The sequence below is a fragment of the Juglans microcarpa x Juglans regia genome, chromosome 3S, assembly GCF_004785595.1.
Source record: "Juglans microcarpa x Juglans regia isolate MS1-56 chromosome 3S, Jm3101_v1.0, whole genome shotgun sequence".
In the NCBI taxonomy this organism is placed as follows: domain Eukaryota; kingdom Viridiplantae; phylum Streptophyta; class Magnoliopsida; order Fagales; family Juglandaceae; genus Juglans; species Juglans microcarpa x Juglans regia.
In genome coordinates this window covers 17895334-17966950 of record NC_054599.1, presented here as the reverse complement: position 1 = coordinate 17966950, position 71617 = coordinate 17895334, and the positions used below count along the sequence as shown (strand labels likewise).

Below are 71617 nucleotides of genomic sequence, written 5' to 3'. Positions count from 1 at the left end.
AAAATCCTTATGGTAACGGTAACACTCGATCCCAGCTTTCAGCAATACATTTGCCACTGCTTCAACGGCCTCAACAGTGTTTGCAAAGACCATGGTTCGGCATTCACCATCTTTAGATTTGACGGCCTTTATGAGTTCATCCACCTGAGTCTCAAGTGTAACTTGAATCCACCTCTGCTTCAATCTAAAATGGAAGTGAATCAATGATCAACCACTCACTCACATGCATCATAACATCAGAGGGTTGATTTGCGGTTAAATTGCAGAATGCATCTTAATGAAGGATGCTATTTTATATAGCATACATGTTTAAGCATTTGTGTATATATTATGAGTTTATATCACAAAGCACATAATCATATCTTAACATCAACAAGAGGGAATGGCCACTAATTTTTATCTCTCAGGCTAAATGTTTCTGTGCAGCATCAATACCAACAAAGCAAATTGAAGACAGCTAGCTACCTATATAAATCTTAATAGATAATAAGGACATACCAGCTGGGTAGACAATGAAATTATGTGTGTGCAGAGTCGCAGGTTTTTTCACCTGAAAATTATTCTCAGGTTCTAAATGTCATGTCCCAAACCCAAATTTACAAGATAAGCATGTGACAGAGGCAGAACGCCTATAGCCTCCAATCCCTCCCCCCACCCAACAAAAAAAATGCAAGGCCTCACCAAAGATTGAACACTGAGGATTGGCAATGCAGTAAGCTACTATTAAAGCAATTTTCCAATGGATGGCCTAAGGGTGTCTTCAAGTAGAGGAAACAACAAATTTGATCCACAAAGTGCAGGATAGATGAAGTACGTATTTATATCCCATCCATCCCTCCAAACTCTACCATCCAATATTTTTGCCCATTTTACACATAAGAAACTATAATGCTCATGTATTCGATACTTCAATTTTTTTTTTTTTATATAAGTATAAAGGACTTCAATTTACCAAGCTAGAGATAAAAGTATAAATTACCATCCCACAATGGTCCAAAATGTATTGTCCACAACTGAAGGTTATGGAGGAACCCCTAGACATGACACCACAGAAGGGGTTTGGATGCCACAAGGCTACAGTGCCTTTGGCATCCATGCTTGTGCCCACTGGATAGCATTTAGTTATAGACAAGGAGAACCAGATCGATCAATATGTGAATGTGTGTCTGTGTGCAATGTATGTGTGTATACATGTACATATGTATTTGCAATAGTTCACTAGATATGTACTAGCATTTATTTATTTAAAATGAAAAACACACTATAATGCTTCTAGTAGATGACTACCAAAGGAAGAAAGAATATCACTAGAGATAATAACTGGCAACCAGAAAATGATGGGCACCTGGGGTTGTGACAATGAAGATACGTTCCACTAACCCAATTGGCATTTGGAAACATATGTTTCAACACTGCCCCAGCAGTTTTCTTTCCATTCACTGGAAGGGTGGCTGCAACAAAAATGTACTGTTTACTGCGCTCATAATATTTCCTCACTCTCCTCCAGTCTTTTCTTTTAATTGACACATTTTCAACATCCTCTACTAAGTTTTCAACATCAGCATCCTCTACTATGTTATCAACATCAACATCCTCTACTACATTGTCAACATCAACATCCTCAGAATCATCTTCAACTTCTGATATGATTTCGGTTTTTAGGTCTTTCTTATCATCTAAAGTGAAGTTTGATAAGGATTCAGATTCCAGTTCCATTGGCCACTCAGATACAGATTTGTTTGACCTAGACAATAGCTTTTCATCGAAGCGGAGCATGTTTATCAGACGAAGAACTTTATTCTGGAAGCCCCCACAGAGAAGCATGTCTGCTTCATCAAACACCTGCCAGTTATAGTAAATAGATATCAGTTGGAGTTAGATTTGAAATTATTAAGGTCAGCAACATAGTAATCCATAGTTACTTGAACAAACATATACCACAAATTTTACACAACGCAGAAACTCCAGCCGACGGGGTTTGTCTGGGTCAATATTATTCAGAAGAGCAGCTGGGTGGACACAATAATGTCAGGCGCATTAACTGGCCATCCCTGCAGTCAAAATTTCTTAGTGAGAACCAAGAAGCTTATAATATCTTGAAAAGGTCCTTTATTACACGAGTTTTACAACAAAAATTGCAATTACAGTACCTGTCGACCACAGACAGCTGCAACTTTGAGAAGTGGTTCACCATCATCACCACAAAGACAATTAGCCATTCGAACCACTTGCTCACAAAGCAGCACATTGGGGCAAAGAACAAGACAGAGTCTTTGGGATTGAGCCAAATCTTGATCAGAAACTGTATTTGCAAAATCATCACGGGCAGTGCGCAGCCTATCCATTAGGGGAGTCAAATATCCATACGTTTTACCACTACCAGTCTCAGCAGCCAGAACCACATCCTTTTCCGAAAGTATAGCTGGTACGCAAGCAGCCTAATTTCAGGTCGAGATATCTCAATGACCGTCAATAAACTCATAACGGTGCATGCACAATACTGGCCATACACATGAGATTTTAAGTAATAAATTTTATAAAAAAGCACAACAAGAGTAACTCAAAAGTCTGGCATTTTTTTTTTACAAGTATGAAAAAAATTACAACTCAGAAGCCGCTACTCTTAAAAGGGGCCACCAACCACCTGAGTCACTGCAGTAAACCCTACCATTACTCAATGGAGAGCGCTTATCCTCTTTTAATCAAAAAAATGAAAAGTCTATAGCATTATACTTATAAAAAAAAGTCTATAACATCTGTCCAAAGATAGAGGGCATTGAAAAGAAAGTTTCAAAATCCTCTAACATTCACTCTCAGTCCTCAAAATTACCATCATTGTTTCCCTCTGAATACACCATATGAGGCAAGCAGACTATTTTCTATTGCAATCTGATAATTACTACTTAACCCTATCCAAACACCAAAAATGTCTACAATTCTTTTGGGCATTACCCAAGTCAAACCCACCCAATTGAAGAATTCGTTCCGCAAAGCATCTCGATCCCACCAAGGAGTAAAAGATGATCAACAGACTCTCTACTCCTTTTACACATAAAACAGTAATTGGTTACAATGATATTTCTTTTCTTTACATTATCCATTGTGAGAAGCATTCCAAGAGAGACAATCCTAAAAAAAAAAAAAAAAAAACACACAACTCTCAAAGGGACCTTAGTCTGCCAAATGCTTTTCAAAGGAAATAAATTGTTATCGTGAGGAATAAAGATCCTATAGAAAGAACGAATAGTGAACAACCCTTTCTTTGAAGAGGCCCAAAGAAGCTTGTCTTCCCCTCATCTCCTCAAAATCGCAGAATATAACATATTATAATAATGCACTAAAGACAACTATTTATCAATCGTGAGCTGCTCTGGTAAAGGTTAAATCCCACTAAGGGAAAACAGTTGGGCCCTGTTTGGACACAGTAGTTGTTTTATCTCATCTCATCTTATCATTACAACTGTCTCAAATTTCCACACAAAATATAATAAACAATTTTTTTTATAAGTAAATATAATAAACAGTTTAACTTTTTCAAATCCCAAAACAATAATAATATTAAAAATAATATTTTAACAATATTTTATTCAACTTTCATTTAAAATCATCCCATCTCATCTCACTATCCACCGAGGCCTTAAATATCTCCAAATGATCTGCCACATAGCATTCTTAGCACAAGTAGCACTATGCACTTTCGAAGAAGCTTCCTTAAGACATTTGTCTCCATGCTACATATGCCAATATCTAATTCTGAAGCCGTCTCTCACCTAAAATCTAGTAGGACAAAGACTTCCCCAACCTTTCTTATGTAGCCATGAGTTTATGGAATGATATCTTTGCAAGAGTGGGACTCATTTGGGTAATGCCAAGAAGGGTCGTTGAATTTTTGGCCAGTTGGCAAGGAATCTAGGGTAATTCTCAAATTGCAGCTATGTGGAATATGATACCGACCTGTCCATGGTGGTGCATATGGATGGAGAGGAACGGTCAGAGTTTTGAAGATCGTGAACGGATAATGGATGAGCTTAAAAAAAAATTTCTACACACTTTATTCCATTGGTCGATTGTAATAAAATTTAATGGCACGAAGGTATATGATGTTCTTGTATCTTTAGACGGTCATACCTAGGTGTGGCTCTTGTTGTTGAGAGGTGGCTTGACTCCTATTGAAAAAAAGCCTCTATAGGTTGTTCGCTCGAGCGGTGTCTTTGCCGCTAGAGTGAAGCGTTAGACAGTTAGTTCACTCATTAGTTGCTCAATAGTCAACCGAGTTCGCTGGACACAATCCACGAGTTCGCCTGACACCCACTCGATAGTCAGTTCGAACGGGAAGCCAACCCGAGAATTCGCTCGACACTCACCCGACAGATAACTCAAGCGAGAGTCAGTCCTAATGTTCGCTCCAGCACCACTCGACATTTCGCTCAAGCGAATGTTCGTAGTTCAAGGCTCTATGCCGTTTCAGTATAAATACATACTTCTCTTTGTATTTTACACTTTTGGCATTTGAGGCAGTCGTACACTTACGAGAGAGAGAGAGAGAGAGAGAGAGAGAGAGAGAGAGAGTTGTCCTCTTGTGAGAATCTCAAAGTTTATTGGGTGTATTGGGGCTTTGGGATTGAAGAATTTTGTGATTGATCTCTTGTACTCCACCTTTGTTGATAGTGAATTCATTGAGACTAACCCAGCTAGTGGACATAGGCTCACATTGAGCCGAACTGCTTAAATCTTGGTATTCTGTGTGTGTGATTGTTGATTTTTTCTTTTGCTTGCTTCCGCTATTTCACTTTAATCTAGCCTTTGATAACCAATTAATCCCAACAAACTGGTCAATCTACTGTTGCCTTATCAACTACAGAAGCAAAGCATATGACAGCAGTACAAGCTGTTAAGGAAGCCATTTGGTTGAAAGGTCTGATCAGTGATTTGGGACTACAGCAAGATGGAATTTCAGTGTTTTGTGACAGTCAAAGTGCAATACATTTGACCAAAAATCAAATGTATGATAAGAGAACAAAGCACATTGATGTCAAGTATCATTTTCTTCGAGAGGTTGTTACAGAGGGTGTGTTAGAAATTCAGAAGATTGCTACTACTGAGAATCCAGCAGATATGATGACAAAGTCAATTCTAATATACAAGTTCAAACTCTATTTGGACTTGATTGGTGTTCGGGATCTATGATTCCCTTAGGGGATTTGGTGGAAGGGGTCGGCTCTTTGGTTAATGGATTTTGTTTAGGCTTGACGAAATTTAAGCCAAGATAGAAATTTGTTAAGTGGTGGCTTGATTCCTATTGAAAAAGCGCCTCTATAGGTTGTTCGCTCGAGTGGTGTCTCTGCCGCTCAAGCGAAGCTTCAGACAGTGAATTCGCTAATCAATTGCTCGACAGTCAGCTCGAGTTGAACAGAAGCCATGAGTTTTCTCAACAGTCCGCTCGAGCGGGATGCCAACCCGAGAGTTTGCTAGACACTCGCTCAACAGATAGTTCAAGTGAGAGCCAACCCTAATGTTGGCTCAAGCACCGCTGGACACTTCGTTGATCTATTGTACTCTACCTTTGTTGATAGTGAAATCATTGACACTAATCCCGCTAGTGGACGTAAACTCACATTGAGCCAAACCACTTAAATCTTGATGTTCTGTGTGTGATCGTTGATTTTTTTCTTTTGCTTGATTCCGCTATTTCACTTTAACTTTGCCTTTGATAACCAGTTAATCCCAACACTTGTATATGTCTTGTGTACTTGGCTTCACCTATTATCCCAACACTTGTATATGTCTTGTATATTCCTATTATCAATAAAATCCTTATTTACTGATTAAAAATAAAATAAAATTACAGAGAGAAATCGGAAAGGATCTTTTTTCCCCGTAAGACAGAAAAAAAAACCCCAAGTTTGATGTATTATTCTTTACTTCAAATCTGGTGGTGAGAGAATCGATGGAGAGCGTTAATATTCTACGATAGATTGAAAGAACGAGCGGATAATGGCAAGGGGGATATACCTGAACCAGAGACGGCCTGTCGATGCCAGCAGTATAGAGAGCCCGAGAAAGCTTTTCGGAAATGCCGAGGGACGTCCATGAAACGTCCTCGTCCGCGAAAAATGTATCACTGCCCTTTCTTTGTGAAACGACGGCGGCTGCAGTTGCAAAAGCCCTTGCTCGTCCACAGCGCAGTTCTTTCAGCGAAAAATGCAAAGGAGAAGAAGAAGGGCATGAAACATTAGAGCGAAATGAGAAAGAGCGTTTGAATTGGGAAAGGAATTTGGGTGGAGATGACAGCTCGTAGAAATGAAAAAATGAAGCTGAGCGATATAGAAGCATTGGTTTTCTTCAATGGTGCGGTGGGGGTGGGATTGGAGGTGGAAAACGACTACTTTCTGGTGGGTTCCAATTGTTGAATGTTGCTTGGGGTTTTGGGGACGAAAGCAGAGGAAACTACGGGTCGGGGGTTTAGGGTTTAAGGCTTCCCAACAAGCGTGAAGATAAACGTTATTGAGCGAATGCCTGTGGACTGTAAATGCGACGATAAGTTGTCTTAAGAGGTTTCGTTGGGTGCGTAAATCCATTTTACAACTCTCATTTCTAAACGCCAAATATGGATTTAAGTTTCAACTTTCATTACATAAATATGGATTTAAATTTCGATCATTTTTCTTTAAATAAAAATAGAATTTATTTATAAATATTAAATTTATTCATATTTTTAAAAATATATAAAAAAATTATATATTCTAAAACTGTAAATTTTAATTCTATTTTTTATATCCAATCCTCCGCAGGATAATGTCATATTTCAATAACGTCTACATGGAAATTAAAATAAAGAAAAGTATTTTAATTTTATCTTTCATTTTAGATTAATTGATATAACCAAAAGTTAAAATCAAGTCTCGAAAACCACAATAAATTATGAGCATAATTTTACCTTTCATTTGAGATTAATGTTTTCAAATTATCAAAAATTACACCCAAATTTCTAATTTAAGATACTATTTATTAATATTAATGGTGGGAGATTAAATACAGTATACATTACAACTTGTATCTTAAATAGGGATGAAATAATATTTTTGATAAGTCTGACATATTTACAAAATGAGAGAGAATGTAATGAGAAACTGTAATTTTTCTTTTTGTTTTCCAAATAAATCTTCAAGAATCCTTTTTTTTTTTTTTTAACAAAAAAAAATAATAATAATTTGTCATCTCTATCGACTAAAACCAGGGCCGGGTCAAGGTAAAGCCACTTAAGTAATGTTTTTCTGTCTTTTTAGAAAAAAAACATAAAATCATTGCATTAAATAAAAATTTAAATAAAGCCTCATTTTAAATATTTTCTCATGTGAGCAAGGCCCAATATACTAAATGTTATATTTAATACAATGAATAGTTCATACTTCTAAATAATTTTTTCTGAAGTTTTGCTAAGTTGAGGTAGAACATTTACAATGATGCATCATTTTAAATAATTATATTAAATATAAAATTGAAAAAAAAAAAAGATGTAAGGGAAACTGTCATCATTTATTCATCAGAGAAATTTACATTCATGACTAGATACATGCAGGATATCCCCATATCAACCATTACCTCATAAATTATTTAGTATATTTGAAGTTCTACCAGTACACTATTCCTTTTGTGACTGGTCTAATTTTCACTACTATTGATATTCTCTACAAAAACACTTTCAAGAGACAACATTCTACCCAAACAGAAACTCAACCACACCTTTTATAAAAAGAGAAGACTGAACCTCTATAGATAAAACATCTAATGGACGAATTTTCTTTTTTATATTTTATTTTACTAAACAATAAGGAAAATAGTAGGATAGATGCAAAAAAAAAAAAAAAAAGATTACAGTTTGGACAAATTCCAGTAGACTTTAGAATTTGTGATAGTACATTGCCGCTTGTCTCTTTTCAGCTACAAAAGTCAGATCTGAAAAATCTAATGGTGGCAATTTCAGTGATCCGACGCATGTGACGAGAAAAGCTGCCAGAAAAGGGTGGCACGTGAGGACCACGTGCAGTTGTGAGCTGTGTGTGAGGACCAAGCGTGGTGATTTTACAAAACCGCCATTATCCTCCTCAAGATTTGTGGTCTGGGATTCTTCTTGTATTGCGCGTGTCTTTCTAGAAATGCTGAAAAACTGTAGATATGTATTTTTCGATCTTGAAGGAAATAAAATAAACTAAAAATAGAGAATTATCTTGATAGAAAAAATGAGTAGATGGAGAAATGAATGAATGAGAGAGAGAAGGAGGAGGGCCTCCTGCAAAAATCAAATCTGGATGTTTTTTAATAGAGAGAGAGAATCTTGTTGATAATGTAAATAAATAAATAAATAATTTTTTTAATAAAACCTCATTTGATTGAAAATTTTAAAAAATATTTAATATAACGATGTGTATCTCATTTTATTATAAATAAATAACCTCATTTTAAATTTTGTCTTAGATCTCAATTTGTATTAGGACACCTCTAAGAGCATTGACAATGCCCTAGTCATTGTCAAGTCTAAATTTTGACTAAAATTTGAGATTTTGGCTATAGTCAAAACTTTTAGAGAGGTTAATTCACATTAGACTAGTCATCCTAAAGTCAAAATAGTAATATAATATTATATATTTTAATAATATTTTAAAAAATTAATAGTTTGTAAATACACTTGTATTAATATTAATATTTAATATTTAGTAAATACGCTTGTATTTAATATTTTGTATTAATATTAAAATTTAATATTTAATCCATCTTGTACGCAATGCCAATTTTGCGAACACCAAATTACAACAACTGGATGGAAGCATAGAGAGAGAGATAAAGAGAAGAGTGAGGGAAAGAGAGAGGTAGTTGGATGGAAAAAATTATAAAATATTGATTTAGCCATTTTACAGTAACTTTCCAAATATGGTTAGGGATCCTAAATTACTGTAACTCAAAATTTCACAAATATACCTTTTACTAGTCCAATGCAAGAATTTTAACTAAAAAAAGTTAAAATTTAGATTTCACTAACATTTGACTAGGTCAATGCCAGTACTCTAATACAACCTCATATGCATATAAAGGATGTTTAAATAATGCACTAAAACTTTTATCGTAAGAAAATGATGAGAATTAATCTTTAATATTCTCATCATTACTATGTAAGAAGCTGAATCTTCTTTTGTAACTACAAAAGAGTGCGTTTTTTAGTTGTGGAAAATATAATTTTTATCACTTTTCTTAAGGAATTTTAAGTTTAACATCAACATAGTTACGTTCTATATGCAAATGCACACTCTTTTGCCCCTATGTTGTATTTCTCGATTCCGACCAAAGTATTATTCCCTAATTCTAATATACTGATTTGATACTACCAATAAACTCTTGGATCAGTTTTATTTAGAAAGAATAACTCAAGAAAAATGCTATAGATTACATTATTTTTTTCATTTTCATTTCATTATGCTGATATGGTACTACCCATAATCCTTGGATCAATTTTTGTCACTTCCAAAAGAGAAATTCAACAACTAATGAACATTACCAAATCAATATGGTAAGATGGGAATGAGATACGAGTGTAATTCAATAGTTGATGGGTGTTGCACATCAAAGATTATATCTTTGACGTAAAATTCTATATACCATACAGCGGTCTGATCACCACCCCGCTCGGTTGACGTGTACACATAGTAACACATGCCATGTTAAAAAACACTAAGTCAATTTTTTTTTTTTTTTTTTTAACCTCAAAGTTATTTTTTCTAGAATTTAGAAAAAAAATCTAGTATTAGAAGAACACACTCACAAGCTCAACATACTAAATAGTAGAGGATAAATCCAAGCATTATATTAAGCATCAGACTTTATTGACACAATAGTTAAAAAATTAAATTTTGGTTCTCCGAATTTGTAATATTGCCCAAGCATTAAACTCCTTTATTCACACATTAGCTTGGCACTTTACTTCTTTAGTATGATAGGCTTGAACTAAATTCCAACTAATAGATCCAATATATTGTTTGCCCTCTCAATTAATGCAATCTAAACTACAATTATTTGCTTTTTAAATTCTTTGTAAACCATATGCCAAAAATAGAACAATTCAAATAAATATGATTATGATATCTTTGTTTGTATGGTTAAGATATGCATTTAGTTTGATCTCTACTACAATATCTTATCTAATTCTTTCTTCTACTAGTTCTATATTTATCCTTTGATAGAACACCAATTTCTCAATTTGATGCTTCTAATAAGATCTATTTTAATTTACTTCTAAAAATTACACATGACCACCCAAGAAGTTTTATGTGTACCGAGGAGATCAACGCTGAAGAGATAGTACAATGACTAGTTTTAGAGCAACCTAATAAAAGACTGATGGCACGATCAAAGAGTAATGATATAATCAAAGAGATTAATTTGCTTATGGTTCGTTGTTGCGGTTGCAAAAATATAGAAGGAAATAAAAGGCAAATTGTATTTCACCACACTCAACTTTACAATGCAGCAGAGCTGCTTAAATACATATATTTCCATAATTGTAGGGATTGAGACATAGGAAGAAATAATGAGATTACAAGATTACATTCAATTAGAATAAATCTGTACAAGGAAACTAAATAGAGAATAAATCTAAACAAGGAAACTAGTGTCAACTATCTTGTTGTCGCATGCAGAGTCATCTCCATCTGAGGCTGAATTGATGGCTGAGCAAGCCTTTATCTTTGGCAATTGAGCCTTGATCTTGGTCAGCAGAGTCTGCTATGCTTGATTTGCTAACATCCCCCTGCAAGCTGATGGATGAGGTGGTCACTCTCAGCTTGTCTCTAAGGAGTAGAAATCTTGCTGAAGTGAGTCCCTTAGTGAATATGTCTGCCACTTGATCAATAGTAGAGAGATACCTGGTTGTGATGTCTTTGTTAATAACTTTCTCCCGAATAAAGTGGTAGTCTACTTCTATATGTTTAGTCCTTGCATGATACACTAGATTTGTTGCCAAGGACAGTGCCCCTAAGTTATCACACCATAGGGTAGGAGCCGTATCGAGAGGCACTTGCAATTCTTTCAAAAGCATCATGAGCCAATAAACTTCAGCTGTGGTAAGTGCTAGAGATCGGTACTCAGCTTCTGTACTTGATTTAGAAACCACAGTTTGTTTCTTGGCACTCCAGCTGATTAGACATGGTCCTAGATATATGGCATAGCCAGTTGTTGACCTTCTGTCATCTGGGTTACCAGCCCAGTCTGAGTCACTATATGCATTAAGAGTGAGTGATCCCTTAGTGAATAACAGACCATGATTGAGTGATCCTTTGAGATACCTTAATACTCTTTTGGCTACTATCCAGTGGACTGTGGAGGGATTGTGCATAAACTGACAAAGCTGATTGACAGTGAAGCTTATGTCTGGTCTTGTTAATGTGAGGTATTGCAAAGCTCCAACAAGTTGTCTATATTCAGTGGCATTTTCCAAAGGATCACCATGATGCTTAGATAACTGAGAGCCTGCTGGAATAAGGGTTTTAGCTAGTTTGGCCTCTTTCATTTTGAACCGAGAGAGAAGATCCAGTGTATACTTAGACTATGATAACAGCATTCCATTGGTCAGATATTGAGCATGTATCTCAAGAAAGAAGCTGAGGGAGCTAAGATCCTTCATTGCAAAATGTTGCTTAAGACAGTTTATGAGATCTCTCATTGCTGCAATGTTATTTCTTGTGACAATTATGTCGTCTACATACACTAGCAAAAATATGTGTATGTCAGAACAATGATAAACAAAGAGAGAGTAGTCAACTTTAGATTCTTGAAATCCAAAAGTAATTAAAGTGGTGACAAGCTTGTTGAACTAGGCACGAGGGGCTTGTTTAAGGCCATAGATAGATTTGTGTAGTTTGCAAACATGATTTGGATATTCTTTATTTTTAAAGCCAGCTGGCTGTTCCATATAAACCTCATTTTCAGGTGTCCCATGGAGAAATGCATTTAAGACATCAAGTTGTCTCAAGGGCCAATTGTAATGAACAACAATTGCTAAGATTGTTCTGATTGTTGACATCTTGACTACTGGACTGAAAGTTTCAGTGTAGTCAATCCCATCTTGTTGCCCATACCCTTTGGCTACAAGTCTAGCCTTAAATCTGTCTAGGGATCTATCAGCTTTTTGTTTTATCTTGTACACCCACTTATTATGTATGACATTCTTGGTGGGAGGTCTTGGACACAAAGTCCAAATGTGATTGCATAAGAGAGCATCTAACTCTTCCTGCATGGCTTGAATCCAGTGAGTGATTTGATAGCTTGAGAATAAAGGTGTGGTGTAGTTGGTAAGGTGGTATTAGGAGTCACTGTATGCAAAGTCATGAGAGGGTGTTTGATGGCTGAAAAGACATTGTAATCAGGAAATGCTTTAGTTTTCCTAGAACCATCCTTGGACCTGGTAGTCATAGGATGTGTAGAAACAACTATGGTTTCAATTGGGAGTGCAGTAGGGATAGCTATGTCCTCTACTTGATGTGTTTCTGGTATGGAGCAGGCAATAGAAATCATTTGTTCCTCAACTTGAGGTGGTTCTAAAGAAGAACTGAAATTGAGAGACATTTGTGTTTCAACAAAGGGTTCAACAGATTCAGCAGGTGGTGCAACATTGACAGATACATCAGAACTTTGTGTTGATGTATTGTGGTAAGCAGGTAAGATAACATCATTTGAGTGCAAAGTACTAACCTGTTAAGGGAGATCTCGTGCAGAGGATTTGAGCAGAGATGGTTTCCAATCCTGTGCTGGAAAGGAGTGCTCATCAAAGATGACATTCCTGCTGGTCAGAATTTTACCTGTCATGGGATCAAGATATCTATACCCTCGATAATTGGAGCAATAGGCTATGAATATGCACTTTTTGGATATGTACATAAGCTTATGGGTGTTGTAAGGTCTGAGAAGAGGATAACAACAACAACCAAATACTTTGAGAAAGGAATAATCAGGGATTTTGTTTAGCAGTTTGGTATATGGGCAGTTATCTTTCAACACAAGGCTAGGCAATCTGTTTATGAGGTAAACTAAGGTGTTGAAAGCATCTGTCCAGTAGGTATTTGGCAATTTAGACTGAGCTAAGAGAGCAAGACCCATCTCAACTATGTGCTTGTGCTTTCTTTCAGCAAGACCATTTTGCTGGGCAGTATATGGACAAGATATTCGATGGTGGATCCCATTGACAGTGAGGAATTGTTTGAATTGAGTAGAAAGAAATTCACCTCCACCATCAGATTGAAAAGTTTTAATTTTCTTAGACAAAAGATTTTCAGCTTGGCATTTAAATTTCATAAAACTGTCAAAGGTTTCATATTTTGTCTTGAGAGGATAAATCCAAGTGAACCTTGAGTAGTTGTCAATGAACACAACATAGTATTTAAACCCAGTTGAAGACATGACAAGAGAAGTCCACAAATCAAAATGTATTATTTCCAAAAGTTCCTTGGTTACATTTGTGGAAGCAGGAAAAGGTAGATTTTTGGCCTTGGCTAATTGACAGGCCTCACACAAGACAGAATGTTCAGTAGACTGAATGACAGGAATGTGAGCAAATTTTCTAATTTTATCTAAGACAGGTAAAGCTGGATGTCCTAGTCTTCGATGCCAAACAGTGGCATTTGCAGAGACTCCAAGGAAACTAGTGAATTTCTTGACTTTATTGATAGACTTGGAAAGTTTGATTGGATAGAGGCCATCTCTACTTGGTCCTTGCATAAGAGTCTGCCCTGTGATGTTGTCCTTCACAAAAAAATGAGTATCAGTCAGTTTAAACCAACAGTTATTATCAACACAAAATTTCTGAATAGAAAGTAAATTGGCTGTTGCATTAGGACAGTGAAGAATATTTTCAAACTTGAAAGGTTTTTGAGAATGAAAGAGTGTTGAGGAACCAATGTTTAGGATAGATAAACCTGAACCATTTCCTACAACAACTTCTTCATCACCCTTGAATTGTTCTTAAAGGGTGAGATTCTCTAAATTTGCTGTGACATGATTGTTTGCTCCACTATCAGCAAGCCAAGGCTGTTCTTCTGGTTCAACAGAATTCATTCTTGCAGCTATTGCAGCCAACTGAGAAGGAGGATGCCTCCCTTGATAGGAATAGTTCATCCTATGGTAGCAATCCAGAGCTTGATGTCCCATCTTCCCACATATTTGGCAAGGTCCTCTCTAGTTTTTTTCATTCTTGGGCTTGTGCCCTTTTGATTTCTTAGATTGAAAGTGTTGCCTCTGTTGTCCAGGATTCTTTCCCTTGTAGTTAAAAGATTTGGGCTTTTGTAAATAAAGGGCAAAGTTACTAGAGTCACTTGTTTGCTGCTGTTGTTGATTCCCAAGAAGAATTTCATGGTTTAAAAGCTCATCTTGAAAGTCTTCAAAGGCCATAACAGACTCTCGAGTGGCAAAATGAAAAGATGTGATGAAGGCAGTGTAAGTGGGATTGAGACCACCCAAGACATAGGAAATAAGGTCATCATCATCCACTGCCTTTCCTGCTACAGTAAGTTGATCAGCAAGGGTTTTGACTTGTCCTAAGTATTGAGTACAGGTTTGTGATCCCTGGCTCAAGGATTGAAGCTGTCTTTTTAGGGATGCTACTCTGGACCTAGATTGTGAGGTAAATCTTGTTGCCAAAGAGGTCCATACTTGCCTGGAAGTGTGCAAGCCATAAACAGAAGACAACACACTATCTAACAAGGTGGTATTAAACCAACTAAGAAGGTATTGATCCTTCTTTTGCCATGATAGAAAAAATGGGTTGATCTCAGTTGACAAGTTTCCTGAATTATCAGAGAGAAACTTTGGTGGGCATGGCTCAGTGCCATCAACAATACCCATGAGATCATGACTACGCAACACAAGTAGGAACTGTGATACCCAATTTAGATAGTTGTTACCATCTAGTTTGATGGAAATAAAATGAGTGATGCTTGGTAGAGATAGAGTAGAAGAAGAAGAAGAAGAGGAATTACCAGAGTTAGACATGATGGAAAAGAAAAAAGGATCAGAAAAGGTATTAACCCTCGAGGGGCTCTGATACCATGCAAAAATATAGAAGGAAATAAAAGGCAAATTTTATTTCACCACACTCAACTTTACAATGCAGCAAAGTTGCTTAAATACATATGTTCCCATAATTGTAGAAATTGAGACATAGGAAGAAATAATGAGATTACAAGATTACATTCAATTAGAATAAATCTGTACAAGGAAACTAAATAGAGAATAAATCTAAACAAGGAAACTAGTGTCAACTGTCTTGCTGTCGCATGCAGAGCCATCTCCATCTGAGGCTGAATTGATGGCTGAGATCAAGCCTTTATCTTTGGCAATTGAGCCTTGATCTTGGTCAGCAGAGTCTGCTATGCTTGATTTGCTAACAGCGGTTACACTATTGTGGAAATATCGTTAGGAATTGAATTTATTATAGCAGTTCCTATTATAATGTATAATACCAATAAAAAGTTATAAAGATTATATGAAATGTTTTAATATTTTATTTGTGGTTGATCTTTTAGTTATTAACTAAATTTTGGACCATGAGACGAAATGATATGACCTAAGTTGGTATTTAAGTTAAAAGATGATATTTTATGTTATATGGAGTTGTATGTTAAACAAATGGATCCATGTACCTATCTTTGACATGCTGAAATTTGATGTAATCTCTATTGAATTTAATGGTTGGTTTTCATCAGGTCAATTGTGGATGGGATAGACATGTCTCAAGAATCATGAACAGAGATGGTCAAATAGCACCATTGGGTTTTGTCATTGTTAATATAGCATAGATTCATCATACATCATTTAAACAAAATGATCAAATTGCATTTTCAACTTTTAAAATGACAAGACAAAAGTTATCTAAATAACTCCTTAAACAATATTTTCTTTATAAAAGTTACATCCATATCATCTAATAAAAGCTTCTTTACGAAAGTTACATCCACATTAACTAACAATTTTTTTTTTTTACAAAATTTTCATCACAATAGTAGTTCCACATCATTCACAAGAACACAACATCAACACACCTGCACATGTCTATAATACTTCCACAAGTTTTAACTCAAGTTTACATCTCGACGAGTTTCATTACATAAATTGAAGCTACTTGACCGAAACAAGATTAACTCAAGTTACATCTATGATGTCACTATCTCTCTTGATCATCCATGTCTTTGCCCTACCATAATTTTTTCCCTAATTAAAAAACAATGTTAATGCCAAAGAAGGCTACAAAGCTAAAAAATAATGTTAGTGTCTATTACTTGCTAGTAGATCGAAACAAAAATACCATAGAAGTTTCATTTTTACCTAAAACCTCACAATCTTGAGTGCAAAAAAAAAAAATGTTTCTTTTTGTGGCGATCATAGTCAATGGGGGAATCACTTAAGTTCACTTCAACTTGGGATATTTCTTTTTAGTAAATATTAAATTAATATCAGAAATAAATAGATTCAACCATAAATTAATATTTAAGATCTAAAAATTTACTTTGCATGTTTGACTATTTTCCACTTTTGCCTATCATTCTTGTCACTTTCATATTTACTTTTTGTTTATAATTCCTTGATCATTTTCTCTACTGTAGAAGTCTTTTGCTTTGATGAAGGCTTCTCTTCGTCCTGAGCCACAAGAGGGCTTGTCGCTTTTACGACTTTGCCCCACCAAATCATCGCTCAATGCACCATATTTCTCCTTTAACATGCCAATGTGTTTCATCACGTCCACATAATGCTCCACCTTTGTAGATATCATCAATGCTAGTTCAAAAAAATTTCTTGCACAAATTCTCACATCTGTCTAGTAGGGTTGCCACTCAAGCCATCATAAATACTCTTAATAAGAGTATATATGTGCTTGATATCTTTCCTCTATCTATCAAGTATTTAGGTGGCAATAAAGTCACTTTTCGCACAGTTAGTACAGCTATTGAATGTCTAGACAGAATCTCCCTAAACTTAAATAAACTGCTTGTCCAGTTCACCTCACGCTCATGATAGTATAGTTTCTCTCTAAACTCTTATCTTACCTTTTTAAATTCTGTAGTGGTATAAACATCTTGGAATTTCTTCTCAATAGGGTAATGGGTGATGCATGGTATTACACCCCAGCCTCAACGACCAATGAATTAAAATTTTTCCCGTTGCAATTCCATCTTTATCATTCCATTCAAGCCTTTTTTCATGATTGGATCCATTTGCTTGTTGCATTTGAAAAACCTTACTTTCCCCGAGCTCAAATCGTGATTATGCTTAAATGGTAAAATACCACTTCCCATCAATACTCAAATGGACGTTGATCTTTGCCTTTCAACTTGTTTTCGTTGTTGACATTGGCTTGATAATGTTTCTTGAAGTGGTTCTTTTCTAGTCTTAACGAATGCAAACAAATGCGACATATTTGACAGTCCCATTTGCTTCCTTCTTATAACCTTTTTGAACAATACCAAATCTATTTTTTACTTGGTATACTGCCTATAGTATAAAAAAAGGGGTCATCACTAGACTTAAACATCATGCCTATCTTTGGCTCCTCAACATTTTTGTCCTCTATAATTTTGTACTTTACATGTGCATCTTACGCTTTATCATGAAACTTTAAATCGCATACAATTTGAACCTCATCAACATTAGTGAAATAAAATAAAATAAAAACACTCAAAAACTATTGATTCAAAAGATTTACAAAAGAAGACTGAATAAGCCTAATAACTCACCTACTGGGTCAACTTGGAGAGTTAAAGAGTTGTCAAAGGTTATTTGTGTAACTTTTAAAAGTATCCCCACATTCATATTCAAATGTTAGAAACTGAGAGTATTTTGGCTGCAAATGAGAAAAGAAGTGCTATAAAATTTGTGAGTATTTTGGCCATACAGAAAAAAAAAAAAAAAAAAAAAAAAGTGTTATTAAACATGGTAGCATTTTGGCTAGCCAACTTAGATGATCCTACAACACATGTAAATAAACAAACAAGATCGATCCATGAATGCTATGAACAAATAAAGCACTGGGTATCTAGGCCGCTCAAATGAAATTTCTAGGGCATGAACAAAGTAAAAATCATATAGGTGATTAACAAAAAAAAAAAAGGTTGGAATAAATGGTACCTACCAGTGTAGCTCGATGTCGGTAACTATGAAATGTCCTGGCATGCAGTGAAGGGTGGCAACAGGAGCAATGGACAACTGTTTTGGAGCAAAATAAATGTTTTAGCCCTACCTAGTTTGTTCAAAAGGTCAAAGCCAGGCGTTGGTTTGTGTCGGAGAGCAAACACCAAACATATGAGAGCAGTGGATGGCGATGATAGCATGGGGACGTTTCGTTCTTTGTTTTAGCCAGAAAGGTTGTCTTCTTTTTGGAGCACTAGACGATGGTATACGTTGAAGAAATAGTTTCGATTAATGGTCTTCGACGGGAAGGAATTTTCGATCGATAACATACACGAGGTGGAGGATGGCAGCTAATTGGGCAATTCCAAATGTGGAGGGAAATGATGCTTGTTTGTTTTGTATCACTACAAATTAGGAACTGTGGATGTTTGAACTTTTTCTAAAAAAAAATTTATGATGTTGCGGGTGTTAGTATGCATGCCACATAATTTGAATAGGATAGTAGTCAAACCACAATTTAGTATGTAGAAAGACCCATATTTGATTATCACGAATCACTAGATATTCAACTAGAATTTAATATTTGAAGCCGAGCAGGAGATCTATCCAAGAGAGTGATAATATTCAGGACCTTTGATTTAGGGTTAAGCATAAAAAGGTCTTTTGTTTCCATATTTGCTTAAAACCAAATTGTTTTCTAAGTTTTGTAATTGAACTTTTTATAGTGTGGGTTGGGTTTGCACCCCTGCATCATGGGGGAGAGGCCCCCGTCTTTGTGCTCGGGGGCAGGAGCCAAAAAAACACACAAAAAAATTTAAATACACGGTGGAAACCATCTCAACAATGAACAAAGTTATAAAACCATTTCAAATCCACAATAATACACGTTGAATACCAAAACTAGCAAAAAGAAAAAACCAAAACACAATACATCTGCCATAAATCTGAGGATCTAAGGATGAAAAAAAAAACCTAAACGTTGTCGGATTCTCGCCGCACTGCCAAAGAGGAGAGAGAGAGTAGGGGAAAGAGAAGATGTAGACATGGGCCGTGCCACCGCAACAACTATGAGAGGGAGAGAGGACAACAGCACAGAGCACAGAGAAGCAGAGAGGCAAATAGAAAAGAAGGAAAGAGAGAGAGGGTTAAATCTCCCAAAACAACACCATTTCAATGAATGTGAGAGGGGAAGAGAGAACTCTCAACTTTAATCTTCCAAAACGACGCCGTTTCAGCATTCATTTTTTTTTTATATATAAAAAAAAAAGAATTCACTATCAAAATAACATCATTTTGGTAACCAATTACACACACATTTTGGGCTGGGCTTGGGCCTAGCTCGAGGGCCGACCCCTTGCCCCCCTCCTAGCATAGGCGGGTGGGATTGTCCATGCCGCCCAGGTGGGGCCGGGACGGTGGACGACTAGGTGACCTTAAGAAAAATTAAATTGATCTATATGTAAGAATTTTGCTAGTAAGAAAAATAACTAGAAACACTATATTAGGACCAATGATGTTTCAACACGGGTCATTGACAGGCCAAATATGTGCCACGTATAAAACATTAGTCAGAAGATAAAACATAATTATCTTATAAATTTATAATTAATCGTGTAATTGTTGTGTAACTTTTAGAATTTTTAGATCCCAAATATAAAACGGGCGAGTGGCGACAACGCGTGTCTTACACTGAGCATGGGATTTATTCAATCTCAAGTGTCCCCGGCGTATCAAAGCCCAACCTCTTTCGGTTACGGAAGGGAGCCTGGCAGCTTGTAGAAGACGACCGAAGGCACCAAGAAGCAGAGAAGACTCGATGGCGCCAAAGCCAACCAAAAACCGAACACCCCCTTCCGACCCAAATGGAATGTTCGCAGGACTGGTAGTTTTTTTAGTTGAAAACGGAGTTCAGGCTCGCCGATTACAGGTTTCACAGTCTTGTATTGTCACAAACCATTCTGCTTAAATTTTTTTTCGTATCTGAATCTCTTTCTTTGCATTTTCCTTTCCTAAATTTATATTTCGGGTACTTAAAGATTTGGAAGCAGAAACTAGTGCAAATGGGGGCTGCAATAGAAGAGCGCCTATCAAAAAGGGTCACTCATGTATTTGCTATGAACTCTGATGCCCTTCTCAAACAAGTGGACGCTGAACGCTTGACACGATTTAAGGGAGTGAGTCACCGGTTTTGTCTCTCTATTCAGCGTTATTCATTTTGTGCAATTGTTACATGGTCCTAGAGTTGTTGCATCGTTTAATTTGATACGGTCTTGGTTACAAGTTTCACATTTTACCTTCTATGAACTTTGTTAGCTGAGTTACAAGTTGTTCTGTACGAAATTTAAGTGTTTATCATTCAATGCGCTATTATTTTCATTGGAAAAGCTTTCTAATGGTTTTTTCTAATTTCAGATTTTTTAGTCCAATTTCGTGATTTGTAGTTAGATGTACAAAATAATCTCTTGCCTCCAATATTATGTCTCGGAAAAGGCCTAAATTAGTGGGTATTTATCAGGTGCCAAGTGCTTAATAGTTGTGTTGGACTCCTTACATAGTTCATGATGTAGATCCCTTTTAGTTTATCAGTTTATCTGAAATAAATCTTCTTTTGAGAATCGCAATGAATCCCTAACCCGAATGAATTTTATTTTTTTAATTGTATTTAATCTTTTATTCTATTTATTTATATTTCATTTATATATAAATATATCTATTTCATTTATATATGCATACTGCACTTAAAACTACTAGTGTGCTTTCATACTTAAGAGGCTGATTTTTAGAAACGGGATTTGAAGGACCAGAAAACCTGGTTAAGTCTATGCCAGATATTTAGCTTCAAGATTTATTCTATGGGGAGGCTCCAACTAGTTTTGGATAAATTCTTTTTTCTTTTGAAACTTCTTTCACTCCATCAAATCAGCATGTTGGCAAGAAAATTTCATCATATTCATCAATGAATGCATTTTTAAAGATTTTTCATTTCTTATAATGCTATTTGAAGTTGTGATGGGACTTCATTTGTTGCAGAGTGTTCTCCTTTATCAGTGGCTAGAGGACAGCTTGAGATCAGGGGAAAAGGTCTCTGAGGATTCATACTATCTAAATCTGGATCTAGAAGCAGACAACACACCAGACAAGTCTCTAGTTCCTAAAGAAGCCAACATAAACTCTTCTAGCTATAATGAACCATCACATAGCAAAAAGATCAGGTCTTCCGCTGAAGATTCAAAAAATATGGATGAAGAAAGCAAGGAAGAAGGGAAAAGCAATGCTCTATATGAGGCACCAAGTACTCCTAGAGATTCTTATGACTCATTTCAGACTCTGAGCCCATCAAATACCAGTGGAAACACCCCTGATGCTCTTAATAAAGACGTAAGCTTCATCAGCAGATAATTCAGATAAATTCCTGAAACTTTTTGTTGTATACTTGGCAGACAAAGCATACAAGCATGGTTACTTTGGGAGTGGGGGATGATAAATAATATCTTATCATCAACAATTGTTTTGTAGATCTATGCGTTAGTTTTTCTGCTGAATAATTTTACTATCTGTAATCAGGTTGGTGCATTGCAGACATCCTTGCCGTATAGTCCTCCTGATTTAAACAGGAACATAACCGAGATATTTAAAAAGCTTATTGACATATATAGAGGTGAAAATAAAATCCTGTATTCTCTGCTGTCTTTTTCTTTGCTCTCTTGTTGAGCTGACGTCCTGTGGTTATTGCAACTGAAAGCATTGGGTGATGACCGGAGGTCATTTAGCTACTACAAGGCTATCCCAGTTATAGAGAAGCTACCCTTCATAATTGAAAGTGCAGACCAGGTCAAAGACCTACCCTCAATTGGAAAGTCATTGCAAGATCATGTAAGTGATCACCCTCATGCGTAGGAGTTCTCAGTTCATTACTGGGCTCGTCTTTTAAAAGTTTGAGTCTTTCATCTCAAAAGGTACATCACATGACGTTTATACAGATACTAAACATGTCTATTCTCCAATGTGAACAGCTGAATGGTTTCTTAGTTACTTCCTTTTTCCCCTTTTAAGTGTGAATGATAGGGTAGTTTCTCATTAACATCATTGCCTCTCTGAATGTTGTATATGCGATCGTTACTCACTGGGAAATATGTTTGCTGAGTCGTGAGTCTCGTCATGATATTGTTGCTTACTTAGTTAACTTGTTGTTTTGTATGTAAAACTTAGTTACGATGTGTGCTCTACAAAGTCTAATGTGGTGAGGCCAACGTTGAAACTCACAATTTGCAACATTAGTGGTGGATCCTTACAGGTGTTGTAGTCAGAATTTAGAGAAAGCTTTTTTTTTTTATCGGTCAGAATTTAGAGAAAGCTGTGCTCTATAAGTATGCATTTTCTGGTGCACAGTAAAGGTTTTAAGTTTTAACTTGTTTAACTTGTTTCAGCTAAAGCTTACAGAAGCAATTTGTAATTACTTGCAGATCCAGGAGATAGTGACAACTGGAAAATTATCCAAGCTGGAGCACTTTGAAAAGGATGAAAAGGTGTTGCAAAGGTCCTCAGTAAAAACTGAATTTCTACCATGTAGTGCTTAAGGCCTCATAATATATTTACACTCTTTTATTCATCAAAATAATGCTTTGCACTCATTCTAATTGTTGAGTATCTTCTTCTTGTTGCCATCTTTATGTGTAAGTAGTTGGAATTTCTATACTTCATTTTCCTCTAGTCTGGACTTATATTCTTGAACATGGTCTTCGAATGATAATGATGGAATAATCTAATACTCTTAATAAATTTTCCTAGTGTTTTTAGATTATGGAGCTTCTCTTTCAGTATTATGTAGTTTTAAGTGAAATCTTTAATCATAAAGCTTGAAGGATGGTGGATATTTATTTTTTCTTGCTTTGAAACCCTACATTTTGATCTGTCTTGTTTAAATTCTTTATTTTCATTCACAATTTTATTGTTCTTTTTCTAATCTTGGTTTTTTATATGTTAAATAAAGCTTGAGACTCGTTTGGACATTTGGAGTATCTCAAAATTTTGTGAATAGTAGTGAAATGGTCTGCGAATAGCAGTGAAATGGTTTGAGTTAAGATGTTTTATTGGGTTTTGAGAAAGGAGAGAGAAAAAATTGAATAAAAATATTATAAAGTTAAAAAATTGTTTGAACATAATTTCTTAATTTTTTTTTGAAGTTTCAAAAAGTTGTATTGATTTTTGCATTTTGTTTTGAAGTTTGTAAAAGTTGTAATGATTAGGTAATGATTAGATGAAAAAGTTGAAGATTTGAAATTGAAAAGTATATTATGTTTTAGTGATGTTTGGGAAGGAAATTGTGAGAAGTTTTGAGAATTTCTCATCTCATCTCATTACCCAAGCGTACCTAATTTATGAAAGTTACCAGCGAGGCAGCAGCTTAACTCTAATTTGGAGGGGGTTTTATTTTTTAACGATTTTTTACCCACTTATATAGAACTGGAGATTAAAAAAAAAAAAATACATGTAACTATAGTTCTTCATACTTCATTTTGATCTCTTGTTGCTGCCTTGTTATTTTCAGGTACGGACAATCACCTTATTCGGTGAAGTTTGGGGTATCGGTCCAGCCACTGCACTTAAATTATATGAAAAAGGATATTGTGCACTAGATGATCTGCAAAATGAGGAATCATTGACGAATTCACAAAGAATTGGGTTGAAATATTTTGATGATATCAAGCAGAGGATTCCGCGCCATGAGGTCTGATCTTCATGATGCTGCTTGGAATTTCTCATCTGTAAGTTCTGGATCTCCTTCACCCTGGATATTTTTTAATGTATTTCCAATTCTACAGGTTCAAGAGATGGAGCTTCTTCTTCAGAAAGTTGGGGAGGATGTTCTGCCCGGGGTGAGCACCCTAACTTTTTCTTTGGAGCAAATCCTTTCCAGCTGAATGTCATTGAAATCAAGAACTTCTTGGCAATAAATGTAATTTATCATCCTTTATGTGTCATTATAAATTTATTTATTAATCAGATATTTTTGGATGAACCAGTTATATGCATAGTTTAATTCTGTTTTATGATTGATATTTGATCACATGTGGATCTAGATATAATTCATTGAGGGGCATACCTCAAGGCTTGGCCATGTTTATACTTTTCTAGCATTCACAATGCTTTTTCATATAAGAGCTATTCTACATTATTAATATCTGTCTTGGAGGTGATTATTATATGTGGAGGATGGGTAATTCTACATTTCTACCATTTTGATGTCTGTCTTGAAGGTGGTAATTATATGTGGAGGATCATTTAGACGTGGAAAAGCTTCCTGTGGGGATTTAGACATTATAATTACACATCCTGATGGGAAGAGGTGCAAGCTCCTTCTCTTAGTGTGTCATGCACCTTTTATATTTGCTTCATTTTTAATATTTATTTGTGTTGAGTGTGTTGATCTTAGAGGAGATCAGATTGCTGCAGGCCAACTGTGTCCTCTCCTAAATTTAGCTTTTGTTCTATTTCTGATACATTCTTCTTCCCTGAAAGAGTGAAATACAGTTAACTTACTAGAAAAAAAAAAAAAGATTGTAAGAGATGTACTGATATAAATAAAAAAGATTGTTGAAGAAATTTTGTGGTCCAGTTGAGAGAAATATAAGACATTTATTCATGGACCTTATTTGCTTTTGACCATCCGCCATACATCTGGCCAATCTTGGTTCCCCAAGTAAATAGATTGTATTACTAGATATCTACAAGTATCAACACAGTTTTTCTGCAGCATACAAGGTTCAATGAGAGCTTCTTTCTTCTTCTTCTTCTTTTTTTTTTTTTTTTTTTTTTTTTTTTTTTTTTTTTTTTTTTTAATGATGAGAGATCATAAATTCAATATTTGCAAAAAGCAGAATTGCATTGACCTTCATTTGCTGGAGTGTTTGCAATTCTTTGTTCTGGTTCATTGACATGCTTCTTATTTAATTGATGCAGCTTCTTGCTGGCATTTTCTTTAACATTATTGTTTTTGTTTTTTGTCACCCCGGTACTATTTTTACACTCTTTTATACTTACATTGTCTTCCTGCTTTCTAACAGTAATGTGTGTGGTATTAGTTATGAAATTCTGGTTTAATATGCTCTGAACTTACAGTCATGGAGGTTTTCTATCAAAATATGTCAAGCATTTAAAGGATATGAAGTTCTTAAGAGAGGATTTGGTTTTCAGTACACACAGCGAGGAGGTAATTTTTTGTTTGATTTTTCTTTACGAGATTTTCATTTCTTGGATGGAATGTTGTGTATGAGAAGGGTTTTTTTTTAATTAGGTAATTTTAAGGAGTATCTACTTTTTGAATGCCTTTCTTTCTAAACCTTGTGTACATTGACCACTATTAGTTTGTTTTTGCAAACTGGATTATGCAGTTATGGAAAATGAATCATTGTGATGTTCGGTTAGTGTCTTAACTTGATAGACATTGTGGGGCTGAGTTCCTATAAGTTTAAACTTTTATGATTATTGATTTTTTAACATGGTATCAAAGTTTGTCTTCACTATGAAACATCTGTTTTGAGTCCTAGGAAACTTGTTGGCTTTTTGTTTCTGTTTCTGGGCTCCATGTGCAGATTCTGGCTGCACATATAAAGGCAAGGTGGTGCCAATTTGTGTTAGTTTGATATGTATTGTTGGAGTTGTGCTTTTAAGTTTTAAGTTTTTAGAATAATTGATCCTCCAACACTTGTCTGATTCTATTTCAAGTAGTTTCAGTCACTTGTCGGCTTTTATATATCAAGAGGTCAGTCAGAAAGTATATTTTGAGTTATAAAGTCTATGATAAATGGGATAACGAAATAACTTGTCATTTTATATACTGTCCAAGTATCATTTCTCTTTTGGTTGAAAAGAAGACTTAAAAGAAGAAAAAGTAAAAGATCCTCAAACTTTCTTAACTCAATCATCTGTAAATTAGAAACGAAAAATGAAAGAAGAAAGAAAAGAATCATATCTGCAGAAAATTTATGTGTATTTTAAGCCATTTCCTTCTGCTTTTCTGTCATGCATGTATCTTTCTATGTTTCAGACTTGCAGTGATATGATCCATTAACTTCTTTATGCAAAATGTGCACAGGGTACTGATCATGGTGTTGACACATACTTTGGACTATGCACATATCCTGGACGTGAGCTACGCCACCGAATAGATTTTAAGGTACTTGATGGTATCCTGTAAAAAATTACCAGAACAGTCATCAACACTTGTATATCTACTGGTGATTTACTTATATGTTTACCCCCATATCCCAATGCATCGTTGGCTATTTCTGGGAGGATTCTCTGAGTTTTGGGTTCCTTAGCCTCTAGTAACACAATGGGAAGAAACCTCTACTGATCCATTTCTCATATCTTTTAATACCCCATGCAATTGTATTACTAGTGTTAACAGGAATAATGTCTTTCCATGTTAATTCTTTAAGTTAACTTTTGGTTTTTATGATTAAGAGACCACCTTTGGCTCTATACAGGTTTTAGTTGTGTTATGTTGAATTGCAAAATGTATACAATTGATTTCCTGATACTTTAATGTCTATATTGCACTTGTAGGTATTCCCAAGAGACATATATGCATTTGGACTAATCGCTTGGACAGGGAATGATGTCTTGAATAGGAGGTATGTTTTTTATTTTAATAAAATACTAACTCTGTAGTTAACTAAATTTTCAGGTTCACGAAATGGTTTCCTTTCATGGAATCAAAAGTTCACAAAACATCTCTCGGCATAGGATTTTATCCCCTGTTTTTTTTTTTTTGACATCCTCTGCATAGGATTTTATCGGTTTCAAATTTTCAATACATGTAGCTGTTAGGTAATATACTACAAAAAAAAATTCCTAACCTAAAATATCTTGGAAAGACAGCTTATCATAAACAGAAACAAGCAACTGGCTTTATTCAGAACTACTGACAAGCTTTGCTTTGCTTTGTTGCTAACAGACTGATGCTGAGTTCTTCAGAACCATACCCCGCACCTTACTTTTTCCCCCTACCAATTGATGCACTTTCCTGTGCTACACACTTCATTTGCTTCTCATTTTAAATGCCTTTATTAAATTTTTCCTTACAGTTTAACCACATTTGTGACTGAAAATGGCTCATTCATGAAATTTATTTATTTATGTATATATTTTTGAACAAATTCAAAACAATCCATGGTTGAGTAAAACTTTATACCATTCTGCTTGATGCTTGGTTGCAGGTTGAGATTGGTGGCAGAATCTAAAGGATTCCGGCTTGATGATACAGGGCTGTTTCCAGCTACTCACAGTTCAGGCAGTAAACGGGTAATGACTTTGCTTTGTAGGTGTTTGCTATAAACGCCTATTTTCCTTTTTTCCGCAGTTCATTTAGCATAAGCATGTATCGTCCCATCTGCACTCGCAGGGCACAAGAGCTAGTGCAAGTTTGAAATTTGAGACAGAGAAAGAGGTGTTTGATTTCCTGGGATTTCCTTGGCTTGAACCACATGAAAGAAATCTTTGAGCAGTGAACAGAGTTTGCATGAGCATGCTGTATATAGGAGGGTCTACCGAACTTGGTTTGCACTATTAGACAAGGAAAACTCTCACTTTTTTGTTAGAGAGAGAAAGAGGGAGAGGGAAAAAGAGTTTTTGGGCAGGCTTTCTTTGTAATTTATAATATCCACCAAGTCTTGTATATTAGAAGAAAAGAGTAATGCCATTTGATAGTTTGGTGTGCAAATTGAAAAACTGGAATAATTTAAAATACAAATTAATAATTTTGATAGTTTAGGTTACAACTTGAATTTATACAAATTCTCCACGAGACAAAAAGTTTGGAGTGGTGAGTTAGAAAACTTCATTGCTAACTTCGATATAAACTACCAGTGATTTAACCAAAGTTTCAAAAATCGTTCCGTTCTGGCCGGAATTATCCGTGCCAGAACAGTAATTGGCACGGGTAGGTACCTGTTCCATCTTGGACCACATTCCAGCTGATTTCTGGTCGACTTCTCCCATTTTCTCCTCTCTCCCTTGCGAAATCAGTTTCTCAAAATCGAATCCCTAGCCACACTCCGTCTGTTTCCAGTAGTATGGTCCTCAAAACAAAGTTCGAACTAGCAGAAAAGTAGAGCAAATACTCAGATTGAGAGATGAAAGGCATGTCTAACGTTGAAGTTGACTGCGATTCTCATGATCTGATTTCGCTTCTCTCCTAGTCTCCTTCAAGGGAGGGATTTTCTCGTACGCAACAATGGGGACCAAGCAAATTTGACTGTTCTAATATAATATGATCACCTCTCTGACAACATAAGTATGATTCTTAATATGTTATCGCGATTTCATTATTTTGATTGTTTGGGTCTCAAAAAGTATATTAGAACATATTTGATGACTGGAATACGGAGTGGATGATCTGTTTTGATTAGTGAGGAGAATTTAGAAAATTCAAATAAAAATTCTCATACACGGTCCAAAACCAATCTGGTGCAGTCGTAGGCATTTGACTGGGTGAATCCGATCCGACCCGTTAAACTAAACAGGTTAGATTTTTAAATCTTAACACAATCCATTTAAATTAAAAGTTATGTTGTCACCTTTTTTACCTTTTTAATAATTAATTAAAAATTTGTCAACATGATATGATTCATTTCAATCCATTTTATATAAATGGGTTAAACTAATCCACATTATCTATTTGGCTTAATTAAGATAATTTCACATAAAAACTAAAATCTATATTTATTAGTAGCCACAATATATCTAAAAAAAAATAGACTACCTACTGACAAAAAATATCAATATTTTTTGGATTTTAACATATAATAAAACAAATATTACAAATCCAATAGTAATAAATATGAGCATAAGTCCAAAATTACAATCTTAATAATAAAAACATAATCATATTGAGAAATATTAATATTACAGCCCAAAAAAAATAAAATTGTAATTTTGAAATAAAATTTAAACGGGTTATTGCGGGTTGACCCATTATCGATCTATTTATTAATCGTGTCTTAATAAATCAACCTGTTTTGAACTAATCTCATTTATATCAAATCCAAATCCACTAATTTCTTGTTATATTCGTGTTGAGTTTACAGGTCGTGTAACGACCCGAAACAAATTCATGATGAATCGAGCAATCAATGAGGTTTTTGTCCGTAACGATATCGAATCCCGCTCTACTATGAAGACGGAATTTGGTTTGATTTAATGAAGGCACTTAGGAGTATAATTTTTTTAAAACGAATTGTACTATTCGACTCATAAGAATATTTAAAATTTTATGGTGCAATAAAAAACTTCAAGTTTTTAGGGTGAATGGTAACCCTTCAAGGGAGCGCCACATGACAATTAGTTTAAACAATTGTCAAATTGCTATGTAAGATGTCCAAATCTACTTAGAATCATTAGGATTACATTTTAGTTAGACATGTGGCACAATCCTAGCTATCCATTTGGAAATCTTAGGACACACGTCAAGTGGAGGACAAATGTGATGAAATTGAGTGTGATTCAAGACGTGCCATCATGCCTCTAGGACAAATGTGATGAAATTGAGTGTGATTCAAGCCATGCCATCTTGCCTCTTACACTAAACACTATTCCACCCAACCAAATATTATTTGGTCAACTAAAAAAGGATTTCAACCCTAATGAAACCTCAAACCAATGGAATCCCACCAAAACCCTAAACCCTGTGTGATGGTTGAAACCCTAAACTTGGTTTCCAAATCTTATACCACTTAGTTTTGATTGTGTTTTATCACTTGGTTAAATCACCTCCTCACACAATTAACCACTCAATTATAAACTCATACACCCGTAACCACTCCCTTATATCTTGTTAATTTTGTTTAATCAAGAAAAGTTTGATTTGAACTGAGCATTGACCAAAACCCTTACTAGACCCCAAACTAAGTGCATTTCGGTTAGTCCCTTTTTAGTTCATTGGAAAACCCAACTTAGGCCAAGCTTTCTGGAAGAATTTCTTCCCTCTTACAATACCATACTTAGGGTGTCATGCCACCTTAGGATCAACCACAAATAGCGGCTTGATGGCAAGTAAAAAAGCCTACAAACTAGCCCCACCCATTCGGTTGTAGCCAATTTTCCAGCCCTCACTTCAACACTTTTTCCTCTACTTGAAACCTCTCCCATTGAAGTGTCATAACTTAACCACTAATTCAGCCCCTACTATACACCCCATGCCCCTCACAATTTCATTTCACACTTAAACCACTTTTCACTTGTTTTCCTAGAGCAAACCGAGGGAGAGTTGAGAGGCAGTTTTTCTGGACAGTTCGGTTCTTGCATTCTAGGCCCTTTGTGAGTATTTCCTATGGCTCAGTCCTCTTATATATTTTTTTTATATTGAGTCTAGTTTATTTGGGTGTGTGTTGTGAACTTTTCATGGAGTTTTGATGGGTGAAAGTTTGGTTTGATGATGGGAAGGTCTAGGTGTTGACAGTTTTGATGTTTGTGTGGAATTTTGAAAGTTTTGTAAACTTTTTCGTGAAATGATGGGTATATCTTGCTATGGTTAAATTTTAGCATGTTTATATGCAAGATAGAATTGGATTCAAAGCATGTTAGTAATGTTTGAAAGAGATTTTATGATTTCAAAGTGATAGAAACCATATAGCTCAAAACAGTTTCTGTTTTGGCTTAGGTTGTGATTTTGGTTTTAGAAACTTGATCTTAGGGCTTTGATTTTCATATATGTGGTTCTTAAGGATTTTATTTATGTGTCAAGAATATTTTTTGATAATATCGGTTTAGATATTTGCTATAATGTTGTTAAACATGTAAGAGTCTGGTTTAAACTCAATCTAGAGGCTCTCAGATATGAAGATTGGTTTGGATGAAATATTTGCCATGACATGCTAGATTTAATAATTCGATCATGTTATAACTTGAATATGAGGTATATGGTTTTGTTATTTGAAGATTTACTGTATAAAAATCAAGGATCTAGTCACTTTATTCTAAGTCTAAAGCATGTTATACATGGTTTTATATTTTTATGCAAATCAATTGTATAGGTTGTATTTTGTGATTTTTGGTTATTTAATCAAGCATACTATCACTTAGGTTTGGATGATGTACATGTTAGGAGAGTGTTTATGGACTTTTGGAGTCCTTGAAGTTGATTTGAAAGTGTTAGACCAAGAATATCCATAGTTGGTTCATTTTGACTTAGTTTTGATGTTTTGGCATTTTCCTAGTTATGATAAGTTTAAGTTTTTATGAAATGTGTATTTTGATTTTTTGCATGATTTTAAAACATAAGATATGATTTACGAGAGTTGATAAAATCGATTTAAGCATGCTAGTATGCTGGAAGGTCAAGTAGCAACAAAAGTGATGTTTTTGGCTTAAGGGTGAATCGACCAAGTGATGTTTGGCATGGTTGTGATTTGTTTTAAATTTTTCTTCGATATTTGGATTTAAGATAAAATTTACACAATGAATATAAATTTTGGTAAGTTTTGGAGTTCATATGCAAAATCATTATTTTAGGGGCAAAATTATAATTTCCTACATGTAGAGGGGTAATTTTGCAATTTTAGCCATAAGTTAGTAAGTTTTATGTTTTCAAGTGTTCTCTCTCTGAATCAGGTTATTTACTAGACTATTAAAAATTAATGAGACATTCTAACTTCAGTTCACACTCATTTACACTTTGCTTTACGTTACGCGACATAACAATAAATTAGCCTCTAACTTACTTATAGTATGCTTATGTATGTATGATGGTAAGATCCATGCAAGTTATGTTCATGTTTCCTTTAAGTTTGTAAATTGAATTATGTTATACCATGCCAGGTTGTTATGTATATCAAGCAGGAATATCTATCACATGTCATGATCATGATGTTATTAATTATATGTTTATTTGTAAGTTAGATTGTAAATTACTCTCAATATTTTTAACTATATATAGTGGTAAGGCTACTATGATTTATATTCATGCCACTTATGCTTATTGTAACTGTTATAATATACCATGTCATATCATAAATCATCTGTTATATGTTCATCTATTACATGAATGCCATGTCCTCTATTATATGTTTATCTATTCCACGTATGCAATGTCATCTGTTATATGTTTATGTGCTACACAAATGCCATGTCGATTACACATTTATAGTGACACGATTGACATGTCATCTATTATATGTTTATCTGTTACAAGAATGCCATGTCATACATTGCATGTTTATTGTTACACGAATCTCATATCATCTATTACATGAATCCCATGTCATCTGTTACATATCTATATCTATTACATTCCATGAATGCTATGTCACCTTGTTAAGTTACATGTCATCTGTTACATGATTTTATGTTACATGCCATGAATGCCACATCATAAGAATACAAGCATGTCACAAAAATATTTCTTAGTCATGCATGAATTGTTATGTTTTATCACGACTCCAATGCTAGGATGAATGATTATTCTAGTAGAACTCTCTTCTTTATGTTGGAGGTTTAAATTAGATGTGGAATCCCCTGAATTTAAGTATGTAACTAGTTTGGTTTGGTCCATTTTATAAATTTTAGAACCGAATCGGTATACACAATTTTGAAATTTTAAGAACCGACATCGGACCGATTCACTATTGAAACCGAAACTTTCGATTTGTCCAGTTTCAGTTTGATCCCATTTTTTCCGTTTTACAAATTATATATATTAGCAATAATATAATGTTTATATATACTAAATTATTAGTTTATTTATACTATAGTATAACTATATTATTTTATAATAATTACACATATTAGTATAATATTAAATTTAACTATAGTCTATATAAGTTCTAGACTCTTTATATGAGTATATAATATGATTAAATGTGTAAAAATATATTTACAAAAAGAATACATATAGTATAATTTATTATGCTAAAAATTTATTTATCATTGATATATATATATTAATAATTTAATATTAATGTTTATATTTAAGATTAAGATTTTATATTATATTAATTTTATATTATAAAATTAAAATTTATATGTTATATCATGATTAATTTTATATTATATCATATGTTATATTAATTTTATGTTATAAGATTAATAGACTTAAATGATAAAATTAGAATTTCATATTATATTAATTAATAATTTAGTATATAATATATATAATATAATATATATAATATAATATAAAAAAATTATACATAATTTAAAAAATTATAAATATATAAACCGGTCCAGTTCGATTTAAACCGTTTTCAAAATATGAAAACTGGTATCGCTCTGGTTTAGGACCGGTTTTGGTTCTTAAAAACTAGTACCACACCAGATTGCTTAAAAACCAAACCGAATCCACCACTTTGGTCAGATTCAATCAATTTTTTGTTTTTTTTAACACCTCACCTAGATTGACAAAGTATAGTCAACAAGTTTTAAATGAGACATAAAACTGATTTCCAAAATGAAGTCAAGGTACCCAAAGCCAATGGTGCCAAACTTTTTTTACAAGCACTTAACCCATGGTAATGATTAATTCAAACGAGTGGGAAGGAATACTCTTGTAATGGTTAATTTGTACTACCTAAGTATCCCACACTAAATACTCTTGTTGGGGTTAGTTCGTATGCCTGAGTGTTTATATAAAACCTTTAACACGTACTCATACATAGATGATTGTGATGTGATATAGTATCGACAGGAGCATATAGCCCTTGGAGAGTAGTGAAGCATACACAGTTTACGTAAACAAACATGCAATATTAACAAGGTCTCATATTCATGTCAAGTCATGCCACGTTCAAGTTAAGTCATGTTATTTCTATGTCAAGTCATGTTACTTTCAAGTCATGTCCTGCATGTTTAAGTCTATGTCATAAGCATACAAGTCGTTTATTGTCATGCGTGCCCATTCATACCATTGGTAGTTTAAGAACCTTACTTGTTTGAGATTTATAACATCATTGTAGTAGTTTCAATTACCATTCTCTTCATAATAGTAGGCGATATGTCAAAAGATAGAGGATCAACACTTGAACAATTGAACGAGGTCAAATAGACTACAAAGGATGCACAAGGAGCAATGGAGTCGATCCTCCATTTTCTAGACATTATTTTGGAGATCATAACGGAGCTACATGAGCGGCTTAGTAATTTAGCTCAATAATTCTAGTTGATGTCTACACTTATTGAGTGCAATCTCTAGTACATGTTTTGATTCAAACTTATTGTATAGTTTTGGATATATGAATATTTATGAAATCATGATTATGTTTTGGAATATAGCATTCTGGTACTTGTGTATTGTTAAAAAAAACTTGTTGCAAATACAGCCTATTGTCAAATGCATATAGGTGCACTGCATCCATAACTGTCATGAACAAAAATATGTGATATTGTGTTGCATGTTCCGACACTTCAAGTTCCGTCAAATCCTAACTAGACAAGCAGTGCTTGTACGCACCACAAGTAATGTCACATATTACCAACCCTATTTAATACAGTAACGTTTGATAGAACGTCAAAAGTATTGAACTTGAATCGCGTTGAGCAGTATCTAATCATCTATAATCCCAGTAATAAAACTCAAAACAAACGGCTCTGCTCCACAACACCCCGCATGTACAACTTCAGATTTCTCCGTCTCCTTAAGAATATGAGCCAAGACATCGTCTACAAGCAAAAAAGTGGGTACGTATAGCAATTTCGGAAGCTAATTATTACAAATCTGACCGACTGTGATCCATCATTTCTTCCCTATCAATGAAACGTTCAAGCAGCTCTTGCTCTCGCAAAACTAAGCAGTCCTCACTCTTCCCAAACCAGTCATATCTTCGCTTGGCTACATAATCGTAGACGGCATCCCTAAGTGGAGTTGGTACTACCATTAGCGTGCTTAAAGCAGAGTATGGCAATGGCAAGTATGACATTACTCTCAAGGCAGCTGCACAATTACATTACTCCAAAAATTAGATTTCATAATCACTGTCACAACTACATAGTAGAGTATAAAACTACTTCTTTGACAAGTAGGAAACAAAGACTAAACATGACTAATTCCATCCGTAAGTTTAAGTGAAGTTCTGAGTTTGTGATATGATGCACTAAAACCACTAAGGCCTCGTTTGTTTTCAGGAAACATTTCATCTCATCTCACTTCATCATTACAACTTTTCCAAATTCCCATACAAAATAAAATAAACAATTCAACTTTTTCAAATCCCAAAATAAAAATAATATTAAAAAATATATTCTAAAAATATTTTATTCAACTTTTTAACTTTAATCTCAACTCATCTCATCTCATCTCATCTCTGAAAACAAACGAGCCCTAAATTATCTCAAGTCATTAAGATACATGAAATTTTCTGACAGATTAAGTTCATTTGGAACTTATACGGCACAGCATTCCTGCTACAATGTAAAAATATGGGATCAGTTAAGAGTGATAAGAAAAAATTTTGCGGGATCAAACAGTGATGAATCCCCAGGAATATAACCGTTTCAACTGAACGTTCAGGTCCAATGACACTACCTTTGCCCGCTCATCTTTTGTTCAAAGATTACACCAGAATGAAGAGTTAGTAATCTGGGTTTAATGCAAAGCTTCAAAACAGAACACCATAGATGTACATATAACCAGACCCGAGATGACAAGAATTATCCATAAGCTAACTAGAAGAAACTGTCTAATAGACAAAGTGCAGATGATAAAATAACACGTCCTTGCGAGTTAATCTGAATCAATTTTTTGGAAGGTCTTTAGACCAGCTTATGTAATACCCCAAGGGATGCCTGCGCCACATCTAAGCCCATACTTCAAAAGAACAAGTCAATGAAACAATTGGAGCCCCTTGAAATTATTATAAAAAACAAGAACTTCTCTCTTTTAAGCAATGTGAAATCCCATTCATCACCTATACTCACTCACTCACTACGGAGTATCACAATCTCCCCTCCCTAAATTCCCGACACCCTCGTCGAGTTATTCCATCATAGGTGGCACAGCTCAAGTCTCACATTTCTAATTGAAATGGGCTCTAATACAATTTGAAACATCCCAAAGGAGTCCCAAGGCACATTTGGGCCATACTTAAAGAGCTAGTCGATGGTACAATTGGAACACCTTGGAATTATTATAGAGAGCAAACACTTCTCTCCCAAGCAATATGGGATCTTATGCACCACCTATATTCACTCACCTTCCATTTGTAGCATCCCAATAAAGGCTCAAGCTATATCAGACTAATTCTCCAAAATGACTAGATAATGGTACAATTTGTACCCCTTGAAATCATTATAAAGTGTAAAGGGCAAGAACTTCTCTCTCCCAAATAATGTGGGGATCCATCAACCACCTACACTCACTCATTATAGGGTATCACAATTTTCCCTCCTTAAGTTCCCGGCAACTATCATAGGTGACATGGTTCAAGTCCCACGTCTTCTGATCGGGCTTAGCGACCAGGCTAGTATTCATGAGGGCTTCAATGGAACCTGCTTACTAATGGATAGGCACGAGAGGCCTGGTCTTTTGTTCCTATGTCTCCATTTGGTAGGTGGGATTGCTTTTGATACCGTTTGTAAAGCTCCAAAGAAGGCCTAAGCCACATCTAGGCCAACTCCAAAATGACAAGTCAATGCTACAATTGGAACCCTTAAAAGAGTAATAACTTCTCTCTCCTAAGTAATATGAGATATCATTCACCACCTATACTTGCTCAATATGGGGTTGGGGTATCACAGCTTACATAATAGAAAAGCCATATCCAATGCCCATCACAGCCATTAATTAAATAGATTTGGATCCAAGGGTAATCAGCAGTAGTCAATATAAATCAGATTAATTCTAAGTCCAGAACTTGGGCACATTCATAAAGAATGCTAATACTTCAAAATGTTGACCTTAGGCCACATTTAGTTGTTCTCTATCATCCTCACTGTAAACGAGTGGAACAATAAGAAGGGGAGGCCTAGGCTGTAACCAAAAGACTTCCACAATTTTAAACAAGAGAACTTCTCTTGAACAAACCCATGCACAGAAGAGTAAAGAATCCATTCTGATATACGGTAAGCATTCTCCAGCAACATCATAAAAACTTCATCCCCCCTTTTACCAATTATGATTTAGCCAGGAGACCCCAAAAACAAAAAGCGGTCAAAGAGAACCTCTAATTCTTCTCTTCCCAGGTGATTTTTGACAATTTCATTAGAAACACAATCCATAAAAAACAAACCAAGCTTACCCAAATAACACTTTTAGATGCAGAGTTTCTCCTCCAAAGAATCAGATTTTTGAGTAACTAACACAAGCGGATGAGGGTTCTAACCAGTTGATGCTTGGTGATATAAGCCCGGGCCTTCGATGAACAAAAAGCGACGGAGAACATCCTCTCTGTCAACGCCGCACAGACTCAAGTATGGCTCGGCAGCCTTCGATTGAAGGCAACAGAACTTGATCTTCCTGTACTTGTCCGCTTCAATCACCCATTTCACCCCTGTACACACAGAATATCTAATTTTAAATCGCTACATCATAAACCAAAGATACACTCCCAGAATTTAATGCAATACGCAAAACCAAACGAGAAAGTATCATCAAAATTCAAAATACGTTATTAAGAAAGAGAGAGAGTAGGATGTGACTGTTCTTGGGGCTGGAAAAGGGAGACGGGGTCTTGAAGAAAGTAACTACTACAAAGAAAGAAATAGTAAGGGGAAAATCACTTTGATTTTTCCATTGTTATGGTGCTTGAAGCATTAAAAGAAAGTAGCACACTACTATCAGCTCCACTTGTTGTCAAATTGACCCGGATGTGATATTTGTGACAAAATTGTGCTACCTCAATTTGATGGAATTGTTCTTCAATTACATAAAGCTTATAAATTCTATTGCCACCAAAACAGAGCCAAGTCGTGATGTCTTCTTCCCCTTCCAAATTCCAATTTCCATCGGAACAACTACAACTAAAAAGCATCATCCAATAATTATAAAATTTATAAAAATAAAAAAAAGGTTGATATGAAATGGGTGAAAAAGAAACCCTAGGAGGACAAAAAGAAGTATTTGGAAAAAGATTAGGATGCAACCTCGGTGGCAAAGGTGGCAGACGCCGTCGTAAACGACTACCCGTGGCTGGAGGAGAGTGGGAATGGCGGGCTTGAGGATCGAAGAAGCAACGTGAGCAACGGTGTCGGAGTACACCAGATCCTGATCTTCTTCTTCTTGAACGACATCGTCAACGTCAGCAGCAGCAGTAGACGCGTCTGAAACGACGCCGGAAGAAGGCCGGGATGCGTTTGAACAGGAGGTTGAAGAAAGAGAGCAATAAAAGGAACGAGAAGAAGAAGACGAAGACGAAGAAGTCTTCGTTACAGCGGTTAAGTTTCGAACACCTCTCGTCAACAATGCCTTGATATTCATCATATTGTTCTTGCCTTTTAGTTTTGGGTTAAATTTTGGCTTTTAGGCTCTCTGACAAATCGACAAAAATGGCGGAGGAATTGGATTTTGCTGTTTTTAACCTCGATGGTGCGTTTCTTGACATGCAAGTCTCGCGGGAACCGAAAATCAGGACCCATCAGATGGCTCAAAAGTGGCCATAGAGGAGAAATAGCTGCTTCGTTTCAGACACTTCGTGAAGAATGTAGAATTAGCCCACGAACCACCACCCATTCTTTCCTAAGAATACTTCTCTCTCTTTTAACGTTTTTTTTTATTGGCACGTTGGATCGTAGAATATTTCTTTCGTAATATTAATTTGTTTTAATAAACTTGAAACCACAGTAAGATTGTGTTTAAATGCTGAACTGAATTAAGTTGAATTGAATTAAATTGAGATAATAAAATATTATTAAAATATTATTTTTTAATATTATTATTATTTTAAGATTTGAAAAAGTTGAATTGTTTATTATATTTTGTGATAGAATTTGAAAAAATTATAATAATAAATTGAGATGAGTTGAGGTTACAAACGAAGCCTTAAGTCATAATATTCTACAATTAAGTTCAACAAACCGCCTCATTTGTTTTTACAATTCATCTCATCTCATTTTATCTAATCATTACAACTTTTTTAAATTTTAACACAAAATAAAATAAACAATTTAACTTTTACAAATTTTAAAATAAAAATAATATTAAAAAAATATTTTATAATAATATTTTATTTAACTTTTAACTTTTACTTTTAATCTCATCTAATCTTATCTGCTAAAACACATCTTATCTGCTAAAACAACTCGAGGTGCGGACAGAACTTCATTTGGAGGGTAAAATCTTGACCATAATCCATAAAATACTGTGAAGTTCTAGCAGAAAAGGTTCACCTAAAGTTGAAAATGATTTCTTTGAGAATTTTAGCTTATTCAAAGAATAAAAATAAAAAGTTTCGGATTCAGGTTGGATCAAAAGAACCCAGAAATTGGAAATTCACAAAATTTTACTCTTAAGGATACTTAAATCGGCAGAGTTGTCGGTAGGCAAACAACAATAGATTCATGGAGACCATAGTTTCTTGATGCTTTTGCAATTTATATCTATATTACTAGTAATGGTCTCATCTTATCAAATTCCAAATGATTAAGACTAGGTCTATTAAAAAACTGATCAAGACTGGAGTGATTAACTCCCTTCCTTTGAAGCAAAAGCAGCTTGTGCTCCATATTTAGAGAAAACATCAGTAAGGACAGCCTTCTCCTTGATCTTTAACCTGTATCATGATCAACAGAGAATTTATAGGTAAGAACACAAAATCCTGTCAACAACTGAATGCAAAATACTGGAAATTTGGATAGTACCTCTTCGCGGACCCTGGAATGGCCAACTTTGGAACTTTTTCTCTTTTTTCTTTTCCTACTGGCTTTTTCGCAGTAGCCTTTTCTCCTTTTGCTTTCACATGTAGTTTTTTCTCAGATACCTTCTCTCGTTTCCCTTGAGCAAGTAGCTGCTTCTCAGGTGCCGGGATTCTCTCTATCTTTGAGGAGAATGAATGAGCTAAAGGATCTGTCCTTGCTTCCATACTATCATCACCATTTAACTTCACTGCACTGATCGATTTCAGGTCCTCTCTGATGTCTCCTACATTTGCTCCTATGAGCTTATTATCTGGGTTATCTGATTCATCCGAGGTAATCTCCTCCCTTGAATCCAGAGAAGAATCATCCACGTTGGAATCTGTTTGGTATCCTTCAAAGTCAGGAACTCTCAACTCGGAAGCAGAATTGGAAAAGGCTGTTGATTGAACATGAGAAGAACTTGGAGACCGTGGATTCATTATATCACATTTTATCTGCTTCTCAATTTTACCAAACATAATACTTTGACTAGAAAATATTTGTACAAACCTGCCATGGAAAAATCATATTGTTTTCTTGAATAAGATTCTAGGCAAGTATGAAAATGTAGATCATTCCAAACTAACAGATAAGTGTTTCGGTGCCAATAAGATGCAATGCTCAGCAGTGAATAATGTCGCATTTTACACGTAACTGAAGAACTCTCATTGTTCTGTTTAATTTTATCAGAAAAAAATAAAAAATAAAAAAAATTACCTTCTTGCATCCTCCTCTGACCTGAAATCAACAAAAGCAAAACCCTTACAGACGGGGTCCCTAGTTTTTCTGTTCCCAGAAACTGCTGGGATTATGTTAAGTAGACCAAGGGTTCCTCGGAAAGCTGATTTCAAATCCCTATCGATGTTCCTTTTCTTAGGAAGGTTGACAACTCGTACCCGAACGCCACTTGGAACAACTTCAGGAGCTGCAAAAGTCCAACGCGGTGCAGAAAACACATAGTCACTTTGGTTGGTAACATAGAAGTAGGCAATCGAACTTCGTACAAACTTGAAAAAGAATGGCAGACTAAATCTTGAACAAATACTACTGACAACTTAGGCAAAGCACATAAAAAGGACCCCACATTAGGCATGTTCACAGACAAGAGTGTTAGTTAATGATTGATATCACAGATCGTGGATATCCTATTAGCTGCTAATAAGGAAGACAAAGGCGCGGTGGTAGAACCTTGAGTTGTCATAGTAACAGAAAAATGCTCTTAATTATCAACAAATCAAATTAACCAATGCTGCAGAATCTCAAGACGGTAAATTTAGAGAATGATTATAGATTTGTTCTTTTCCTTTCAACCTTTGGTCCCGACTTATTCACCCGTGAATGGACAGTTTGAGCAAGATCGAAGTAAGACTTTGACCATCCTGTTTTCCCCTTACCAGCAAGCTCAGCTAAAAATTTAAAGAAGTTTACCAGATGGAAAAATTCGGTACTCCGCGACAATAATGATTGTACGAAAAACATAATTAGATAAATCCAACCGCTTTTCCAACAAACAACAAGTTGAGGCAAAACACATTTGAGCAGATGAGATGTTACTTAAAGCCAAGCACTGAATTCACGCATTCATAAGTAAAAAAAAAACAACACCTATATTCTTTTGAGCGTCTTTCATGGAATTGGGCTTTATGGGGTCGTTCTTAAGCTTCATGACATTGGTAGCCTGTGCCTGTTTACTCTGCTCCATTTCTTCAAGCAGCTTGTCCTCAATAGAGGTGTCATACATCTTCCCGTCACCAAAGCCACACGGCTTGTTCTTCAGCCACTGTCTCATATTCTCGAATGGCACCAACACCTCATCCTCCTCCTCCTCCTCCACCTTATCGTCATCAAACTCATCCTCATCCTCCTCCACGTCATCAAAGCCATCCATCTCCGGAAGCCCAATGCCAGCTTTCCCACGATCACTCAAAGCACGTCCACCCAATCCAAAATGTCTACGTTCACAAATAACACGAGAATAGAGATGGGGTTGCGGCAATGAAAAGATGAAGGAGTGCTTTCCGCAAAAGACCGAGTAAAGCGAAGAAGACGAGCACGTGTTTGAAACCAAAGAGAGTTGGGTCTTCGTTGGGAATGAGAGGAGCGTAGTGGTGGTGCGGTGAAGAGCGAGAAAGGGAGTCGAATTGCAGGGAGGTCGAATAACTCCATGGCTTACCATCTTCGTCACTCCGACTCAAGTTGAGCCTCTTCTGCTCTTCTTCAACGAAGGGGGGACTCGTGGATAATCGTAATAGAAATCGAGTCTACAAACTTTATATATAAGAATATATATAAATAACTCGAGGCATTCCGATCGATGGTGTCGTGGTGTAGTTGGTTATCACGTCAGTCTAACACACTGAAGGTCTCCGGTTCGAACCCGGGCGACGCCATTTTTGTTCTATAGTAGATTGGATCTCTTTTAAGCTATTCGGATGTCAAGATCACCTATTCATTTCAAATTAAGGATTTGTTTTTTGCAACTTTTAATAAAAATTAATACTCATATCAATCTACTTTTTACATTCAAATAAATATCCCAATCTTTCAATAAATAAATAAATATCTCAATTTATTTATATTCAAACACATATTAATAAAATTCACAAATCATTTAAAATGATTTATATATATCTCAATGAAATTCACAAATCAATTCAGATTATCTAAAATCATCTTAGCGTCGTAACAACCTTTTAAGACTTAGAATTACGGGTACCGCTCTAATAACAAGCTCCGCCCCTGGGAATGGATAGAACAACTCTGTCAAAGGGGTGCTATTGTGGTGCCTGCCCATAATGTACCATTTGCTTCCCTACACTACATGTCCATCTTGGGAATTGGATGGGGCTAATACCAAATGGGCACTTTCAGGATCTTCTATTGTCATTCTGCAAAGTAACCCAGAAGCTTCATTTATAATAATAATAATGACAAGGAGGTGGGCTGGGCCAGGATCTAAGCCGAAGAAGCAAGAAGAGAAATAGTGTCCAAAATGATACGGGACTGGACTGGACAAGCCCACAATGTTTTACGGCCACAAGTGGAGAAATCCCATTCAGCCCTCATGTGGTACGATTAACATGGTTACCAACTTTACGGTGGTCAGAGTCGTATAAGCTCATATAAACCATTTGAATTACGCTACTAATAGTACGAGACATGTACAAATTCTTATCAGTATATGTATTTACTAAAAATTAAAGTATTTATAGGGAAGTAATTTACACAATATAATATAAATAATCTATATTAATACTCAATGATCGTAGATACTCGAATTCTATTAATGTTCGAATCACATTTTATCTAGTTTTCTGTCCTCTCTAACGCCTGCATGCATCATTTATTTCGTCTCCCTCATCCAAAACAAGGTAGTTAGCAAAGAACCCAACTTCAAATAGCTAACTTAATTTATTGGCATCATAAGCTGCTAGCGAGAAAACAAGTTGTGAGAATGGACAAGCAGCCTGTTTGTCAGTTTTTAATGTAAATTTCATGCAAGTCGTGGATCTTCTGCATCATCGTCCTCGTATTCTATTCATCGATAAATTTTAAATAGAGTAATAATACATATACAACTATTTTTATAATCATTTATATAACCTTTTAGATATAGGGATTAGCCGACCGGTTCAAAGTGTTGAAATATGCTAGGGATAAAGGCTTGTGAAGAAAGAAAAAGAAAGGAAAAAATTGAAGAGGACATGCACAAAATTCTAGTAAATTATCCCTTTTACTTTAATGTGCTGGCTAGTTGAATGCTTCAATAATAATTGAATCATCGCTGTGCCAAGTTATTTACTTGCCTTTGAATAATAAGTTGAGATGAGATGGTTTTAAATAAGTTGAATAAAATATTATTAAAATATTATTTTTAATATTATTATTGTTTTAGAATTTAAAAAAGTTACATTATTATTATGTAGAAATTTAAAAAAATTGTAATGATGAAATGAGATGAGATGATGTAAGATGATTTTTGTATCCAAATGAGCCAAATACTACAATTATCTACAACCCATAACAGGAAGAAAAATGCTTAAGACAGTCGTCTGCCTCAAGCGTTGTGTAAACTGCTGCTGAGTTGGCAAAAAACAAAACGTTGCATTTTGTTTCTTTTAGTTTTCGTTTGTCCCACTACAAGAGCCAAGACCCTTCCCTCTCCTCCATCCCAAATCACGTTGCAAGACCTTCCCTCTCTCTCCTTAGACCCACTCTACAAGACGGCAAGACCCTTCCCTCTCCTCCATCCCAAATCATGTTGCAAGACCTTCCCTCTCTCTCTGGTAATACCGAAGCCGACTCCGCAAAAAGGGTCTGGCCGTTTGGAGCTGAATGGTCCTGGAAAGAGTTGAGGGATAGGCCAAGATCTTGGGTGGGGTTGGAGGCTCTTGAAACTATTTCAGGTGGGTAGCTTTGGAAATTGATAAAGGAAGTTGCAGAACTTGTCGAGAATAAAGATTTCAAGGTATCTGTGATGGCCTCAGAGTCTAGACTTGGTGGAATGAAGGTTGAATTGTCATATGGGTTCTCAGCTAATTTCCGATAGAGCTGAAAATTGTAGCCAAAAGACACTGATTGTTTTGCTATTGTCATTTCTATTGTGCCTGCATCTGGGTCTGGTTGTTCTCGGATAGCATTAGAAGTGCCAGGTGGATGCCATGGTGGCAGCTCAGCTAGATTGTCAATGGCGAACTTGGCCTTCTTGATTAGCCAATCCACCGCTTTGCTAGCAGTCGCAGAGACCTTTTACAGTGTAGACCTTGCTGTGCCTGTCTTTGCAGCCAGTGGATAGGACAATGTGGCCACCTTGGACTTGGACTATCTCTCCTCTGATGCTTGTCATACCCATTGTTTATGTGCTTTGCATAGCCTCTGGTTTAGTCAAAAATCTCTTTGTTGAGTGCTTCTGTTTGGTGGGAAGTTTATGAGTTCCCTATGTGGTTGAAGGTGTTGGGGGTATTGGCCAAGGCCTTGTTCTTGTGGTTCTTCTTGTATTGGGGCTGTAACTTTGTGGATTGACGTCAGGGGAAACTGAAATTTCTTCTGGAAATCTAGATTCCTAGCCTTTCTGATTTTGCAATATCCATGAACTTTTTGATTTCTTGTACTACTCTCTCAGTTGCTTCTGTTTGTTCTTGTTGTTGCTTGTTGCTACTTTATCTGCTACTGCCACAAACCAAAATCCACGAAAATGAAGATGAGACCCACAAAGACTAGAACCCACGAAGATGAAGATGAAGACGAAGACGAGACCCATGAAAATCACCAAAATGCTCTCTTAAAGTTCATCTACCTGCATCGAGAGACCCCTCCCTTTGACGAAGAGCTCGTGCACTTGTCTGTAACTTTTTCTTTCAGATGCCTAGCTTTTTTCTTCTATTTTCGTATGTTTTTTGGTTTTTTTTTAAGTGGCAGGCGACTCTCCTACTGTTGTAACTCCCGACTGTATGTAGAAGAACTGTAATAGGAAATGATAAATCACTAAGGTTTAATTAATGATAAATGCTCTAGTTACAAAAAAAATTTATAAATTGATGTGACTTTATATCTCTTAATTAATTAGGCAAAAGATTATGATATTGGGAAAGAGTTATGAAGTGAATTACGACCTTCAAGGTATAATATATATATATATATATATATATATATATATATATATATATATACACACACACATATCAAGCCAGCTTCCATTATATACGAGCTCTAGCCACTTAAAAAGAGTTTTAATTTGGAGTCATATAATTATAGGCAGATTATCCATTCATTAAATAAACCTAATAATTACGAGCATATATATATATATATATATATATATAGGCAAATTAGAAAGAACAGAATGCACTACTTTTAATATCAAATAACCTAATAGTCATTAATTGCAGCATGCAGATCATTATACACAGGTTGAATAACCTAAAGTCAAGTCATCATGGTTACTTGCAGTACTAGAATATTATATCAAAATCATGTATAGCTGAAAATCAAAGCACGTGACCTAACATTCAACCCTAATGCTCAATGCATGGATCAAAATCTCAAGTTTCTCCTTCTCTTTATCCCTCAAAAGGAAAAGGAGAAAAAGATCATGACAAATCACTTGTACCTCTGGTAATTTAATTAGTCTATGAGATGACAAGTAATATAAGGTTAGATAAAAGGGGTAATGATCTCCATTTTAAATAGAATATATAGTTTTCATTTAGCATAAAATTACATAAAGAGTTTTGTTCAATATTTTCAAGTGTTAACATATATATATATATATATATATATATGCATGTCATTAGTGCTAAAAATGATATATGTTTCTCACTTTGCTACATATTATAAGTGGTCAATGATGATTCTACTTGACAGGATCATCAGCTATGTATATACATAAAATGAGTGTGTCTCCTGCGACTTTGTCCAAGGACAGAAGAAAGAGAATGTATAAATAAATAAAGCTCTCCTACCTCCGACATATCCCAATTTCCTATCACCGGTACGAGCAGCAATTAATGCACTGATTATTGCGCGTACTAAATTACTAATTCTAATCTTTTAAAAAACATTTTGCCAACAAGTACAAACAAAGATGCAATGTTTGTGTCTGTATATGGATACATTGCGCTATGATATATAAATAATTAAATTTATTAATTTCTATCGGTGCAAGCTTATGATATAATTATTGGTTTTACATGGTATTAGAATAGGGATTTCGAGTTCGAATCATACCTCTATGTTTCATCCCATTTGTCGGGTACACTATTGAAAGAGAAGTTTGACCTACACGTAAATGAGAATGTTAATATATATATATATATATATATAAGTAAATATACGTGGTTTCACACATGATAACCCAATAATTAACGACATAAAATGATGAAGGGACACTTTTAGGGCATATTTATTTGTTCTCTCACCATGTTGTAACTTGTAAGCAGGTCGAACATGATCATTAATTAGGCTTGGTTTGTTTTCACAAACTTATTAAATCATTTAATCTCATCTCATATCATCTCATCTCAATATTTAAACATTATTTAAATACAAATATTTTTCAATTGTTTTCATATAATTATTACCTAATCATTAATTACAACTTTCTCAAACTTCCAAACAAAGCATAAGAAATAATTCAAAATTTTAAAATCCCAAACAAAAATTATATTCTAATCCTATTTTAACTTTATAATTTTTTTATTCAACTTTTTCTCTCTTATTTTTTAAAATCCAATAAAAATCTTAACTTATTTCCTTATTATATCGTATTACTATTTATAAATTTCTTATCTTATTTCAGCTGCACAATCAAATTAGGCAATAATAAAATAAATTTATTCTTGATTCTTAAAATGGAAAATAAATAAATAAACTTGTGCAAGAGATACAGGTGGCCAGTTGGAATTAAAAATTGTTGATTAGTTGAGTAGGTGAACAACTTACAAAAAAGCAAGGAATATGAACTTTCTTTCCACTTCGTTGTTCTTATTTTCAGTGAACAATGACAAACACTAAACATATAAAATGTCCTTTAACCACTGGCTTCCAAGTCTTGGTGTGGAAATTAATGCTGCAACTATACATGTTGGAGGTGGAGAGGAGTGATCAGATTATCAGTATGTGGTTGAGCCAACACTCCCAACAACCTCATGCAGTTTGCCTGATCTTCTGTTCCGAGTACGATATCAAAGACTTTTTTTAGCATTTATGATATGGTACTCTTTGCCATGTACATGGCATGAGCGGATAATTGATCAAATCATGGGATATTTCGCTTGTCAGCTCGAAGGAGGAAGTTGCCAGGCATTCGCTAAGTGTAATTCTACCTATATAGTTATGGTTTGAGCTTTTATTTGAATGGTTAAAATGCAATTTGCAATATCACTAAAGTATGAAATAGACATGTCCAATATCATGTGTCATGCACCTTCTTATTTAATTTACTTATATTATATTCTTAACATGTACTTCCATTCACGAGCATAATTATCTCTGAATAAGTGAGTCTAACGCAAAAATTATTTAATTAATTAAGTAAAGTATAGAGAACTCAAGATTTTTACTCTAAAAACATATGAAATCACAATTTATTTCAAAAACTTAATTTAATTAATGAGAAGTTGTAAATTATATTATTTATATTAAATCCTTAAGAAGATCTACATCTTTTGTCTCATTTTTATCATCCACGACGACCTTGCTACTCTTTGTTATTATAAAATGAGGAAAGAACTGCTTTAGTTATAAAAAAGTTTTACAAAAATAAACTCATAAACTTATGTGACTTGAAGTGTTAAGTTAGATTATAAAATTATTTTTATTATAAATTAAGCATATGATCTATTTTACAATAAATTAAGCATATGATCTAACGTATCACATAAATTCATACGTCAATTTGTAAGTTTAATATTATAATATCTCTTTATGAATATAGTACTTGTCATCAATCCATTTGGTTTGATCAGTTTTTATCAATATACATCTAATAATTTTTATCCAAAGCCGAAATGTTCCAAAGAACCGCAATGAGAAAGTTACTTTTATCATTACATAACTTATGCATAGCTTTTAGTACGTGTTCTTCAATACAGGGAAATCATATCCAGGCTCCACCAAAAGTTTGGGAAGTTTCGTGGGTACTTCCACCGACTTTGCGTGTGGAAGTAATAAATTGTTACCCCCAATTGCGCTGGCTGTACTTTGATAATAGAAATCATATTTGTAATCGTGTACAAATATTACATATTTTTTTTTAAAAATAAATAAATATAAAAAAATTAATTTTTTAATAATAAACTCTACTATATTTATTAAGTGTGTTTGCATTATACATATCATTATTATTATTAAAGAGAGGTAAATTGGTATGTTTTACCGGCTCGTATGATCATTCGGCAATTGACGTGACTATTGCTAGCTTATCTTAAATTCAGAACCATGAATGCCCCCTTTGGACCTCCATGTTTTGGTCATCTCCTATCATATGTCAGAAGTTTGGATTTAACCGATCAAATACCACAATGAATAGCCCTACAACACATTCCACAATTTATAAAAATAGGCAAGTAATGATTTGATAAATTAAACTGTGAAATTATTTTTAGTATAAAATAAATCTAACGTATGTATTATATGACGATACGTGAACTTATAGATTTATTTTTGTGAAATTTTTTTATTACTGTAACACTTTCATAAAAAAAATCTAAAACTCTCTCACTGTTAGTGTTATTTTACCATGTTACTATACGATGGATCACTTCATTTGTAATCAATAACATTCTCTTTTAAATCAAATTAATCTCTCTTTTTGTGGCCAAAATCCTATTGGGGATATCATTTTAATTATCATGCTACGGAAAAAAATTAAAGCCCATTGAATTAATTGATCAGGAAATAATTATGGCGAAGAAAAGATTATAACATCATTGAAGTGTTTTTTTTTTTAGCATCATTGTTGTCAATGAGCATTAATAGATGTATATGATACGCCATCATTCAGATTTTATTTTATTTTATTTTTTTGCTCGGCTTTTCAGATCTTCTTTACTCTCTCTGTACGTGTCCAAAAACTTTTGTTATGGTCGGAAAAGATCAAGGACAGAGATATAGCTACCAAAAAGAGCATATAATTTTTAAATTTTTAAAAAATTAATACTTTTTATGGAATGATACTATTATATTGATTAGTTATAAATAATTTTAGAATAATTGTGTCCATATGATTATTTGTTTTTTCTTTTAAAAAAAGAAAGATAAGGTTTTGGAAATTGAAATATATCATCCGAAAATTACAAACTACACTTAAAAATAAAGTAAGCTACATTGTTTCGCTAAATTTGGAAAATACATGTTTTGATATTTTTCATGCTCAATACCTTGGGACATTTTATTTGAGATTGACGAGCGCTAGACCTTTTTTTTTTTTTTTAAAGTTTTTGAGGAGCCCTTTTCTTTATAATGGATATATATACCGAATAATTTAATTTATATGAGTACTAAATAATATTTTGGGTTAATAAATATGGGCAGAGGAATAATAGAAGTGCAAGAAATTTAAGCCAAGATTGAATATTGCTTCTAGAATGCATGTTGCTTGAGGATTCATGTATACATAGTTATTAAGGCTATGTTTGGTTATATAGTGACATCTCATATTATCTCAGACTATTTTATTATTATTCATTATTTTTTTTTATTATTCATTACTTTTACACTATTATTTATAAATTATCTGAAATCGTCTCAACATCCAAAATCACTAATTGGGGATGATTGTATTCCCCCGTGTCGCCTAGGTTCAAAATAAAAAACATTATATATATAGAAAGAATACAATAGAAAAATATGTATCAAAGTATGATTTCTAAATATACTCACTAAATGTATATGTTGAAATATTTTAATTTTTTTAATAATTAAGGAAATGACTATATATTATTATTGAATTTGTAATTTTTTTTCTTAATAATTAAAGATGTTTAACAAATACTTAAAATAAATATTTACACTTGTGTGCATATTTGAAGTACATTGTCTAAAATAAAATCCGGCTTTTCATGTTTTGCCACGTTGGACTACAGATCCGGATATGAATGGCCAGCACACCCTTCAACCGGCAAGAACCTTAGCATTCATCTCTCTCTCTCATCATCTAACTACAAACGTAGCACTGACGTCATCCACTTTGTTAAATATGTTAGCAGCACCTATTTTTATATGAAAAATTTTACTCTTACCATCGCACCATATACTACATATAATTTTTTTTATTCTTTTTTCTCTTTCTACAGCTATGGTATATGGATAAAAATTAGAAAAAATTAATTAGTTTAAGAAAATAAAAATAAAAAATAAATATGATGTATAGTGTATAAAATGATAAGTAGTAAAACTCTATTTTTTAAATTCTTTATGTGAATACTATTTTTTAATAAGATAATAACCTATTCCTTTTAAATCTTATCATTTTTAATCAATTCAAGTATAATGTATTAACTTTTTGTTAAGTAAATAAAATATAAAAATATTTAAAATACATCATATCAATTTAGATATATAATTTTAAAAGAGTAATATTAGATACAGTTTTTGAGCATATAAATCATGCCCATTTCTTTTAAAAAGAAGTAAAATTTACTATTAAAAAACTAATTTTTTTTCACGTGAATTAAATGACACCACTTTTTTTAAGGGATGAATGAGATTTATATATTTTAATATTACAAATATCATTTTTTATTTTTAAAAAAATATTATTAAATAAAGTACGCATGACTTATTCAATTTATTTCAAAAGAAGAAGTACGCATGACTTATTATAAATATAATTTATAGTCTAAAAATAATGTTCTTTTAACTTAAAAAATACTACGTATCTATGTTATGAAAGTATATACTCATGGTACCGATACTTGTGTGATCCGAAGATCAACATTTCTCCCGCTGAAATTAAAAGTAAAGATTAAAAAAAAAAATACAGCATCCCATGTTTATATATCCAAAGAAGCAGACGTTCCTCTCACTCTCGAAACCAAACTTCTCTCACTCTCACATCCACACTCTCGTCCTCTCACACACGCACACACAGAGGCACGTTCCTCCGATTTATCCCGAGATTTTCATAGACGAGTGACTGAACATGGGAAGAGAATGAGGTGCAACCAGCGATCATGTCCCTCTCGTGCTCTGACTGCTTCTCCGACCTACTCTGCGGCGAGGAATCCGGCTTCCTGTCCGGAGATTCGCCGGAATGCTCGTTGGACCTCCTCGAATCTCGGTCTTGCGGCGAGGAATCGATAGCCGATTTCATTGAGGACGAGCGGAACTTCGTGCCTGGGTTCGATTACCTTGCTAGGTTCCGCTCTCAGTCCCTGGACGCGTCCGCGAGAGAAGAATCCGTTGCATGGATTCTCAAGGTACTATTCCATTTTCCACTTCGTTGTTGTATGTAGGCTGTAAATTATCGGACGCTAAGTTGTCCGATTTTACTGCAATGCCACCGGATCATGTTAGTTACGTAGTTGGAGCTAAGTCGCGCCGCCAGTTCCTTTCAACTCGAATCGGAGGCGTAGATCTGAGTCGATCAGCTCAGAGCCGCCGGCCGCCTTCCGATACGCTTGGTATATTTCACTCATGTAAATATGCTTGGTTTGCAGGTTCAGGCTTATTATAATTTTCAGCCATTGACGACGTATCTCTCCGTGAACTACTTGGATCGGTTCCTTTATTCTCGTCGGTTGCCGGTAAATCCCCGTCAACGTTAAGCTAATTAATTAATTAATTACAGTACTGCGAATAATCCGATCGAGGTTCTGTCAGTAACTATTCTTCGACTATTCTAAACTGGTAGCTAGGAGTAATTATTTTGACTTACCATCAAAAAAAAGAAATGATATGATTGAATAATCACGCTCGTACATATTTAAAAAGAGCAATAAGAAAGACAAATGTTATCATTGATCTTTCGTTATTTATCTGACGTGATAGCAAATGAAGGATATATTACAATTGTTAATAATTATAATTATAATACGATAATTAAAAAAACAGCAAATAATATTTATCAATAGAAAAACAGTTATTACTTCTAGAGTTATGCAATATATTATGTTTGTTTGTCCCTATGTTGGAGTGGTACGCATATATCGCAATCTTTGGGTATTTTTGAAAAAAATATAATCAAGATTATAAATATAAAAATGAGATAAAAATGTACTACAAAGTGTAAATGATTTTTTTACACTGTAACTTTCGAATAAGCTACAGTATTATAAAGTACGCTTTGTTATTTATATATGATTATGCCTTTTGTAAGCACTGTTATAGATTGACGTATTTTTGTCCCAGCACGTGGGAACACGCCCATTTGTGATTTGTGCCACTCCACCATATATGGCACGTACAAGCTATGCAGATGGAATCTTCAACGTCCTTATTTAACAGTTATTGATTGTTTTGTTATTATTAGTTTGATTAAACTTGTCTGTTCTTTAATTATTTTGTCAGCATACAAACGGGTGGCAATTACAACTACTATCTGTTGCTTGCTTATCGTTAGCTGCTAAGATGGAGGAACTTCTGGTTCCCTCGCTACTGGATCTTCAGGTATGCGCCTATGAATGAGATCGATCTAATTGATCAGATTGAACTAGTAGTATTTCTTATCCAAATCCTATTCAATATTTAGTAACACATATATATAATGCAATATATCATATATAGGTGGAAGGTGCAAAATATATTTTCGCACCCAGCACGATTAGTAGGATGGAGCTCCTTGTGCTTAGTGTTCTGGATTGGAGGCTACGATCCATCACGCCGTTCAGCTTCATCGGCTACTTTGCATGCAAGCTGGATTCAACTGGAACTCATTATGGGTTTCTAGTTTCACGGGCGACCGAAATTATTTTATCTAATATACAAGGTAAGACCGATATTTAAGCATTTGCATGCACACATGTGATGTCAATACATTTAAGCGCACTCTTTTGTTTGTGAATATATGACTGCCATTAAAAGAGTAGCTTTTGTTTTTGGTCTTTTCACGATGTCCACAGAGGCTAGCTTTCTTGAATATTGGCCATCTTGCATTGCTGCCGCAGCCATACTTTGTGCAGCTGGTGAAATTCCAAATTTGTCTCTCGTCAATCCTGAACATGCTGAATCATGGTGTGATGGACTACACAAAGTGAGCATGCATGTAATTGTGGTTATCATAGCTAGGCATGTCTGAATACAAACTGGCCAGTATACCAATTCAAAATATTTATCAATTTTTGCAGGAGAAAATCATCGGATGCTACCGGCTAATGCAAGAATTTGTTGTTGACAATAGCCGGAGGAGGCCCCCAAAAATCTTGCCACAGCTTCGGGTTACCATTAGCGGGAGAGTGAGGTCTAGTGACTCATCGTCATCATGCACATCATCATCTAATAAGAGGAGAAAATTAAATAATTGCTTATGGCCGGTAGATGATGAAAAAGCAAACTCCGAGGCCGAAGGGTAAGTGAAACGCAAAAAAAGGAAAAGAAAATGAGGGTCCAAGTTGGCTAGAACCCTCATATAGTTTTTAGAAGGGTTTTCATATCAAATTGACTTGAGTGGTGGTGTAGATTATATAGAGTGGTATATATATATAATATATATAATGCATGTGAGAGAGTTTGGTGGGTGTGGAGATGTATTAATTATTATTTCTTTAAACGGGTGGCATCGCCATTCATTAATAATGGCTTTGCACATTCCCGAGGGATTTGCTACATAAGTATTTTGGTACGAGAGTGACCAAAAGAGAGTGAGAGAGAGAGAGAGAGAGAGAGAGAGAGAGATCGAAGTTGTTTAATGGAGGAGTGATGGAGTGTGAAAGAAGTGGAGAGTTGAATTCAAAGGGGTGTTGATTATTGAATGAAAGAAGGGAAGGTGGGGGGGGAGGGGGCCATGTTCTATAGGGTGGCGGAAAGGGTTGGGCAGTTTAATGGGATTTACTAGTCAAGCTTCTCATCTAGCCACCATCATTGCTTCCTTCAACTGCAGCGTCTTTTCTTGATGGGGAGGGGAATAAGATCATTGCCTCCATTTCATTTATTTTAATTTGTTTCTATTTCTTTTCGGTTTTTATGGGAGTGGCTTGTGTGCACACGCTTTATTTGTGTGACACACACGTGTGTATTAGTGCTTTTTTGGCGGCAACTGCCTTTTTTTTTTTCCTTTTTCTTTTTATTTTTTTTCTTTTATTTGTTCTTAAAATCGGCATTGGGCTCGGCCTAACCTTGCCTAAATTTCTTTTTGGGGTGTTCACCAGTACTGTGTTTGGTACACGTGTGTATACTCTCTCTTTTTTTTTTTAATTTTTAATTTGTTCTTTTGTTTTTTTGGGGAGATAGAGGTGAAAGTGAACCCTCTTGTAGTGGCCTATGTTTGGCCTAACAGATATACAAAGGTCTTTGGGGCCTTTCTTCATGCGTGCTGTATTTGATCGATACATCGGTATAATAAATAATTTTCCACATATATCTCTCTCTCTCTCTGTGCATGGCATCATTGGCACGTGATTGACAAAGGACTTTGTATCTTTGCCATTTGTTTTACCACTGTATCCATATTAACTTTTCAAGATCCCAACACTGGATCTGGAGTTTTCTGATGAGCATACATACATACATACATATATATATATATATATAATATGTATGGCAATGCGAATTGAAGAGACTGGAGGATGAACGGTCCCGCTCGCAATAAAGACGGTTCATTCATCGGTACTGACAATGACTTCTTCATTATTCGGTACCTCTCGTTGCCTATTCAATGGCTTTTTGCGATGCTTTTATGCATACATATGATGTGCACAGAACTAGATCTGTCTCGCAACTCACATGCACCCAATGTTTGTGTGTGTGTGTATATATATATATATATATATAATATATATATATATATTATATATTATATACATCTTTCAAGTTTAAAATAAAAAAATAAAGAATTAAAAACAATCATATAATGAATATAAAATGTACATTACTACAATAACTTTTCTCTAACATTACTCTATATATACATATATATAAAATATCTACTATACTAGGGTTTCTTCTAAAGCAGACAGCTCCGTATATATAGATATTTCAGTAGTACTTCCTACAATGATCGTACGTACGTACGTAGTCTAGACCATCGTATATTTCGTCAAACCTTTTCTTCATGTACTTTATTATTTTCGTTACATGCATCTATCTATCCGAGAAATTAGGTAATGTCAGGGTGCAGTACTGGAAATTAATAGACAAGGGGAGAAAGACTGAAAGTGGGTGGCAATCTATGATAGATCATTTATTATAATCTTTAAGAAAGCCAAGGTCTTAAAAAGCATCTTTTAAATTAGGGTTCCTAAACTAAAGGGAAAAGGCCGAGCAAAGAAGTTGTCATTTAGCCCCAGATTCCCGACAGGAGTATATTATTTTTGCATGTAGTAACCATAGCACAATGGCCCCCATCTCTGTGAGCCCGTAAAAAGAGGGGGTCACCATTCATTTTTGGGCATTTGTCCTGTAATTATATATATACCCTCCATATGGGTGATGACAACAGGTATCAGCAATGACGAAGCAGCCACCATATATCCCACACCCCCACCTCCAATTATTTATAAAAGTTCTATCTCCAAGTCTTTTTTTTTTTTTTTTTTTGTCATGACAGGGAACCACCCCACGGTAGAACCTTTAGAACTCACCTGTAAAATCTAAACCTCTGAATGAAGGGACTAGCACAGCAATCCACTGCTATGATCGATGATCTCCTACTTAAAATCGTAAATTAATCACAGGGAGAATCGAACTTGTGTGCATGTACACTTGCGATTTATCCTTACCACTCGTTCAAAAATCTTGCACACCGATTATCTAGTAAAAAACCATGCATCAATGTTTTGACTTTTCCCTTTTAAAAAATTATACTGGCCCCAGTGATAACTATTTAACTCATGCACATCATAATCATGCCCACTGCCTCAATCGACCACACTACAGTGATTAAAAATATATGTAGCAAAGATGCTTGCTTACAATTTTCTGCCACTAGTACATTTTTCTCCATTTTCTCTTTGGATGGATGGCTTTGTATGATCATCGACAATTTCATTGGATCGATCAAGGACAATGAATTAGGACCACCCAGATTGATAAAAGTACAGGTTCTCTTTCCTATATATATATATATATATATATATAGTAGAGAGAGAGAGAGAGGGAGAGTGTGCGCGTGTGTAGTACAGATAATTAGCGATATATCACTTCATTTTCTTATCACAGCTTTGTAAAGAGCTTAGCTTTTAGCTTGTTCATCCAATGTGGATCCCATAGTACTCCATGGTGTCGGAATCCACATCATAATATATATAATATCATCTATCCATAAATTATTCAGCCAATTAAGTAATCATTTACCGAAATGAAATGTGGCATTTCCTCACTCGTTGGGGCAGAGCTCAGTGGGAGCCATGAAATGAGCTTTGGACTAACATAACCAAATGTCAGACCTACAATCTTAATTTCCAAATAAAAATTTCACCCAATTGATCTAAACAAAGCACAATTAAGCTGGTTTGGCGACCAACAACCCACACATGAAGTACTGTTATCAAATCATAATAGCCCACCTCGTGCTCCATATAAATAAATGAAATTTTTTAATTAAATAGCTTGATTTTAATTAAAAAAGCATGATTAGGAATTGGACAGACAGTAGGACACTTCGTGGAAAGCGGATGACTGTACGTACCTTTCAAAATTAATTATTCATTCACGTATTCAACAAGTCCCCTTATTACTCAATCCCATCTCTTTCACTTTGAAATCATGATTTTGGATTGAAAAATATCATACAATACGTCTTCATCTATTCTTATGATCTTACTGTGTCGGCCGTGTAAAGTTATTTAAAAAAACTAAGAATTAATCCATGATATAATCACGCGCAACAAAATATTTTTTGGGATGGAATTTCGTTCTAAAAAGCCTTTTGAGATAGACCTTTTTAGACAAATTAGAGACAAAAAAATTGTCTCAAAAAATTTTTAGAGACGAAATCGAAACCTTTGGACACGAAAATTTTCGTCTCTAAAAAGTAAATTTGTTGTAGTGTATATATATATAGTTCCCTACTTGACATAATAATGAAATGCAATGGTTAGTTGGGAATATTAACAAATATTCAATATTCATATATGTTTTTGTTGCTGAAGATAGGCTCATGGTTAACCCTGAGTGTGTGAAACTTTAACATACCGGCTTTCAAATCCGCAAAAGGGGGAGTTGTTTCAATGGTGACTTTATGCCATCTCATTGGATATGAAAAGGTGGATGGAGCCTACGAGGAAGTGTTTGGATTTTGTCAGCAGTTGGTTCCCCACCATTATCCCCTATATGATTAAGCTATCCCAAGTGATAACATATGAGAGTTTGCAGTGTTTTACATTAATGATTATGTAGACTCTATAAGTCTCCTATTAATCTCAATGGAAGGATGTTACAATCAAAAGAGAAAACACTTCCCCACGCATGATCTCTCCTTTATTCTCTACACATAATGCATATATGGTTTATGCTTTATATATGAAGTGTGCATGGAATCCAAGGTATAAAAGACCCAAACTAAGCCAAAAGTTCTTTTTCTCTACCAATGAAAAGACAGAGTTTAAAGAGCATAGGGAGCAGAAATGTAGCTCTTTACCAGATCTTTTTTTAGGGGAATTTTCGGCTTTAGATGGGCAATGACAAAGATAGAGGACCCCTAGTAATCTTTAAGAGATGAATTTTAATTTGGTGGAAAAGCCATAGGCCCCTTGGACTAAAGGGTTTCAAAAGCTAGAATAAATGATGCTGAATCCACAGATATGGTTCGTGATTTTATGCTGAATGTAAGACAGCACCACTCTCAAGTAAATGGGGTACTCACTACTGACTCAGTGTCCCCATCCCATGTTAAATTCTATTGCAAAAAGAAAAAATGAGAGGGAAAGGAAAAGCAACTGATGATGAAAAAGAAAATTTGGATTATATAAATAATTATATATTTGATCCCCATCTACCTGCAAAATATATACCTTGTCTCTAACTATTTTCCGAGCCTCCACATGAGGTGCATATATACCCAAAAAAGACATGAGCTGCATGCATATATATTCATGTGTGCCTATGCATGTATATTGAGGGTGGTTTTTGGTCTACCAAACTCAAATAACATGGTTTTTGTTCACGTCATTAATGTCACCAATCAAAGCTTATGATCATGACATACCAACACAAATCTGATCATAATGATCATATGTATATGTTGCTTTAATAACTAATAAAATGTACTCATACTGATACATAGGTGCTTTGATTTTGTAATTGAATTCATGTCTTTTCTTGATCTATATGTCTTTTAGTGCCACTGCTAGGCGCGGCACGATATTTCTAGTTTTTTTGTTTCTTTTTCTCCCTGTGTGATTAATATAAGGTCCGTAGTAATTAATTAGGAGCTAATATAAAAAGTTGAACTTTTGCAAGGGGGAGCCCGAATGTTGGCTTTTCCAATATCCATGCACGTTACCCTCTTTGGATGCCATGAAAAGGAGAAGAAAGATATCAGATCGAAGGATATATGGGGGGCTTAGCTACAAATCTCGAGGGAGCGTGGATGTCGTGGTGCATCTTCTTTAATGCTTTGTGCTAGTGCATGCATGCCTGTACCTCCCATTTTGGAAGAGTACTGGTCACACTAAAGAGTCTTCTTCTTAATCATAAAAAATAAGAACCTCACCTCAGATGTATCCCTAGCTATATGATTTATCCATGATCTTATATATACATATACAGACGTTTATGCTCTTTACATTAATTTGTGAGGCCCATTCGCTTGCAATTAGAAGCATTTACATAAAATCCTGTATATTTCAGCAGTCATCTTAATTATCATTGATCTAGTAGCTAGAAAGAAGGCATGATTTTGGGAAGTCATCATGCATGAATTCATTTAGATGGAATCGATCGAGGTAGAAAAAAGATGGCTGCTTAATTAGCCGAAAGCCTTGCCCAAAATTTATTTTCGAAAGAACTACATGATGATGAGGATGATGATGATCAGGAAAGTTCATGACTTGGAAATGCTTTGATTAGATGGATTCGGCAGGAAAAGTGTCATGTTTACACCTTCTACTATGCTCATTCTCTTATATAAAGATTAATATAAAAAGATAAACTTTTAACACTTCCTTTCATTTGTCTGATGATGATGAAGTCACCTTTCTTCTTGTAAGCATTAATCCACTAAAAAAAAAGTTTATGTACGTTTGTTTCATTTATATTATTTCATACTTTAGTAGAACATCATGAGTTTGGTTAACCATGCATGATATATCTTCAATACATCTCTTTCCCTCTAGACTTTACAGTACTTGTAACTCAGATATATACAAAAATCAACTAGGTGCAAATTATATTACAAGGATGCATGCATTCCACACGATCAATATCGATCCCACCACAAAAAAGAAATCCTCCAACTTCACCTAAATTAAAGAATATGCAAATAAATGCATGCTCTCATATATATATATATATATATATATATATATATATATATAATATAGACTTATCCATCGACACTATGACATATATGGCTCACAAAACATATAAATTTTCGCCGCAATAAACTGCATAAACGTACCCACAAATTCACAATGGAACTGCTCAAAGTGTATTCACAGCTATTTCATTTTAAGTTGTGTGATCTCTCATCGTATTTATTGAAATAAATTATTATAAGTGGTTTCACATGTCAAATATTTAAATATTATTTACTTAAAATATTTACTTGTAGTAGGTATAATTTGGGATAAAAAAAATTATAAAGGAATACAAATTATATAATTCATGTGTTAGCTAGACGGGCCGTCTATAGACATACATGGCTGATATTGAGCCCAATAGTGATCTGGGTCGACCTTGGCACCACAAAAAGTGAGCTAATTGTGCTAGCAATTCGGCCCATAGACACTAATTTTAGGTGCGCTAGCTAGTCCTAAATCAGAATGTTACAAATATATTGTTATCTATACCTATCTCATACCAAGAAGATCAAGAACGAATATTTTTTTTTTCCTTCTGTTTTTAAAGTATTGAACCACCCCCATCTTAATTTGAATAGAACAAATTGATAATTCATGAATGAGACTGTAAATTCAGGCTAATTTTGCCAACTATAACACCTTAAGAAAAATAATCACTGTATTACATAGGGGTGCTACCCGCTCTATAAGGGTGGATAGCTACCCATCCCACACCTCATTCCTTCTTGGGTGAGGTGACTAAATCGACCCCCACACCCCGTCTACCCTCATATCTCTAATTGTCCGCAACTACTTGCCGACCAGGCGAATTAACATCACCACCATCCAGTTGTCCAGTACAATAACACATTTTTATTTAAAAAAAAAATCGCAGAAAATTGCAAATACATACAAAAAATCTAACAAAACCAATAAGAAATCTCATATTCATGCACGGAAATACAAATGCACGGTCGTGACTATGACCCACAACCATGATTGTGGCTCATAAACCCCACAGACCTATGGTCGTAGTTGTGGGTCATAAAGCTCGCAGACCCACGGTCGCTGTCGTGGATCTGTAAGTCACAGTCGTGGATCTTTAACTTACAAATCCACGACAACGACCGTGGTCTTGGGTCGTAGAGACTTATGAACAATCCATGGTTGTACCATCATAGACTAAAGAAAGGACGCTGAATCGTGAAATGAAGGGGAAGAAGACAAGAGAAGGGAGATAGGATAAGACAACGGGTTGGAGGGAGGAGAAAAATGAGAGGATAGAGAAAAAAAAATATGCATATTTATAGCTAGAGTTTTTTAAATAATATATGGGTGGACGGGTGAAATTCCGGGCCCACTTGCTCACCATTGGTATATGTTTTTCGATTTAGGAACCCGCCTACACCCGAGGAGGGCAGGTTGCTTGCTTGTTCCCTAACAAGATGGGCGGATTGGGTAGACGTGCAGGGTTGTGGGGCCCCATCGCCCAACCTTAGCACTACATAATTTGAAACTTGTATGGATATTGTAACATCAAATTGCATTGGCATTGGTTCTTTAAAAGTTCAATATTCACAATATTTTAAGGGCTTATTTGAAAAAAGTTTTCATCCCAAAATTCTCATTTTATCTTATTTCATCCCAAAATTCTCATTCCCGAATATTACTCAAATATAACTACTTTCAAACTAATCATTATAACATTTTCACACTAATCATTACAATCTTTCCAAACATTCAAATAAAAAATAAAAAACAATTCAACTTTTTCAAATCCTCAAATAAAAATAATATTAAAAACTATATTCTAACAATATTTTAACTTTATAAAAAAAAATTATTCAACTTTTCTATCTCATTTTTTAAAACTCCATAAAACATTAACTCAAACTATCTCATTACTATTCACAAATTATCTTACTATTATTTACAAAATATTCATCTCATCTCACTCTCCAATCTTGTCCTAAATGTATGTTGTATTTAAAAAACTTTTTGCAAAAATCTGAAGAATGCCCAAGCCACATCTATGCTTATATTATAAAATGACAGGTCGATGTTACAATTGAAGCCCAATTAAATTGTAGGAGAAAATGTTTAATAAGTTTAATAGGACTGCAAAACCTATATTGAGCCCAAAAGGCTAGCAACTAATATAAAACAATAAGTTAGATTGAGCGAGATATTATTTTAGTAAGACCTCAATTTCGTGAAAAATCCCCAAGTAGTTGATTCAAGATATTGAGGGTGATGCATCACATCTTCTGTCACAACCCTGGTCCTAGTCAATGGAAGAGACTCAGTGAAGGAGTAGCTTGCAAGGGGAAGGGGAGATGTGCATGTGGCTCTGTCAAGAAGGAAGGGATTACGTTAACTGAAGAGCATAAGGCCTTTGGCTTGGACCTCTAGCCCATGATATTCACCATTCAGTTGACCTACTTAAGTAATCCACTTACAAGTATCAGTCCATGTCTTAGAAGTTCCAAAGGCATTTACTCACCAGAAAGGCCCAATTTGATTATCTTTATTTCTTATTGTAATTTATTATTACAGCTATCTAGTTTGCTATATGTTACTTTATTTTATAATTTTTATTGTTAATTTGAGAAAGTGTGGCAAGGAGGGAAAATGTTGTTATATGTCAGAAAGGAACCATTGTAAATGACATGCAAATTATCAAATGCAATCTAAACTTCTCTCTCTTCTCTTCATCTTTGTTCTCTCTATTCCCTCTGTTCTCTTATTTCTCAGATGAGCTTGCCCTCTAAGCAAGTCATCAACATGCTGTCTATCGGATGTGTAATGTTTCTGGTATTAGCGACCTCGGTCTTGTGCTCAAATAGTCAAGGATGGCAAAGGGAACACGTATGAACCAGCTACAAGAAGGATTGAATTCACTGAAGAAATCAACAGTCTCGATTTGAAGTATTGGAGACTGAAATGATAACATTAAAATGATAATCAGTTGTTGTGGTACAATAACTGGCAGCATAAACCATAGAGATTCAAAAGAAAAATCACTTACACTAGGCAAAGTCATCACAAGGTGAGTCAGGAGCAAATGAAGGAAATGCATGATAAGATCCTTTGTTATTACTGTGACTTCAAGTGGAGTCCGGGCCATAATGCATCAAGTCTTGGCTATTCCTATTAGAAGAACAGGATGATGAAAATGAGGAAAATGGTGAGGAACTATACATGTTGTGCAAGTATTGGAGGCAATTGGGTAGTGTGAAGATGTTCCTAGAGGTGTTGGGCCTGAGATCTCTTTACACGCAATTTTAGGCTCACTTAACCCAAATGCTATGAGGGTAGAGGGGCAAGTAGGATCCCAATGGGTGGTGATACTCATTGACTCGGAGAATACCATAACTTCCTAGACCTGACCATTGTTGAGAAGGGAAAATTGCTTATAGATAGTGGGGAGAGGGTGCAAGTGAGAGTAGCAAATGGGGAGCAAGTTAAGAGTGAACGAACCTGCAAACAAATTTCACTATCTACTCAAGGGGTAGACTACCCTTGATGTGTTTAAACTTGTGTTGGCGGGTTGTGACATGGTATTGAGAGTGCAATGGCTCCAAACATTTGGTCCCATACTATGCAACTTTGAGAAACTCACAAAGGGTAATCACTCCAAGGTTGATGGAGGAAAGGCCACTCAACATAATTAATAAGAAGGAAAATAAAAATGTTTATTTATAGCTAATTGAAGAATTGAGCAGTGCCTTGGGTCATAGCCCATCACCCTTGATTGAACAGGTTATTGAAAGGTTTCTTGCGGTCTTCCAGGAACCATGTGGGCTTCTCCCAACCAAGTCTCAAGATCATGTCATAATTTGGTAACATAGCCAATTTCAATGTAGCCTTGTAGGTATCCATACTAATTACCAAAAATATGAGATTGAGAAGATTATTACAGAGTTATTAGGCTCAGGGGTGGTCAGACCTTGCCAAAGCTCATATTCTTCACCCATACTTATAGTAAGGAAGACAGATGATTCATGGTATATGCGCGTGGACTATAGAGCCGTATGTGCGTGGGCTATAGGGCCCTAAATGCTAACTATTAAGGATAAATTTCATATTCCAGTTGTCAAAGAGTTAGTGGACGAACGTCATGGTTCCACCATATATTCTAAGTTGGACCTCAGATCCGAGTACCACCAAATAAGGGTAAGAATTCAAATATCCCAGAAATTGCTTTTAGAATACATAAGGGCCATTATGAATTCTTAGTGATGACTTTTGGTCTAACCAAAACCCCTTCTACTTTTTAAAGTTTGATGAATGAAATATTTAAGCCCTATTTGAGAAGGTTTATCCTAGTATTGTTTAATGACATATTGGTCTATAGCAGATATGGTCTGTATAGCATGCAATGCACTTGGAACTGGCTTTGGAAATACTGAAGAGTCATAAGATGTTTGCTAAACATTTTAAATGTAGTTTTGGCTGCTTGGAAGTTGCTTAGTTGGGCCACATCATTTCAGCCCAAGGTATGGAGGCAGGCCCTGAGAATTTGTAGGCCATGGTAGATTGGTCATCTCCTAAAACGTTGAAATCCTTAAGGGATTGTCTCAGATTAACAAGGTATTACAGAAAATTTATTAAGGAATACGGAGGAATGGCTAGTCCCTTAACTTTCTTATTAAAAAATGATAAGTTTCTATGGAATGCAGGGCTGGGAAGGCCTTCCAGGATTTGAAGAGAGCAATAATGAATCCCCCAATATTGGGTCTGTCTGGTTTCACCACCCCTTTTATTATAAAGTGTGATGCTTCAGGCATAGCAGTGGGTGCAATGTTGATGTAGCCAGTGGCTTTTTTCAACCAAGCTCTTAAGAGTATGACTCAGTTACCATCCACATACGAAAATGAACTATTTACACTGGTTGCAGCAATGCAAAAGTGGAGGCCTTACCTTTTGGGGTAGTCTTTTGTGCTACAAACTAACCACCAAAGCTTAAGAAATCTCCTAGATCAAAGTGCTGGAACACCTATGCAGCAGAATTGGATAACAAAATTGTTGGACTACAATTTTGGAGTGGAATACAAAAAAGGGGCAGAAAACAGGGTTGCAGATGCTTTATCCATGAAATTTGAGGAAGGTAAAATCACATTGTTTGTCATTTCCTTCCCCAATATATCCTAATTGAAAGAACTAAGCCAAATCTATGAGGGGGACGACCACATCAAGAAGCTGTTTAAAAAGGCATAGCAGGGAGACTTACCTCCATCTTACACTATTAAAGACAAGTTGTTCTTCTATAAGAAACGGCTATACATAGGCTCAAAATCCTCAATTTAAGCAAAAGCTACTGCAATTGCTTTACAGCAACTCACTCGGGAGCCACTCAGGATATGATAAAACAATCCACAGGGTTGGGAGGGATTTTTTCTGGCTAGGGTTTAAAGTAGATGTGAAAAACTTCATAAAGGAGTTGCGACACATGCTAGAGAGTGAAAGCGGAATAGTCACTCCCAAGTGGGCTCTTATAACCTCTCCCAATTCCTAAACAACCTTGGACAAACATCACTATGGACTTTATAGATAGGCTTCCTAATTCTAAAGGATATAGCAACATCTAGGTGGTGGTTGGCAGACTCACCAAATATGCCTATTTTCTTCACTAGCCCACCCTTGTACAACCCTCACAGTAGCCCAACTATTCTTTGACCAAATTTACAAACTACATGGGCTCCCAAATTCCATTGTATCAGATCGGGACATCTCTTTTACTAGTAATTTTTGGCAAGAGTTATTAAAAAAATAAGAGGTCCAATTAGCTTTCAGCATAGCATATCATCCTCAAATGGATGGTCAGACGAAAATAATGAATAAGTGTGTCCAAAACTACCTCAGATGTTTTGTTGGTGACAAGCCAAAAGATTGGGTCTACTAGTTACCTCTGGTCGAGTACTAGTACAACACTACAAACCACTCAGCAATCCGAACGACCCCGTTGAAGGCACTTTACACTACCCACCACCTCGTTCTAGTGTTTTACATTCCAAGGGTCACCACGCTGGAAGCAGTTGATGTGACTTTGAGATCTAGAGAATAGATCATGAAATTCCTGCATCAAGCCTAGATAGAATGAAGAAATATGCAGACATGCATAGAAAAGAAATGGACTTTATGGAAGGGGAATGCGTTTATCTAACGTTGCAGCCTTATAGTGGTGGCCACGGAACTTACTCCCAAAGTAACTTCTTATTTATCTGTCCTTAGAAACCCAAATCTGGGAAGAAGATGAAGTCCAAAAGTTAATAATTGTCTGAGTCCCCGCTCGTTTTTTCTCTCTAAGGAAATTCAGAGTTAGTGGTAGTTTTCTTAGCCCACTGGTGTTGGTAATCGACAACAGAGGTGGATTCTGAGTGCACTGGTGTTGGTAATCGACAACAGAGGTGGATTCTGAGTGCGATTCTCTTCGTAGCTAACAACGATGGAGAGTATGCGAGAGATGTGGGGAAACCTACGTCTAAGTGAAGAGGAGGGAGACGAAGTTTTTTTAGAAGACGAGACAATATAAAACGCTCAGAGGAAGGGTGAGAAATGTCTTGTTGGGAAGTTTTGCTCGAAGCGTCATGTTAGCAGTAAGGAGGTGGAGTCGATGATGGCTAAATTTTGGAGGTTGAGCAAACTTGCCAAGTTTAAGGAGGTGATTACAAATGTGTTTATTCTCTCCTTTGAAACTCATGCCGACAAAAATAGAATACTTGAAGGAAGACCATGGTCGTTCGATGGCCGTCTCTTGGCTATTGACCCGTTCCAAGGTTTCACACAACCAAGTATGTTGAAGTTTGAGACTGCTGCATTCTGGGTGCAGTTTCAGAATATGCATCTGGTTGGGATGAATCGAGAATGTGGTCTTAAACTTGGGAGTACGCTGGGAGTCGTTGAGGATATTGATGTTGATGATGATAATATAGGGTGGGGAAGTGTCCTGAGAGTAAAAGTTAAACTGGATACATATAAACCACCAGCTCGAGGAAAGACTATAACATTGCAAGGGATAAAGTACTGGATCCCAGTACAATACGAAAAGCTCCCTCGTTTTTGCTTTCAGTGTGGAAGAATCATGCACAAGGTGGATAAGTGTAGCAACCAAACTAGGGATGCTACGCCCCAATTTGGGTCCTGGTTGCTTGCTGACCCAGGAAAGAAAAATGTCGTGACCACGCTGAAGCAAACTTTACCCTTGGGGTGACTTGCCTCAGTAGTGAACAAGGCTTGAAGACGATGCCTGTGAAGGAAGGAAATTCGATGGAAGCGGTGCGGAGATGCCTACGTCCAAAGAGTCTACGGTTCCAATGTCACAAGTCACGTGACACAAGTATCAAGTCATGGTACAAATGTCAGCTTAGGTATGGGTCTAGGGACAAAGGTCTGTATTGACAGGGAATGGACTTCTGTAGACTCTCATGACTCTAATGCAGCTGCAAGCCTATCAACAGAGCAAGAATTGAGGCTAGAGTCAAAGGGTGGGATGAGAAAGCATTGGGAGTCAATCGTCTGTAATGGAAAGGAAGGTACTTCAGGAGCAAATTCGGGACCTAGCAGTGATCAAGTCTTGACTAAAGAGCACGTGAAAGGGGTTTCAACTGGGACTACTCAACATCAGTATGGTATTGTCAAACCTACGGCTATGGTGGAAAATGTGGTATTTTCTAGGGGTGGCATGCTAGGCCTTGAAGTCCAAAATAAACTGGCGGGAACTCAGAAAATGAAGGCAGCATAGGAAAAAGGGGGTGATAACAGTTATGGGTTGGCCCCAGGTGGACCTATCATCCATGATCCAGTCCAAAAAGGGAGCTTACTCAATCAAGTTTCCCAATCATACACTTTAACAAAGTCTGCTAGCCCCTCAAAAGGCAGAACTTGGAGAAAGAAAACACGAGGCCGAGGTATTATATGTGTTTCTCAAAATGAGCATGTGGCTAAAAAATGTAGTTGGAATAAGGAAAATATAGACCCAATAGAGATGAAGTTAGCTAAAAAATGTAAATTGTTTCTGCATAGTCCCAAGGCAGATCAAAACAAGGGAGGCAGAGTCCTTCATGACACCATGAAATCGACAGCGGCTACTAAGTAGCCCTGTCGGAAGCAATGATTCTCCTAAGCTGGACTTCCCAGGAGCTTGGGAACCCATTGGGAATTAAAGTACTTCGTGATTTAATCTGAAGAGAAGGACCCAATATTTTATTTTTGCAAGAAACTCGTTTACAAAACAAAGTTATGGAGAAGTTAAAATATATTATTGGTTTTACCAACTGTATGGCAGTGAGTAGTGAAGGGAGAAGTGGGGGTTTGGCTTTGTACTAAAACAATAATTCCCAGATTGAAATCCTTAATTATTCGAAACACTATATTCATTCTTTGATCACCAACATGGAGGGGGATGATAGGGAAGGAGTCTCTTGGTTCCTGACTGGAATCTATGGCCACCCGGAGGCTTCAAGGAGGCAGGATACTTGGAATATGATTAAATCTCTAGAAGTTAATAGAGAGCGAGGTTGGTTAATGAAGGGAGATTTTAATGAGATCTTAAGTAACTATGTGAAAAGTGGTGGCAGGATCAGACCAGAAAGACAAATGAGGGACTTTCAACAGCTTCTAGATGATTGTGAGATGTTGGACTTGGGCTTCAACGGTAACCAATTCACTTGGTGGAATGGTAGGGGTCAACAACATAACATCTATGAGCGATTAGATCGATTCCTAACTAATATGCATTGGAAGTCTCAAAATCTGTTGGCTGAGGTTTACCATGGTCTTGCACCTTACTCTGACCATATTCCCAACATACTCAAGACTCAAGAGGACAGAAGACAAATGGCTAGGCGAAAGATTTTCAAGTTTGAGGCCATTTGGGCTGAAGAACCAGATTGTAAAAGGGTTATTGAACAAGCATGGACAGGAGCTACGGGCCAAAGTGACTTGCCTTCTATCATGGAAAAAATAAAGCTGTGTGGGGAAAATCTTTCTGTGCGGAATAGATATTGTTTTGGCAATGTGAGAAGGAATATTGAGCTGGCACAATTGAAGTTAAAGAAGCTGCAACAATTAGACCCTTGTTGCCAAAGAAGTGACTCTCTTTGAGATGCAAGAACTGAGCTTCAGAAGTGGTTAGAAATGGATGAATTATTGTGGAAACAAAGAGCAAAAGTAATGTGGCTGCAAGCAGGTGATAAAAACACCCGTTTTTTCCATAGCAAAGCTTCCCAAAGAAGACAGAAAAATGTAATTAAGGGTGTGAAAGACTTAGTTGGCGAGTGGCAGACTGGAAATTTAAGAGATCAGCTTATCACAAACTACTTCACACAACTGTTTAGATCCGCAGGCCAACAAGGTCAGACTGACTTCTTGGAGGACCTCGCTGGGAGAGTATTCGATGACATGAATTCCTCCCTTACCAAAACCTACACTGCAGCAGAGGTGACACAGGCCTTGAAACAAATGAACCCTCTTTTAGCCCCAGGGCTGGATGTGATGGCTCCCATTTTCTACCAAAAATTTTGGAGTGTTGTAGGTGGGGAGGTGACTAATGTAGTGTTGAAAGCCCTCAATTCTAGGCTCTTTCCAGCAGGACTCAACCATACATTCATCACCCTGATTCCAAAAAAAGAAAAGATCAGTTGAGGTGGCAGATTATAGACCAATCAGCCTATGCAATGTCCTTTACAAGATCATCTCAAAAGTCATTGCAAATAGGCTGAAAACCATTTTAGCTGATGTGATCTCCTCTGCATAGGCTGCTTTTGTCCCTGGCAGATTAATCACAGACAATGTGTTGGTAGCATACGAAATAGTCCACTTCTTGATGTAGAAAATGAAAGGAAAGCAAGGTTACATGTCCCTAAAGCTTGACATGAGCAAAGCATACGACCGTGTAGGGTGAAGCTTTCTTGAAAAGGTTATGCTTAAGATGAGTTTTAATGATAAATGGGTGAAGTTGGTGATGCTGTGTACAACCTCAGTCTCCTTTTCAGTCCTAGTAAATGGGGAACCTAAAGACTCAATTTTTTCATCTCGAGGCTTGAGACAAGACGATCCTATCTCCCCTTACTTATTCTTGCTATGCACAAAAGGGTTGATTTCTCTCCTTAAGGAAGCTGAGAGATCAAAGTAAATCGAAGGTTTGTGTATTTGTAGAGGAGCTCCAAGACTAAACCACCTCCTTTTTGCAGAAGACAATGTACTATTTTGCAACGAAAATCTGGTTACTAATGAACAGATTCAAGTCCTGCTGGACATCTATGAAAAGGCTTCAAGTCAAAAAGTAAACAAAGATAAAACTTCTATGGTGTTTAGCAAGAATGTACTCTATGAACAACAACAAGAGATCCTTAGTTTTTGGGGGGTAAATCGTCATCAACAATATGAGAGGTACAATGGCCTCCCTCCTGTGGTTGGTAGAGGAAAAAGAAAGACCTTTTCATACTTAAAACACAAGGTATGGTCCAAACTCCAAGAGTGGAAAGAAAATGTGTTGTCTCAAGGTGGCAAGGAAATCTTGATAAAAGTAGTGGCTTTGTCTATGCCCTCATACACTATGAGCTGTTTTAAGCTTCTCTTTACACTTTGCTCTGAACTTGAAAGTATGATGGCTAGCTTCTGGTGGGGTCAAAAGAAAACGAGAGAAAAATTCGATAGATTAATTGGAAGAAAATGTGTGAGACCAAAGAGAATGGTGGGGTGGGTTTCAAGAATTTACAAATCTTTAATATGGCCCTTAGTGTGAAGCAAAGCTGGAGAATAACTTAATAGCAGTCTTTACTACACCAGATGTTTAAGGCCAAATATTTCCCAAAGCTTAGGTTCCAAGAAGCAAAACTCGGAGCAAATCCCTCTTATGTTTGGAGAGGAATTTGGGAGGCAAAAGAAAACTTGATGAAAGGCTGTAGATGGAAAGTAGGTGATGGGAAATCTATCAATGTGTGGTCAGACTACTGGCTGCCACAGCACAAGCTCTTTCCTCAACCTGCCAGTTTTGAAGTGATCCACCAGAATGCTACTTTCGACTCTTTAATTGACAAAGACACCAAGTGGTGGGATGTAACAAAGATCCAAACCCATTTTCCAGCACCACAAACTGCAGTTATTTTCAAGATTATCTTAAGTTCAGACCCTTGTCCTGATTGTTTAATCTGGGAGGATGAAAAAAATGGGGAATATAGTGTAAAAAGTGGTTATAGATTCTTCTCATCACTTTGGATAAATGAACATAGAGAAGAATGCTCAAATGCTCAAATCCAGAAAAACTTTTGGAAGAAACTATGGAAAATGAATGTGCCAAACCAATTAAGGATATTGGCTGGAGGGCATGTAGAAATGGTTTACCCTCCTTGTTGAATCTACAATATCGAAAAGTGCTAGAATAACCTACGTGTAGATAGTGCAAGGAAGCTGAAGAGGATACTACTCATGCTCTTCTAAGTTGTCCAATAGTTAGAGAAGTGTAGTCCACTCTATTTCCTCAACTACCAGTAAAGGCTATGAATACTAGCTGGTTTAATTTTGCAATGTATGTGCAGCAA

General features: G+C 35.5%; 6 protein-coding genes and 1 non-coding gene across 8 annotated transcripts in view; 3 read left to right on the top strand and 4 right to left on the bottom strand.

Moving 5' to 3' along the window:
- Positions 1-6503, bottom strand: part of LOC121258078 (DEAD-box ATP-dependent RNA helicase 22) — an 8336-nt gene extending 1833 nt beyond the window's left edge. The window contains 6 exon segments of the mRNA XM_041159424.1: positions 1-184; positions 1346-1842; positions 1939-2015; positions 2018-2051; positions 2151-2438; positions 6013-6503. The exon segment at positions 1-184 is cut by the window's left edge and continues 117 nt beyond it. Coding sequence (XP_041015358.1) covers positions 1-184; positions 1346-1842; positions 1939-2015; positions 2018-2051; positions 2151-2438; positions 6013-6333 — 1401 coding nt within the window. The 5' untranslated portion in view covers positions 6334-6503.
- Positions 6504-19835: 13332 nt separating this feature from the next.
- On the top strand, positions 19836-27936 carry LOC121258148 (DNA polymerase lambda). 2 transcript variants are annotated; one of them, XM_041159523.1, is made up of 15 exons: positions 19836-20089; positions 20199-20336; positions 21193-21540; positions 21727-21820; positions 21905-22035; positions 22626-22688; positions 23711-23890; positions 23985-24038; positions 24420-24508; positions 25282-25372; positions 26258-26338; positions 26731-26798; positions 27384-27468; positions 27569-27751; positions 27804-27936. In XM_041159523.1, the coding sequence occupies exons 1-14, from the start codon at positions 19979-19981 to the stop codon at positions 27665-27667; spliced, it is 1632 nt and encodes a 543-aa protein (XP_041015457.1). In that variant the 5' UTR covers positions 19836-19978; the 3' UTR covers positions 27668-27751; positions 27804-27936. The 2 variants fall into 2 exon arrangements, with proteins under 2 accessions (XP_041015457.1, XP_041015459.1); XM_041159525.1 differs by having other exon boundaries at positions 19962-20102.
- Positions 27937-34514: 6578 nt separating this feature from the next.
- LOC121258129 (uncharacterized protein YuxK) lies at positions 34515-38822 on the bottom strand. The gene is made up of 3 exons (XM_041159502.1): positions 38233-38822; positions 37473-37640; positions 34515-35086 (listed from the first exon to the last, which is right to left on the bottom strand). Exons 1-3 carry the CDS (start codon positions 38567-38569, stop codon positions 34863-34865), a joined length of 729 nt encoding a protein of 242 aa, XP_041015436.1. The 5' UTR covers positions 38570-38822; the 3' UTR covers positions 34515-34862.
- A 747-nt stretch (positions 38823-39569) lies between these two features.
- Positions 39570-42231, bottom strand: LOC121258143. The gene is made up of 4 exons (XM_041159517.1): positions 41587-42231; positions 40699-40906; positions 39946-40491; positions 39570-39857 (listed from the first exon to the last, which is right to left on the bottom strand). The coding sequence occupies exons 1-4, from the start codon at positions 42155-42157 to the stop codon at positions 39770-39772; spliced, it is 1413 nt and encodes a 470-aa protein (XP_041015451.1). The 5' UTR covers positions 42158-42231; the 3' UTR covers positions 39570-39769.
- A 66-nt stretch (positions 42232-42297) lies between these two features.
- TRNAV-AAC lies at positions 42298-42371 on the top strand. The gene has a single exon. It is a non-coding gene; the product is annotated as a tRNA-Val (tRNA).
- A 1786-nt stretch (positions 42372-44157) lies between these two features.
- On the bottom strand, positions 44158-44833 carry LOC121258742 (transcription factor TCP4-like). The gene is made up of 2 exons (XM_041160285.1): positions 44754-44833; positions 44158-44710 (listed from the first exon to the last, which is right to left on the bottom strand). Exons 1-2 carry the CDS (start codon positions 44831-44833, stop codon positions 44158-44160), a joined length of 633 nt encoding a protein of 210 aa, XP_041016219.1.
- Positions 44834-51488: 6655 nt separating this feature from the next.
- LOC121258296 (cyclin-D1-1) lies at positions 51489-54994 on the top strand. Its single transcript, XM_041159763.1, has 6 exons — positions 51489-51899; positions 52140-52226; positions 52990-53088; positions 53206-53407; positions 53541-53671; positions 53766-54994. Exons 1-6 carry the CDS (start codon positions 51654-51656, stop codon positions 53988-53990), a joined length of 990 nt encoding a protein of 329 aa, XP_041015697.1. The 5' UTR covers positions 51489-51653; the 3' UTR covers positions 53991-54994.
- The last annotated feature ends 16623 nt before the right edge of the window (positions 54995-71617 follow it).

Excerpts from the sequence above, each read along its gene's own strand:
- LOC121258148 (XM_041159523.1), top strand. The coding sequence starts at position 19,979 with ATGGCGCCAAAGCCAACCAAAAACCGAACACCCCCTTCCGACCCAAAT. Across the intron at positions 21,541-21,726 it reads CTGATGCTCTTAATAAAGAC|GTTGGTGCATTGCAGACATC; the intron begins GTAAGCTTCATC and ends ATCTGTAATCAG. Across the intron at positions 24,509-25,281 it reads ACACATCCTGATGGGAAGAG|TCATGGAGGTTTTCTATCAA; the intron begins GTGCAAGCTCCT and ends CTGAACTTACAG.
- LOC121258129 (XM_041159502.1), bottom strand. The coding sequence starts at position 38,569 with ATGATGAATATCAAGGCATTGTTGACGAGAGGTGTTCGAAACTTAACC. Across the intron at positions 37,641-38,232 it reads CTGCCACCTTTGCCACCGAG|GGGTGAAATGGGTGATTGAA; the intron begins GTTGCATCCTAA and ends CTGTGTGTACAG. Across the intron at positions 35,087-37,472 it reads ATATCACCAAGCATCAACTG|CTGCCTTGAGAGTAATGTCA; the intron begins GTTAGAACCCTC and ends GTAATTGTGCAG.
- LOC121258143 (XM_041159517.1), bottom strand. The coding sequence starts at position 42,157 with ATGGTAAGCCATGGAGTTATTCGACCTCCCTGCAATTCGACTCCCTTT. Across the intron at positions 40,907-41,586 it reads AGACGCTCAAAAGAATATAG|CTCCTGAAGTTGTTCCAAGT; the intron begins GTGTTGTTTTTT and ends GGACTTTTGCAG. Across the intron at positions 39,858-39,945 it reads ATTCCAGGGTCCGCGAAGAG|GTTAAAGATCAAGGAGAAGG; the intron begins GTACTATCCAAA and ends ATCATGATACAG.
- LOC121258742 (XM_041160285.1), bottom strand. The coding sequence starts at position 44,833 with ATGGGTATGACAAGCATCAGAGGAGAGATAGTCCAAGTCCAAGGTGGC. Across the intron at positions 44,711-44,753 it reads TCCACTGGCTGCAAAGACAG|CAAAGCGGTGGATTGGCTAA; the intron begins GCACAGCAAGGT and ends TGCGACTGCTAG.
- LOC121258296 (XM_041159763.1), top strand. The coding sequence starts at position 51,654 with ATGTCCCTCTCGTGCTCTGACTGCTTCTCCGACCTACTCTGCGGCGAG. Across the intron at positions 51,900-52,139 it reads CCGTTGCATGGATTCTCAAG|GTTCAGGCTTATTATAATTT; the intron begins GTACTATTCCAT and ends CTTGGTTTGCAG. Across the intron at positions 53,089-53,205 it reads CCTCGCTACTGGATCTTCAG|GTGGAAGGTGCAAAATATAT; the intron begins GTATGCGCCTAT and ends TATCATATATAG.